The sequence below is a fragment of the Papaver somniferum genome, chromosome 7, assembly GCF_003573695.1.
Source record: "Papaver somniferum cultivar HN1 chromosome 7, ASM357369v1, whole genome shotgun sequence".
Taxonomy (NCBI): Eukaryota; Viridiplantae; Streptophyta; class Magnoliopsida; order Ranunculales; family Papaveraceae; genus Papaver; species Papaver somniferum.
The window spans coordinates 91720688-91792776 of NC_039364.1; the positions used below are offsets into that span (position 1 = coordinate 91720688).

At 36.8% G+C, this 72089-nt stretch overlaps 1 protein-coding gene and 3 long non-coding RNA genes across 10 annotated transcripts; 1 reads left to right on the forward strand and 3 right to left on the reverse strand.

Moving 5' to 3' along the window:
• Positions 1-14277: 14277 nt before the first annotated feature.
• On the forward strand, positions 14278-16744 carry LOC113292826. The gene is made up of 3 exons (XR_003331889.1): positions 14278-14410; positions 15050-15235; positions 16448-16744. It is a non-coding gene; the product is annotated as an uncharacterized LOC113292826 (long non-coding RNA).
• Positions 16745-17209: 465 nt separating this feature from the next.
• LOC113297862 (trimethylguanosine synthase-like) lies at positions 17210-24091 on the reverse strand. 2 transcript variants are annotated; one of them, XM_026546432.1, is made up of 7 exons: positions 23765-24073; positions 23430-23688; positions 22341-22476; positions 20803-20894; positions 19361-19484; positions 18376-18458; positions 17210-18198 (listed from the first exon to the last, which is right to left on the reverse strand). In XM_026546432.1, exons 1-7 carry the CDS (start codon positions 23829-23831, stop codon positions 17712-17714), a joined length of 1248 nt encoding a protein of 415 aa, XP_026402217.1. In that variant the 5' UTR covers positions 23832-24073; the 3' UTR covers positions 17210-17711. The 2 variants fall into 2 exon arrangements, with proteins under 2 accessions (XP_026402217.1, XP_026402218.1); XM_026546433.1 differs by having other exon boundaries at positions 18031-18194; positions 23765-24091.
• A 21685-nt stretch (positions 24092-45776) lies between these two features.
• Positions 45777-49846, reverse strand: LOC113297863. 4 transcript variants are annotated; one of them, XR_003333805.1, is made up of 8 exons: positions 49475-49842; positions 48811-48861; positions 48533-48651; positions 48122-48435; positions 47589-47807; positions 47337-47484; positions 46520-46660; positions 45777-45836 (listed from the first exon to the last, which is right to left on the reverse strand). It is a non-coding gene; the product is annotated as an uncharacterized LOC113297863 (long non-coding RNA). The 4 variants fall into 4 exon arrangements; XR_003333806.1 differs by lacking the exon at positions 45777-45836 and having other exon boundaries at positions 46325-46660; positions 47585-47807; positions 49475-49846; XR_003333807.1 differs by lacking the exon at positions 45777-45836 and having other exon boundaries at positions 46325-46660; positions 48544-48651.
• Positions 49847-51396: 1550 nt separating this feature from the next.
• On the reverse strand, positions 51397-54360 carry LOC113297864. Of its 3 annotated transcripts, none has more exons than XR_003333810.1 (3): positions 54342-54360; positions 54100-54204; positions 51397-52056 (listed from the first exon to the last, which is right to left on the reverse strand). It is a non-coding gene; the product is annotated as an uncharacterized LOC113297864 (long non-coding RNA). The 3 variants fall into 3 exon arrangements; XR_003333809.1 differs by having other exon boundaries at positions 54338-54356; XR_003333808.1 differs by lacking the exon at positions 54342-54360 and having other exon boundaries at positions 54100-54328.
• Between the last annotated feature and the right edge of the window lie 17729 nt (positions 54361-72089).

Genomic DNA, 72089 nt, shown 5'->3' on the forward strand with positions numbered 1-72089 from the left:
GGATTGCGGATAACGCTGGAGGAAAGATAACACAGCGTTTTGGGTATGTAGAATGCTGGAGGAAACGATAGCACAACATTTTAGGTATTGTAGGGCTTGAGCCATCGTGAGTGATTCGTCACGCCTTCCAGTCTGTCGGCATTGATGAGCTTGCAGTAACCGACTAAGATAACGTCTGCCACCAGTTATGGCTCGTCTTCCTTTTATTTAGGCGAGTCGGTCTGAGCGGTCATTTTCACTGTCATGTCTCCAACTCGAAACGTGGTCACCTTCACTACCAAATCCCCAATTTGAAAGGGGTTCGGGTGTTGCACAGCTACTTGATTCTCAGACTGGTTGTCTTTGACTGAGGCAACTTCTAAATTTTTGATAAAGCATTTGAAAGTACCAGCATCCCATTCACATCTCCTAGCGATGGCATGGTTGTTGATCGAAGCGAGTCCCCAAGCCTTAGCGGAAGGAGAAGTTACTGATTGAAAAAAGGGTTGTTGAACAAGACTTACTTTGGCTTGGAACCTTCGGAGATATGATGACAAGCTCTCTCCTGGAAGTCGCGTCACGTTCGTGAGTGGTTGATATGGCAGCAAGTAGTCCTCAGGATCAGACGGCTTGCTGGTGATCCTCTCAGGTACAAACATCGGTAAAGGACATACTCCTAGTTTCACCTTATTATCATGTATCCATGAGCGCCCTAGGACCAGGATATAGCTCGGATATTCTTTAACTATATGAAATTTAGCGTGCGTCAGAGCATCTCCCACCTTAACCTCGAGATTGATGTATCCGTAAGCATCTCGAGCTTCTCCCTCTGAATTCTTGATTATGGTTGGGCTGTGAAAAGCTTCTTGCTTTGAAACCTTCACATCTCTCAAAGTCTTGATGGCAACGATGTTGAAGTCAGAGGCTGCATCAATCAACTGCTGTCGAACTCAACATCCTTCAAACGGGCGATAGTCAAGATTCTCCAGTTGCATTTATTCGTTGCGCTTTCCAAGAAATATTTTGGTTTTGGGACGACCTCTCTGACTGGAAACAAACGCTTGCCTGTCACAACACAGTTGAGGATTGCGAACATGTCTTGACGCTGCGCTTTAGATAAATACAGTAAATTCACATAAATGCTCCATCATATATTGTACGGTTTTGTGGACGGAGTCCCCAGAAATCATGCAGCTTCTGACAGGAAGAGGATCTCTATGAACACCTTCGTTTCCTAATTGGAGTTCTCCTGCTTCTACCTTTTCTCTGAAAATGCGCTTCAATTTGTTGCAATCACTGGTTGGGTGATGGACGAACCTATGGTAACGGCAGTACCTGGGATTTTCCATTTCTTCCTCAGTCGGCGGACGTCTGAGAGGAGGTAGCTTGATCGCGTTGTCTTGAATCCATGCTTCCAAGAGCTCTATGAATTCATTCATGGGAAAGGGGAAGTCTAGGACCGTGTCTCCAGCTTCTTGCACAGGAGTTTTTTCTGCACTCTTTCGGGACGGGGTTGTCTGCGCTGGTGCTGCACGCTTGGGTTGTTGTTATACTGCCGTAGCTTTCCTTTTTCCTCCTTCGCCCACCACACTCACAGAAGGACCGGTGTTATATTGCTTGTTAATGAGACGCCTGCTTCCTCAACTCTCACGTGTATCTTCGTTTCGAACAATTCTGGTTCTTTCCAACAATGTTGGGGCCGTTGTGGCTGAACGCTTAGCGGCTTCATGGAGTTAAGAAAATATTTGAAAACCCAGATTTTCTAACAAAGCACGATATATAGGCACCATTCTGTTAATACATGACTGTACCAACTGGCGTTCGGTGACATTCGGATCATGACAATCCAACGCCTAAATCCTGAATCTCTTAACGAAGTCGTTTGGATGCTCATTGTTTCGTTGAAACATCCTCCCCAAGTCTGAAAAGGTGATCTTCTCAGATACGAAGAAATACTTCATGTAGAAGGCACTGACCATCTCACCCCAATTGGATATGTTGTTAGGTGCGATGTTATTGTACCAGGTGTACGCTCTTCCAGTAAGTGACTTTGAGAACTCTTTCAGGTGGAGAACATGATTATATTCGTGTTCCCCTAATGATTCCAAAAATCGAGAGATGTGTTCACGAGCGTTACCAGTACCATCATAAAGGGATAACTGAGGAGAGGTGTATCCTCTTGGAAGGGGAATCATTGCACATCTTGAGGGTACGGAGGTTGATGCTGGTGCATGTCCATTGGATTTCATTTGCCCCGGTTTTGGAGGAGTCGCTCCAGGTCCTCACGCGTAATGAATTTGTATGACTGGTCCCTTTCCCTTGGACGTTCGGGAGCAACACGAGCTTCTTCATCCATGTAGGCCCGCGCCGTTGAAGTGCATGCTCCGTGTATATTGACTGCGCTCCTTGTTGGCTCCAGGGGTTGTCGTGACTCTCGTGGAAATCGCTCGGTTATTGTCTTGAGAAAAGTGAGTACCTCTTTCTGAGTCATAGCCATGTCCGTTTGGGCTCTAGGAAGAACTTCTTGTCTTTCCATCAAATCCACCATTGTAATAGGGGGTTGTCCTCCTCTGGATCCTCCATCCCCTCGTCTTGATGGAGGAGTGGCAGTTGCTCTGGTGACGACTGGAGGCGTTACACTTGAAGAAATGTCGGGGTTTGCAGCTACTCTGGCTCTGGTGATAGGAGGTTTCACGCCCAATGGAATATCTCTTGATCCGCTTGTGTTGGTGGTAGAGGACGTAATTCCACGAGATGCATTGATCGTATTGACGGGTTGTACGGTAAGGCCACTGACCGGGATATCGACGCCGAGAGTGTTGTCAGCGCTAGTTCCGTCGGGATTGATTGCTGATCCAGACCTAAGATCCACCATTTTGAAATCAGTAAAATTGAACTGGGTATTGAAGAAATTGACTTCACAACCGGGAGATTAATCTCCTACTGTGGTCGCCAATTGTTTATGGGTGAAAACCGTTTTTACTGGTTTTGGTAAATTTGGGTGTGTGGATGAGAAACGAATCTAAACCCTAAACAAATGCACTGCACGGGAGTGCTTTTGATTCGAGAGATAAATCTATATAATTCTGGCCTAAACCAAGAAATGGCCGTTCCAGACTTGCTTTGGTCACAAAGTGAAGGAGATGGGGTTGATCTTAGGGAGGGAAGCGAAGAAGGTGTTGAGATTATGAAGATGTTGGCTATTTATGACTTGTATCAGAATGTTGAACTGGCTTGCACAATGAAAGCTATCAATTCTGGGTGTTTTCTGGATACTGTGACAACACTTGGTTTTTTCTGTGTTCTTTGAAGATAGTTCGAAGAACCTATTTATACAATTCATTTGAGCGCAATCCTCATCTCGTAGGAAGTGGAGGAAGTTGAGTGATGGAGTAGTGGGGTCGTGTAGGTGATTGCCACACGATCACGCCTTTGCCCACTTCCCTCATCATCGTTAACCGTCCATGCCTCCTGACACGTTCTCGTAATGGGGGCGTTGCACATCGCACGTTGTAAACCGCCAGACCAATACCCCAGGTCGTGGGACCCGCCACAGGAAATAGCATACGGTGCTATTAAGTTAAATAATTGAGTTATTTATGGAATTGATATTCATGAAATATCGTGTATGTTCGATGCATGTAATGCACCATATTAAAGCAAGCAGCTCAAAACAATCGATATGCATAAAGCATCGTTGTTTTAATGCTTGATTGAATAAGTCACGGATTAAGCGTCTTAAAATGGCAGCACGTCCAACCCTCTTTGAATGATCGTCTGGAAGCCGCATGGGCAGGCCACCATCTGGTCGATCACTCCCTGTGACAGAGTGGCGGACGGTGATCATTAAGGCGCTTCATTGATCGCCTAATTTTTAATCCAAGCCGTCCGACCAAGCTGGCAAAGTTGGACAGACGAGATGATTTACGGCACATATTTGTTGTCGTTGATGGATTTGGAGTTGTGCAACATCCCCTCTTTGGCTTGACCGAATCTAAGCATGGGAGCTAATTTTGGTGGGACCGACCAGACATGCGTGGAGACGGTCCGCCGACGTTCATGCCTATACCTCTCGGTCCCACAAAGATTCGATCTGGGCCACTCAATTTGACCGGCAAAGATGAGTGGTCGTGATCGATTTGCGATAGAAATATATTTCCGCAAAGGTTTAAAAGTCGTGTGGCATGCCACCTCTTGGGCGTGCGTTTCGAGGCAACGATCCCTAGTATGCATAGGTCGGCCGGTCACACACAAAGGTGGGTCCACCGTGATCACGTTGACATCCTTGGGACCTCTTGAGTCTATATCTACACCCTCCGTTTAGGCTGGCAAAGATGGATGATCATGATCGAACTACGACAGATGTGCATTGCGCAAACCCTAATTAGGGTTTTTGAATCAGTCACGCACACGTGACTTTGGCCAAACGGTTTGGCAAGCCGTGACCTCCTTTGGGGAGATCGATCACGTGGGGCCCATGTTGGGTCGACGGTGAACTTGCGTGCACCTTTCTGATGGTCCTAATTGTGATCTAAGTCATCCAAATAGGTTGGCTAAGTTGGATGGTTGTGATCGATTTAAGACACTAGTGAAATTCCGCGACCCTTAGAAGCATCACACCTGCCATAGTTTGAGAAATCGTTTCATTGCTCCATGGCCTCGCCGTGAGAAACCGATCGGGTGAAGGAGAAGTGGGCCCGCCAACGTGTGCGCTAGTGCTTCCCTGATCATTCATGGGATGATCCAATCCGTCCAACCAGGCTAACGAAGTTGGATGGTTGTGATGGTTTTAAGACTGCCCTGAACAGTCTATGCTCGTCGAGCTTCTCCCAAAACAGCGCGGTCACTCAACTTTGGGTTGGCGTTTGATGGCGCTAGGGGGGAGTATGGTGATTGTTCGACCGGCTAGGGCATAAGTGGGCCCGTCGGTGGTCATCAACAATTTCCTATTTTTGCCAGGATTTGGCTAGGCTTGTTAAATTGTGCGGCCAACTTGCGTGGCCACGATCGTTTCTGAGACTGATATGGACAGTCCAGATTCTCCTTAAGGGAATTAAATACGTTCGATCGAACTGTCTTTAATCAAAAGCGCGTCGATTCGAAATTCTCTTTGTCAGAGAGTGATGCGGCCTGTGTGGGTATTTCATGCATGTCTCAATATTGGCACGGAGATTCATGCTACTCTGCTGAGAGAACACTCACTCGTCATGTCATGTCAATAAAGAGAGTTCGGCTGAGAACATAGCACGGGAAATACCAGACAAATTATGCATTAATTAATAATGCTAATAAAATTCACAGAATATTTGGGATTGTTGTTGCACGCACCATTCTGGATGAATTTTGTGTATTTATTGAATTGCTTCGAATAAACAAAGTGAAGAGCCATGAACTAAAATCCACCATCAACATTTCCATATGTGTAAAGTCAAATGTTATGATTTTACTAGTATACCCATAGAGGGACCACTTCTCTCTCTCTCTCCCTTTTCTCTCTTAATATTAAAGGGGGACCACTTCTCTCTCCCATCTCTCTTATAACAAATGAGTGGGGACCAAGGATAGATTAGGAAAAAACATGAAAAAGTGGCTACAATGATTGGTTTTCTTAATTTTTGTGAAAACCAAACAAGCTTATCTTTTAGAGACGGAATGAGTATTTTTTAGATATGATATTGATTAAGACGAGTAAGCTGCTGCATTTTTTTAAAATTTTTTTTTCCTTTTTTGTTTTACAGAGTTCCTTCACAGGTCTACTGACCTTACGCTAGTGCCATCATCTAAAATCAGCTCATGTGACAACAGGTGAATACTGAACTCCTCGACGGTTTTGTAGTGATTTTTAGTTTTTTCAGATAGCTAATGAGTGGGCCGTGGAAGATGAGGAAGATTGGCAAGTGAAGATTGGTCAAGTTCCTTGTTGGAAAAATTGTTGAATTATGCCTGCAAAAGAATCACAAAAAACCTAACATAACAATGTTATGGCTGAGTCGCGGACTAGGTCGCTTTCTTTAAGACGTTTCGCGGCTCTGCCCAAAATTGTGCAAGCAGTTCGTCGTTGTCGCGTCGTCCCCAGGATAAAACAGCCGAGATCAATCTCTTACACAATCTCTCTTGCACGGTGAGAGGATGTGAAACTTCTACACTTCATTCTTGCTCAGAAAACTCTTTAGAAAAGCCAAGGATGATCACACACTTGATTTTTCTTTCTCACTAAAATTCATTTTTTCTTGAAAACTTAAAAGACATAAAATGAAAGGCTCTCACACAAGAGAAAAAAAACTGTTTCCATAACTCTCTTAAAATTCTTTTCATGAAAAATCTGATTTTACTAGTCAAGGTTTCAATAGAATTTAATGAGAAATTATTAAAGTGCAATTAACAATATTAACACAACAAAGTATGAAACGGTCAAAATTATTTAAGAAAAACTTTATTGTTACCAAAAAATATTTTAATTGGGAAATAAATTTATCTTTAAATATATATTCCCAACAATCCCCCGCTTATATTTTTAAAACATTGAGCAAGAACTGCATAGTATTGTTGTGCATAAGCAAAGGTGTCTCGCGACTTGAAGCTTTACATAGTGTTTATAGGCTATCTTAAAACCGTCCATAGAGTGAACATAAGTCTTGAACTCCAGGAGATAAGAAGATTGCTTAACACACACGACTATACTAGTGTAAAGTCTAAAGCCAGCACATTATGGCCATGTGCTTGTATCCCAGTTTAATGAATGATCTAGAGAACTGCCCATATTCTCATAGAAAGCGGTCACACTTTCACATTCATATAGGTGAGTTATCAAGAGTACTCCTGAAAGTACCCCACTCTAAATAGAGATATAAACATCATTAAGAATTTAAAATTTTAAAATTAAAATTAAACTCAACGTTTTACTCGCTTCAGGATGTCATGTCGTGGGATGAATTCTTCAAAAGCATGATTCTCGCATCTCCATATCATTTATGACTTCGTCTAGTCCCTTTGAACCTATTTCTAGGTTGGGTATCCATCATAGATGACTCAATATCAATGGGCATCAACCTAATCCCTAAGATGTATTCACATATTCTTATTAATCCTTTCGTCAAAGGACTAATGAAAGCTCTTTCCAGATACTATATAATCCATTCACATAACATCAACTCTTGTAGTTGTCATTACGTTCTCAATTCTTGCAATAGCCGCGGTACTATCACATTGGATTAATATATTTGTTCCTCTATCCACTATAGAGGATTGAATTACTCCATCCCTTAAAGGATTCAACTGAAAGGATGTCCAATCAGCTTCGCAATATCCTTAAAGGATTGCGGTAACCATTTAGATAGTGTGTTTCTAGGTATAAGGTGTGTTTGAAACACCTCATAACCTTCTCAAAATTTTACCAATTTTTCATACTAGGATTGGTAAATCTGAATATAAAACCCCCACTACGGAGGTAATATAATAAACCCCCACTATAAAAAATACTTATATATAGTCAATCACGTAGCAAAGAAACATATTGAGCTACCATATTCATGTCTAGTGCGATCACACACAATCTCAAAAGCATTAGCACTAAACCAAATGAGTGAAAACTAGTTTACAGTCAGACTATATATATTTCTATCTCTTTTAAAATGCTATTTTCATTGAAATGAAATAGATCCAAAGAAAAAATTTATTTTAACATCATACACCATCTTCATTCAAGTCTTTCATGTCAAATAGTAAACTAAGCATGTTCTCAATTTCATTTTCATCCTATAAGTTAGAATAAAAATTCAACAAGTCACCTATGCATACAAAACAAAGAGTATTGTGCATTTCACATTCATCAATTCTGAAATCATCTGAATGAATCAAGTAAACACTTTATTTCTTTTAAATTGTTTTAAAGTTGTTTTCAGAATATAAATGATAAATTATATAACTTATATGCTTTCTTTTATGGTAGAAACTACACAGTTTTCCATGCTTGGTTTACATAGATTCTCATCTTTAACTTACACAAAAGTATATATTTTTACTTATGACTATAAAAAAATCATACATCGTAGAAACAACATCAACAAAACAAACATGTAAGTTAATTTAGCGACATGAATGCAAGTGTCAACAATTTTCTGTTTGCTTGTCTAAAGATAATAGGTTCACGAATTTATTTTTCAAAAGATTAAAAAAATTTAATGAACAAAGTTACCTTTTATGAGAAGTTATCTTCCAAATTATAAGCAATAAAATATCCATGACTATATTTTAGTCTCCCTATAAATATGCTTTTTTAGGATCGTTCATCTTCATTTTTCTAGTTCCTCTATTTTAAATTAAAGCTGTTAAAATATAGGGTATGGAACCCCCACTATTTTTTGACTCAAACAAGAATTTCAAAACAATATCAAAAGACTCCAAAAATTGTGAAAAACTAACGAACCAATGATTTAAATCCAAAGCGTTTTACACAAGATAGCGGATAAAAATTCAAACAATTTTCGTGAAGACAACATCACCTAGTTAACTACTCAATGTATCATATTTGATATCAATACAAGCCACTCAAAGCATCACACATGTTTTTATAAAATTCTCCAACATTTTATTTCATTTCAAACTTATGCAACTCGCGTTAGATTTGAAAGGGTACATGCTTTTATGAGTTAGGTAAGATTACATACATGTTACTCAAAAATTCACCAAGTTTATAAAAAAAATATTACATGCTCACATTCATTACTAACTCATTGATTTCTTAAAAGCATGACAAAATCTCATATTTCAAATATTCAAAATTCATGTTATGATAAAATATTAATATAATATTCAAATATTTTATCCATAACATATTATTTGTAGTAGTGCAATGATCAAATTCAACAAATTTCTAATATCAATCTTGTTTATAACAAGATATGCGGAAACTAAATTCTCGCTCATTTTGGAAGTATGAACTATTTGACAAGATTGTTCTACCCAAAGTAAACTTTGAGATCGTACCAAGACCGAAAATACTAGTGATGTGAGTATATCTCACCACCACTTTCTTTCAAACAATTTGGTTCAAACTTTGAACCATAACCTATCAAAACAAATATGGTGTAAACCAATATATACCAACCTCTCACCGTATCCATAATTCCCATTAACTTAGCTTGAAAGCGTTGTTAATAACATTTGATATCCTTGCAATGCCGTGCAAGAATACCAAATAACTTCATAAACAATAGTATGTTCATTTCTTGGTGAGAGTTGATATTCACATTTGTTTTGACTAGGTTTCTAATTCTTTCGGTTTTGGTTTCATATCAAATTCTATCTCATAAGTTCCAAAATTATATGAGTCACATGTTCATTGTCATACACAATAATTCTCAATATCTTGTTTCCCAAAATTTTATTCTAAGATTGAACAATCAATTTATTCAATTTAGAATGCCATTATTTGATCACTACTATAACTACAAATAGTTCATCAACCATACCTCAATTGCTTTTAAATCTCAATTGGTTATAAATCATTGTCCACTCTTTGCACACCAACAAAGAAATCAGCAACCCCATTGTTCCACACATCGATTAATCTCCCGCAATTTTATTTTATTGGAAAATAAAAAACTTGCTCAAGTAAGTGAATTTTCACCTGTCACAATCATGTACATGTGAGCATTTGAAACCAAAAAATAAGTAAGGTATGCACTCACATAATTATTTAAAAATCAAATACAAAACATAACACTCCATATTTCTCCTAAGTTTCAAACAAAGATTCAAGGTTATATAGTTATAACATCATACATATAACTATAACTTTCTACTAAGCATATTATCAAACATATGTGGTGCACTAGTTTGATTGCTAATAGTAATCTTCCTTTTCATTACCAAAACAAGAGTATGAAATACTTGAATCAAAACATTTTAAAGTAATTTCTTACATCTCTAATCTCAAGTAATATATAAGTCTTATATTTTGGAAAAATATACACAACGATTTTAAAATCACTACATATCTCAAACTAAAAATCCAAATGGGTTTTGAAGATAAGTTCTTTATCTACAAGTTTCATATTATACACAAATCCAAAATATCAACACAAAGATCATAAAAACGAATTCAACAAGGACTAAATTTCTGCTCGTCAGAAATTTTCAGCAACGTTGTGCAGTTTTCTAAAATACTTTAAAAATATTTTAGGACTCCAAAAAATCTGAAATTTGACATGGATGACCCTCATTATGTCTAATATATCAAGTTAAAATTTCTAGACCCAATTCATTTCCATATAGGAGATAAAAATACTTCTCTACAACATGTTAAAAACATTCGTTTCACATCAACGATATTTTTCTATGTTAGATATTCATGATAAAAATATTATCCATGTTACAATCCTAATCCATCAAAATCAGACATAAAATTTAACTCTAGGTATCAGGTTACCTAAAATTTCAAGCATCATTTTCAATTGTCAAAGAAAAACTATACAGATTATAATTCTATAAAACGAAATAAAACATGATACTTATCGCGTTTAAACACTTGTTTTCTTTTTAATATCCATGGCAGAATAAACCGTCTTAAAATTGTTGGAACAATTGTTGAATTATGCCTGCAAAACAATCACAAAAAACCAAACAAAACAATGTTATTGCTGAGTCGCGGACTAGGTCGCTTTCTTTAAGACGTTTCGCGGCTCTGCCCAAAATTGTGCAAGCAGTTCGTCGTTGTCGCGTCGTCCCCAGGATAAAACAGGCGAGATCAATCTCTTACACAATCGCTCTTGCACGGTGAGAGGATGTGAAACTTCTACAATTCATTCTTGCTCAGAAAACTCTTTAGAAAAGCCAAGGATGATCACACACTTGATTTTTCTTTCTCACTAAAAATTCATCTTTTCTTGAAAACTTAAAAGACATAAAATGAAAGGCTCTCGCACAAGAGAAAAAAAAATTGTTTCCATAACTTTCTTAAAATTCTTTTCATGAAAAATCTGATTTTACTAGTCAAGGTTTCAATAGAATTTAATGAGAAATTATTGAAGTGCAATTAACACCATTAACACAACAACGTATGAAACGATCAAAATCATTTAAGAAAAACTTTATTGCTACCAAAAAAATTATTTTAATTGGAAAATAAATTTATATTTTAAATATAAATTCCCATCTTTCTATTTGAACAGCGTAGTACCTACTATATAGGTTTGTCAAATCCAAATGTTTGAAATCTCAATTCCTGTTATTTCTTAAGCATATTGTGCTTCTAGGCTCCGAAAGTAGGTTAGTGATTTGATAGCATTAGTCTTGTGTGTCACGATAATCATTATGATGAGAATATTCCTGCCCTCCTGTTGATTCTTAAGCATATTGTGCTTCTCTTAAATACAACGTAGCCATGACGGAATATTCTTTCGGCGGTGAAGAATATTTTGATAGCCGCAGTGACGTTTCAGTCCGGATTCCGGTGATAAATAGCGAGCCGTTCAAATATTATTTTGTTGAAATTTAGTTTTGTTTCAATTTTTTTGTTCGGTCGGTTGGTCGTCCTACCGTGGCAATGGTCATCTAGTATAAGGTTATTAGATTAAGCAACGAGGTTTAGTTCAGCGTAGTTGAGTTAAAAACGCGAGGTCAAATTAACAAGAGAAATTGTTTAAGATTAGCCAATGAGCAATTGAAACCAACTTTAAATTAAAGTTTAGTCTCTCAGGTTTACCCTCCATATTGAGTGTCTCCATCCACTTTGCTTTATACCCTTTATTATTATTATGTTTTACAAGATTGCCCTTTTCGCACAGTATTCCTGGACAACTCAGCTCTTTTGGCAAATGCACTCCGACAATGAAGGAATGAACCTTGGTAACACAATACCGTAATAGAATGATTCTAAGAGCATCTCCAATGCTAGGGGTGAAGGTAATCCTAGGTGGAGGTCCTATTAATACCTTTTTGTTATGGGTCATTACTATGTGGCTAAAAAAAATGAAAGTTATACTTTCTACCTCAAATTTCATCTCCAATGCCAAGATATTACTACCCTAGAACTTAGAGACAAATTAATTTTGGATTAAAGAATTGATTATGTGTCAAAAGACCTTGGGTCATGGAGAAGGTAAAGATATGACTTTCTCCTTTACCCTTTCTTATGAGATGGCATCCATGTCATGCTTTTACCTTACCTTGACCTTGGCATTGGAGATAAATTCTTGGTTAGAAAAGTGCTAAATCCTAGGTGTCTTGTCTTTTTAAGACCTTCACCCCTAGCATTGGAGATGCTCTAATGGTGGATATCTAACGAATACTAAACTATTTAGAAATAAGAATTAAATGCAATGCATGCAAATCAATGAATCATATTCATTACTAAGGATTTCTTTCCAAACTGACTGTTTGGGACCTTCAAAGCTTTATAAAATAAGGGTAACACATTAATTACTACGCGTCACTGAATCAATAGAGACGGCTGAATCACGATATAGAGGACTACCAAAGTTTCATTAATGGAGCTGGTTGTTGCAAGGCATTTTCAATGAATTCTAAGAATCAATAGTCTTATATTTATATGATTACACCTATCAAGACATTCTTTTTGTTAACCATCACTGGTGGTGGAAGTGGACAGGTAGTGTGGTTTTGTGTCTGAATGTTTTTTCTATATGCTTGTTCACTAACATCAGTTCACCAGAGCATGCAAAAATAGACGGCCAGATGAAGAAGTTTGAAATAACTAATTGTTAGAGCAAGGGTTCTTGTTTGACTAAGCATCGTCAGAGCAGAACCATATTTTTGCAAAATTGGGATGTTAAGTCTTAGATGCCAAGCCAAACATCAACTCTGAATTTACTTCAAGATATTAACTGTGTTTCATATTACCAGCAGATCGGTTGCACGGGAGTAAGGTAATGTTGGTTCCCACACTCCAAGTTGACATGCACCTTTGAAGTGGCAATAGATTTTAAGATAAACATTTCTCTGAAACACAAAAAAGTAAATCAGATTTTTTTTACCTGAGATGGAGCTTTTCCATTGTTAATAGCAGCCTGCAGATAGATTCTCACAATCTGTTTCAATTTCAAAAGGAAGCATCCTAGCTTTATAATTAAACTATTTAAAAATCAGGAAACCAAATTAAGAAAAGAAAGAAACCAAACAAATTGATAATATAAAATTTAATTTATTAAAATTTGAATAAACTGGAAAATCATTTATGTAAAGGTGACAATTATATGGGTACATATTGGCATCATAGCTTCTACTAATCGGCACCACCATTCCATAATTGCTTCTAATCTGCATATCCGCTGGAAAAATCAGATCATGAAGTGCTCCACCATATGTCTTATGGATGTTTTGGTTGGTGAAGTATTTGGCATACATTTTCACGAAAGTCTTCGGTGTCAATAAACTATCTGATCCGGCCTGATGACAGTTACCCACTTCTCTTTCAGCTCCGAGTACTTTACTCACATTCTCTAACCCTCCAAACAACCCTTGACAAAATTTCATCATATGCTTGATATCATAAACTCTTGTTCCGAAAAAACGTTTTACAAGGCGCATAAAATCTTCAAGATGGGTTGGTAATGGATCGGGATAAATCAGAATTTTTATAAGATAACCAAAATCATAACCACTATGTAAAGTTATCCAATTCAGTGAATATTTGTAAAAGAAGTGTGCAGGATTACAGACTACAACATATTGAAGTAGCATTCTAGCAAACACTCTGGAATCAATGCCCTCTCTTCTGTTCTTTTCAAAATTGATTCCTTGTTTTTTAAGAAGCTCTATAGAATCAGCAGCACATAAGTCTTTGGTAACATCAAAATCCGACAGATTAAACTGCCAGATACATGTATAAATACCGAAATCTGGAAGATTTCCCTGTGCATCACTAAGTGTTAAACCTACTTGAATCATTTTCAAAGCATCAATATTTTTCTTCATGATCTGATAATACTCAAACGGAGTTTGCTTCTTATTATTATCTAGGGTTTGAACATTCGACTTAAAAATGACCCCGGGAAACTCTGTATCCATTGAAATTATCGGATACCTCGTTAAAGCTGCACATATTCGCTGAAATTCTGTTTCACAATTCTCTGAATATACTTCAACGATCTTGACAGGTTTTGCTAGGGTTTTAGCAGCCGTAGCCATGGTATTTTTTTGCTTGCCTTGCTCAATTCAATATTGTATCGGTGAAAGAGATCACTCCTATTTATAGGAGGGAGGTACAATTGGTAAGGCAATCGGAATAGAAAAGTCAAACCAATTCAGGACTGGGAAACTCTTTGTGTTAGAAGCTTTCCAAAATAAAGACGGTGCAGTAAAAAAGAAATAATCGATTGGTGTTATTTCCACCCCACCATTCCCTTCCATTTCTTATGCTGAAAATTAGGTCAGAAACAAATAATTTGAAGTAGAAAATGAGCTTGAAAAGGTGAGGAGGTCTCAGTTATACATTTTCATCGTTTGATTATGCTCATATTTTGAATATTGACGATGTACTTTCATCCGCATCTCCGTGTTTCTTCTCTTTTTTACGTATATATATATATATATATATATATATATGATAATATGAACAAGTGGATTTTTTTTCCCTCTTATGCACACTATGGCACTGTATGAATCAGACTGCTTTGTGTTATTTTAGTATTTTGTGTTTAGTTTTTTTTATGTCACTGTGATTCATGAAGCTCGGAAAAGGTTGGACTTATGATTCTTCAAATAAAAACAGTTTTTATGTTGTTTATGAACAAATGCACTTTACCTGTTTGATAAAAAGTTTGAACCAAAGGTTTCTTTGTGATGCTGAAACTCGATAATGCGGAGACATTGTTCTTCCTGGAAACAATTGAAGACCAATCATTATCATCTCTCTATGTGCTGTGCGCGCTTTATAATTTTTCCATGTCATGCTTTGTTTTTTTAGGGGTTATGTTAGTCAAATTAAACCTTGTATATGCTTAGTTCTTTGACTGCCCGTTTGGTTTGTTAGTGTTGAGATGATAATATGTAGTCATTTATTTCTCGATTTCCCTTGAGTTTCACCTATTAATTTTCTTTCTTTCTGCAGTGTTCTTGTTCTTGTTGATTAGAAACTTTTGATTACATGCTAGTGATATAAAGAGGGGAGAAAATGCCACATAGAACGAGGCCCATGACAGGGATGTTGGTATTTCTAGGGGTCAATGCAGTTTTACTGTCAACGATCTCTCCGGTGTATGATTTCGTCTGCTTCCTACCTTACTGGGATAGAAGGGTAACACTTGTATTCTTGTTTTATATCTATTTCTTCTGTTAAACACTGTGATTTACTTCTGCTACACAATAACACATATCTAGGCCTATTTTGTTTACAAATTGCTCCAATTCTCAACAAAATTATTTTGCTTAGTCTACCCTTTCCCAGCTAACTTAGTAACATGGGATTCATGGAATGAAGCAATAGACGTATTCCCTGCTCACCGACTTGTCTCATTGTGTCCACTACATTATCTTATTGTTGTGTTAGTCGATGATAAAGCATCTAACCTGGAATGGTAACAAGCTTATGCAAATAGGTTGTTGAAGCTTGAGTATTTTAACTTCTATCATAATGATTTTCATTTACTATATATATGCTTGTGAAATGTAATGTAATGTTCTCCACGCTTAGGCTTAGATGTGAAAGTGTGGCGTGTTTATTGTAAGTAAAGAAGGGAATTCTTTTGAAGTTTGCACATGAACAAGGGCTTCATTAATGGGCTACCATCCAAACATAGGATGTCTTGGACCAGTAAGGAGTTCCGATCATATAGATTAAAGTGCTTGGTTACTCTATTGATAATTAGCCTTCAGATGTGGTGATGTATGTTGCTATTCCATTGCATCTAGGCTCGTTCGGAAAGCAAGTCATCAAATTATACATGGTCGGAATTTTGATTCTTCTAGATAGCTTCAACCACTTAAGTTAAATCTTCTGAAATGATTTATTTTCTATTGGGAGTCAGTTCAATTAGGCAGTAATGTAGTAGTCTCATATTTAGCATATCTATTTATGTGATCCAGGAAGAGTTTTGTTATGTGGTTTTCGGATTACAAAGTTGGTTTGTTGTTTTCTTGAAATAAAAACTTTATACATTACTGCCAGCCTGACAATCAGGAAAAAAAAAGGCTGCCTCAGATTCTGAAGGTGAGTAATTTCTACTGATAGATTAGAAGCACGGGATTAGACATTATGAAAACCTACTTGTAGCTTCGCACCCATTCGTTGAATTGCTCATTAGAAAAGAAACCGAGAAATCAACACAAGAGTATTTGAAGGTTCTATGAAAGAGGTGCTTGTACCATTGCCAACCAAATTATCATACTTGGTGCCATTTTTTTTTTTTTCAATTGTTGCCATTTTGTTTCTTTTATATATTATTTATGTGTAATTTGTTGTTCGATTTCTCGTCGTGGTTAACAGTCTGCTAATATTGACTTGGTGCAGAGAGAAAGACGCCGTATTGAAAGGGAAGGTGCTTTGGCAAAGGAATCGTAATAGGCTTGAAGTATGTTCTGAAATTTTATATGTGGGATGAAGCAGCTGCACTTCAATTCGGACGATTGGATTTGTAACTTCTCTTGATATCAAGAAGCTACTTTTGAATGGTTGTTTCTACATATTCTTAAGACATTTAAGATTATAATATTGTAAGCCAAGATGTGATTTCTGGAGCTTCATCATTTAGAGCTTTTTTTTATATACAGAGAAGTAGATTAAGTAATGAGCTTTTTTTTTTATTTATTACGTTTTTTAGCACAAGAGAAAGGGAGCCTGCCGAGGCTAAGCGTCAGTAGGACCCTACCCTGCCATAGTGCCATGTGTATCCCCACAACGCTTCCCAGGCAAATCTACTGCTGAGACCTCTTTCTCTGGGTTTGAAGTCATCTTGGCATCTTGTGATAGATCGAGCTTCAAGACTCTGGCTCTTCATCTTTGATCAAGAGGCAAAACATTTGGGAACAGATTTCTTATACCCCTATTAACGCCCCATGGAAGTTTGCCCCATCAAATTATTGGAAGGGAAAAAAACGCAATGCATTTTGCTACCATCGGCATGATCTAGTTGGGTTTTTGCTATTATCGGCATTTGGCTAACGCGCCTAAAAAAGCATTTTCCATTACGCAACAATTTTGTTTCGCTAAAAAGAAAGTGTCCCCACAATGATAAGTTTGGATTAGAAAAATGGGGATATGGAGGAGCCGGCGGAAGTAAATTGCTTCAAGTAATTAACCAGATTAACATTAAGCGAACAAAAGAAGATTATATGAGCCCTGAATTTACATGGAACAATGGCTGAAAGTAGAGAGAGCAGATTCTTAAAGACAAAAATAATTCCTCAAGTTCTGGACCATGCCCTCTCTGGGTCGGTGCTTGTAAGACTTTACAAACTTTTCTTCATTCTCTTTCAATGCGGCTTGGAGACGACTCAGAATTTTTTTGCCCTCATTGTGGGCATTCCGAGCTTTGCCAGCATCAACGCACGCCTTCACCATCGCAGCATGTGCACTTCTCGTCTTCAAACTAAGGACGCGAACATCTTTTTTAGCAGTATCCACCTCTAGCCTGAGACGCTCTATAATTGAACCCAGGGATCTTCCAGACTCCCTTCTTGTCTTGAGGCCATCAAAAACCTCGCGCACCCACCCTACATTGAACTTCAAGCTCTCGGCATCCTCAACCTTGTCCTTCCAATGAGCAATGGTATCTTCAGATAAAGTCACTACCCCTGCCTCCTCTGCATAACGCATGTCGCGGATTACTTTCAGAAGATTGTGTGTTAGAATGACAAGAACCTCTGCGCTCTTGACAACAGCCAATGAGGGAATGTGGCCGCATGCCAATACGATCATCATCTTGTACAAGTCTGCAAGATCTGGATGAACCCAAAACTGGTACACCTTCACGTAATGACTTATACACAGCAGTTCGGCGCTCCTTGCTTAAATCAGCGCCTTGAAAGTCAAGAAACGCGTTAATGTCGGCATTCCCACACAAAGTGTGGTTGGAGGTGTTTGTCACTCCATAGGAAGGTTTGACAAGATTTGTCCCTGCGCTTTCTGATATGGACTTTACAACCTCTGCTCCATCAATGGGATTAGGTGTCCTAGCCTTGAAACCATCACCAGAATGATCCAAAGGGGGTCGAGAACCCTTAGTGACCATTAGACGCTTTGCATCAGGTTCGTCTGACTTCCTTGACATAGTAGAAGACATGAACAAAAATTATATGAATATTAGTGCAACCTATAAAAAGATGATATTAATTCTGGCCACTGAAGAAACTACAGAAAGAGTATTTTAAAAATGTTACAACTTATACACTCGAAATTCTGAAAACTTAACACAAAAAAGTGCAGCCAAGCAGAATTACCATAACTCGGTGCTCGTGGATGCAGTATCGCCAAAGTAAGCAGTTATACCCTTTAAACGCCCTTCTACGTAGTTCTCTTCAATCTGCATGCAGCAATCAGTTAAACGCACCAAGTCATTTGGCCTTTACAGTGAAGTACTGTTCGCTTAATTCATAAATTCTATGATTCTGAATTTGACTTATATGTGCTCGTCTGAGTCAAAACCTGACTTGTCTGAATCATTACGCACAAGTATTTATGTGCTTGTTAGGCTAAGACAAATGCCCACCAAGTTAGATGACTCAGATGAGTCTGTCCTACCGACTTGCTGATCCTTGAGTTGGACATTACATCTGAATCAGACATGAAAAAGACATTCCGCAAGAGAAAAACAGGTGAACTGCATTTGACTCGAATAGAATTGGATTCAAATGTCGAATCAGAAAATAAACTAAAGCCACCTATATGCTCAAGACAACTTAGTCAGCAATCTGAATTCTGAGCTACTCACAAACATATTGACATCCAGGCCAGAAAACAAAAGGGAGAAATACAAGAATTACACTCAAATACAAGAAACATGTAACGTAATGACTATCTCCATGTCAGAGGTAACTGGTGAGTTACTGTTAATACTACTATGCTTCTGGATCTTATGTCTACGCGTCTGTCACTGATTGCATCTCCCCATTAAGGACTGCTCTCTCGGATCTCCACAAAAACACACAATGAGTTGCAGAAAATGCACATGAAAATGGGTAAAGTCTAGTAGTGTAGAATCATCAACCAGGATATTTGTTGATCCACATAAAGGCAGACGAGTTGTTTTCAAAACTCATAGCTTGTCAGGGTAAATGTTCCCCATTAACAACGTGACAAAAGCAGAGGACACATGGTAACCGAAAATTTGAGGTGGTTATGGGAATTAAATGGAATAATTTCCTCTATGTTGACAGACAAATCTTTCCAGAAGGAATTATAATGTATCTATGGAGAAAATAATACCTGAAGATTAAGCGGTGGAGATGATAACCAAGATAGCTCCTCCACTTGATGTAGATTCACATTACGAGGTAGAAACATTATGATATTAGGTGTTATCTTCTGAGCTGCTTGGAATATTGAGTACCTGAACAATTAACTGCAAATAACTTTCTTGAACAAGAAAAGAAGATGACAATATTTCGGAAATTTTGCAGGCATAAAGAAAGATTCGAATCAAGATGTTCTTTTGGAAACCAATAACTACAAAATCAGTAACTAAAGCTTCAACAGCTAGCACCATGGATATTAACAATCGTTGTCGTTCACTCAACCCAATACAAGATAGGCAAATACGCATGCAGGTGAAACTATTTCTGACACTAAGTTAGCAAGAGCAGTGAACTGTTCCACGAAACTACCAAAAAAAATTCATGTTTCCTACAGGTTGGTGCTTTATGAAGAGGATAACTGAGTTCCTCGTATCAATCTTACACTTATATTCTATGAATGAATTCGTATCGAGTCCTTGGCCTTCACATTAGAATAATAAAGAAAACACACGTAGTCATAATTTATCAACAAACAAACAGAAAAAGTTTTTTTTTTTTGGTGAGTCCAAAATGTATTAATAAATAGCAAAATTACAAAGCACAATAAGTTTTAAAACACAAAGAAATATTTGGTCGTTTCGCCAGAATTACGAAATCAAAGCGGTACAAAAATTGGCTGGGGGGAAAAAAGTGTCACCATTTAAAAACACTTGTTCTTAAAAAGCTATTTGATGAAATATACAATACTTAATTTCATCCATCTAATGCAAATTTCTAAGGAAGTACTGGAATAATACATGATGTATATACATATTGTAAACATAAATAAATAACATAAAAGAAAAGAAAAGAAAAGAAAAAGAGAAAATCAAAATCAAAATATTCAACTGAAGCATCGGCCAGTATGTTGGCTATTTTGACCCCAGTATAAGCAACTTTTGCTTTTAGAAAAAAAAAAATCTTTGAAGTCACCAATAGCTTTTCTAATAAAATGAGGGTTACAACGCATAAAAGAATTTATATGAACAAACAGATAAATAGGGAGTAAGCATAACAGTTACATTATTTCCAGAATCTTCATTTCGAGTTCGACTTGCTAATTAATTTACATAACCTGGTCCCAAATTAGAACTTTTTGGAGATAACCACAGACATTGATACTCTAGAAATACATAGAGTGGAAGTAAAAACAACAACCAGAGAATTACCTCACCATGTTATGATCATTTTTTGACATGTTAAAAGCTTTTCAAATAACAATCCTGAACATTATCCTCAGCCACAATTATTTGAATACAACATGAGTGAATGCACCAATTTCACAACAAATCATTTTCAACTGATGCAGAAGACAAGATGGGTTCTGGTAACAAAATTAGTAAATGAAAAGAATTAGATTTAAAGAACACATACCCATCTTTTGGCTGCAGTAGATCAAGGGTAAATTTCTCAACAGTAGTATAAGTTGGACCACCCCATGGTGGGGAAAGGAACACCACATCTCCCTAATCAAGGAACATAAGCAACACAGTCACATATAAAAGAGAGTAAACTAGAAAGTAACACGAAGTATAAGAAAACAAATTTGTAACCTGGCAAAATAGAGGGCGACTAAATATCCTTAATTGCAGGGTTATAATGGAACAAATGTCGGTTACAAGGGATAAACATGGTTACACTGAACTATAATCTGACCTATATAACAAAGAAGAAATGATAAGATTGTGCTACAGGTAGTTGCGTCTTCTTGGTTACTTTCCATTCCTATTCTTAAGCATAAGTTTGTCCAAGACTTGAAAGGGCAGATATGAATGTGAGTTTTCAATGGGAGAATGCCTGCTTTACAATGAGAGAAGTTATTGCATCTCTGCAAGAAGGAAATAGCCAAGGGGTGAGTAAATGACTTCGTAATGTCTCTTCCAAGAAGAGTCTTCCTTGCCAACAGCCTTCCAATTGGAACCTCTGATTGTAGAGTTCCAAGGTCTCAGCTTGAGAAAAACATATGCTTACTTGCCCGTGAATGCTGATGGATGTAACCATGTTCACAAGATTGGGTTTTTATTTACAATAAACATGAAGTTGAATATTACATCTAGCACTATTGTCAATTTTATATCCAAGTAATCAAATGGAGTGTAAATCACAAGTCACAACCACTTTTACAGTTCAACTTACCTATGTCCAAATAATGAGCCCTATGATACTAAAACTAGCAAATGGAAAACAAAAATAACCTAAAAGGTTCATGAATCTAAACATTGAACAGAAAAGTGGAAAGTATTATAGACCTACGTGATAAAACTAAAAATTCCAAAGACGTCTTCTTAAAAGCTTATCAGTTGTCACAAAACTATATGTTTCAGTTATACAAAAGTTGCTCCCCGTTGATTCTAAACATTGAACAGAAAGTGGAAAGTATTATAGACCTACGTGATAAAACTAAAAATTCCAAAGACGTCTTCTTAAAAGCTTATCAGTTGTCACAAAACTATATGTTTCAGTTATACAAAAGTTGCTCCCCGTTGATTCAATCTCTATCAACATCTTCTGTATATAAAACCATTTTCATATCTATACCAAGTTCTAAACTTACATCGTTCTGGGCTTCTGGCTATTCATTGCTTCACATTTTCGAACTTTTCCCGCAGACAGACAAACAAGATTTATGATATGGCCTCCAAAATCAACTAATCGACATTATCCAATCAGAGCACCAACATCCAATCACTTTATTTAGAACGGGAGAGCACTTAACAGATGAACTATGGACAAGAGGAAGGATAATCAAGGAATAGCGAATAGGTAACCACCCCAAAATTGGATTGCTCCAAATGCACCTCAATATCTGTGAAAAGGGTGTAATATAGGAAAGAAAATAGAGCTTGTCCAATCTTTTGGTCGACCTTGTTAATCATTTGTCAACGAAGTAAAAGCATATAATCAATACATACCTTAAGGGATGAAGCAAGTTGAAAAAAATCTCCAACAACAAAATCAATATATTCCTCAACTCCATATATCTTTGCATTACTATTAGCTAATGCAACTTTTTGAGGATCAATATCAATGGCAATAACGTTGGAACACCTAAAGGAGCAAATATAAAAAGTAAATAAACTCTGCTCTCCATTGCTGTGCTTACTACTGTATTTCAAGACGAACTAAGTTCAATTAAGGATGTATCGCATAAAAAAAATAAAAAAAAAGGAAGCTATTTGAACAAAGCAAATGTAAACTACTCAAGATAAACTTGAACTAATACAAAGAAATTTATATATTTTAAGAGTATAAAAAAGCAGAGGGACGGGCAAAAGACAAGGGCTGACTGAGAATGACGAATTGGTGATATAAATATATAACTTTAAAAACACGACTTTAGAGATAATAGGATGAAAGGGTGAATTGTTGTTGTAAAATAAAAAGGGTTGACTTTCAATGATTCGGAATGATGATTGCAAAAAGCGAATACTTTCAGCATTTATCCAACACATAATTGTTTTGATTTGTTTTTATTATCTTTCATCGGGACTAAGAATAAGAACTTGTAGGAACATCAATTGGTGGATAACTAATTAGCTAATATTTTCTCTCCATTTCTTTTAGCGAACTTGTAGGAACATCAATTCAAGGTTACTTGTTTCCTGAATGTCAATGCTATTATACTAACAGCGTAAGGAGACAGCATGACAATGAAAGCTCAACAAAACTTTGATTCCACCGAAGACAAAGGTGCGACACAGGACAACTCAATTAAATGGTAAACAGCACTCGCTCTACTTATCTATCTCGATCAAAAAATTGAAAACCGAAAACAGTATCACATTAAGTTTCTCTGCTACTGTAAAAATATAAACATGTGTACAGATACCTTTAGCTAAATACCTATGGAAGAAGCTTAAACAACAGCCGTTATGCCGAATCTTAGTAAAATGAGTTTCCACTTGGTGAAAAGATAGTGCTCACTGAAACTCAGTTAAGTCTATCAATATCACCACACGTGTCAATAATTAGGTTTATGAATTAGGGTTTAAGGAACTTACTTTTTTGCAAATTGAATGGAATTACCACCAACACCAGAGAAACAATCAATAATGACACCACCACCACCAGCAGCAGTAGCAGCAGCTTTTTCAGCATGTTTAATAGCAATCTCTTCAGGAGTTACTGAATACCATCCTTCTTCATCCATTTGAATACCCTCATCATACAACGAAAACAAATTATATCTTTGAAACCAATACTTCTTTACAACTGGACTTATGATCATGCTATCTAATCCGATCGTAGCCGTCGACTTCACTGAAAATTTAATAATTTCTTGATTAATCTTAGTAAAATGAGAAATGGAAATTGAGAGTTAGGTTTTGATTTATACCTAGCTGTTTGATTTTGATACGCCTTCTCATTTTTCTTCCACGACTGATTCGCCCTGCTTTTCCCATTTCGGAATCTCTCTCCGACTTTACCTTCTCTCAAATTGAGCGGGAAGTGAAGAGTCTAAGAGACGAACTTGGACGGATTACGATATCCCTCAAGTATTTGCTGCGATTTGCACGGTTAAGGTGAGAACTGAAGCGTTTCGACCTGAGATAACCCTAAATAGTCCATGATAATTCTAGATTGACCAAACCAAAACCAAAAACTTTTTTCCAGTAGCAAGTACCGGGTAGGCTAGAGATTATCTCTATAACATAATTTTCACGCCGACCTGTCAGAGCCTCGCACAATCCGCACAACGGTAGGCAAATACTTGACGCTACCCGCACCGCGTTTGTTTTTGTTTTTGGGGCACCGTTCTAATAGGATTACGAATTCTCGACCATTAACGCGGATATACTCACACCCTATCCAGGTTGCAGAAGCTACAGGGTCGGGACTCCTCCCTTCACAATCTTGCCGACTGCAGCGCTATAAGGGGATTCCCCCCCTTCACAATCTTGCCGACTGCAGCGCTATAGGGGGATTCCTAAACCGTTTCCTACGCGGTGAAAAATTAGTTGTTTGAAGTAAGGAACGAGAGTTGTCATTTGCTTGCATTGTGGACTGGCAGTACTAGGTACTTGGATGGTACCTTGAAATATAGGTTGATGATTGAGATATTTCTCATTATATAGTTTGGTGCAGATGAAATGAGGCTTGTCGTGAATGTTCCAAATTCTTTTCATGATCAAGGCTTTATTGTGATGGCTACTTTTCCTAATGCCTAGTTCTCCTTCTGCAATTGGTTTGTTTAGCTTGATCCATCCTAATGGATGGAGTTTCCTAACAGATGAATCATGTCCCCATAAGAAATTAATGGCTATTCTATCAATATGTTTGTGGACGTGTGTGGGAAATAGTTGTGTTTGCATAAGATGCTTGGAAGTGGGTGTTAAAGAGGTTTTAATAAGTACTAACCTTCCTACAGGCGTAAGACATTTTGTCATCCAACCTTTAAAGTGATGGATCGAAAATATGGCGAGAAGTTCTCCCATGTTTTAATTGTACTCCCAAATATATAAGTGGTGTTGATGTGGTTGTCATGTTGAAGAATTGTTGTAGAGATTCTATGTTATGTGGTTGTAGCTTCGGCTGGTGTATGATAGTGGATTTCGCGGTATTGATAAGTTGCCCTGCAGAGGTGTTGTAGGAATGAAGAATTTTTTGTAGCTGGTGGTTACTATCTTGAGTTGCTTTATAGGAGATGAGAAGATCATCGGCATACATCAAATATAAGATCGGTGGAGCTTTTTGCGAAATGCGGAGCCCTCCTGCCAGTTTTTTTCCCTCTAGGTTGCCCAGATTTGTTGATAAGATTTCTGCACAAATAATGAATATATAGGATGATATGGGATCTCCTTGTCTGATGCCTCTCGTTTGGGTGATGAAATCATGAGGTGTTCCATTGATGTTGACTGAGTAGGTGACTGAAGAAATACATAACATGATATAATCCACAAAAATGGTTGAAAATCTTAGTTTAGAAAAGGCTCTTTTAATGAATCCCCAATCTAGGCTATCATATGCTTTCTCAGTATCTAATTTCATAGCTATTTTTGGATCTTTGGTGATTGCGGAGGTTTTTATGTGGTGGAATAGCTCTCCCGCAATTGCTATGTTATCATGTATCGATCTTTGTGGCACGAAGGCACTTTGATAAGGACTTATTAAAAATGGTAGGAGTGGATGTATACGGTTGAGTAGGATTTTTTATATTACTTTGTATGTGACATTGCAGAGGCTGATAGGGTCTGAAGTGGGATGGTTTTGTTGGTGTGTCTACTTTTGGAATTAGAGTAATGTTTGTGTGGTTCATGATAAGGTGAATGTTTAGAGATCCAAAAAAAAAATGCATACCATGGCACCAGCTGAGTTTGAGTAGTTTCCCAAAAAAACCTTAGAAAACTTATTAGTATAGCCGTCGGGGCCAGGAGCACTTTCATAATTTATGGAAAATAGAGCTTGTTTGATTTCTGATGTGGTTACTTCCGCTGAAATCTTGTCACATCAGTTTGGTGTCAATCTTGACGTGATTTCCGCAAACAGGTCCTCATCTATTGTTGTTGCAGGGGTTGTATATTGGTTAGAGAAGTGGTCGAGGATGATCTGGATTACCTAAGATTTATCGCTGACCCAGTTATTTTGTGGATCTTGAAGTTGCTGAATATTATTGCGACTGCGGTGGACAGTTTCCTTTGTGTGGAAGAACATTGTATTATTGTCTCATGACGTGAGTCATTGTATTTAGGATCTTTGTCTCCAATATGTTGCATGACATTGGAGCAGGCTTAAGTGTTGATTTCGAAGTTCTTTCTTTTTTGTTAACCAGTACTCCAGATCTCTCCCATTTCGAATAGCGCGCTGATGTTGAGACCATTGAATTTGATTCGTTTAATTTTTTATTAAGTTTGGTAGGTGACGAAATGTCTCTTTATTCTGGTCCATAAGTATTTTCCTAGTTGTGATTAACTTTAGCCGGAGGTTTAAAGCTAGCTCCGAATCATGCTGCTGAATCCATGTTGATTCGACTATTTGCCTGAGTTGTGGGTGGTTTAGCCATATATATTCGAGCTTGTAGTTTTTTTGTCCTTGCCAGTCTATTGTTTTGGTTTGCAACAAGATGAGAGCGTGATCAAAAGCAATCCTAGGAAGATGAGTGACCGTTACATGAGGATTGGATGTACGCCACTGTGGGGTTGCAATTGCTCTATCTAGTCTTTCCAAAATGTTGTCTTGACCTTGATGATTGTTTGTCCAAGTGAACGGATCTCCACAGAATCCAAGGTCGATGGGACCCATTTGATCTATCATGGTGCGGAATGGTTAAGTTTGACTACATGTGACATGTCTTCTGCCTTTTATTCTGATTGATTCATTACCTCATTAAAGTCACCTATTAGCACTCATGAGGTTGAATTGTTGATGTCGGGGAAGATGGATGGAAAATCTTGCCACAAATTGATTCTAGTGTTTGGACGTGTAGGGTCGTAAAGTCTTGTGCAAAGCCATGGTGTCCCTAGATTAGGGGGAGTGACGAGAACATGGATGTAACTTTGGGATTTGAACAAAACCCGAATGTCAATGTCATTTCTCCACATAAGGCAGATACCTCTTCGTCTTCCGACTTTGGGTACTGTGGATAGGTTTGGGTATTGAAGGGTTTGAGCAAGTCCCGATATATGTCGTTCATTTGCTAGAGTTTCAGAAAGAAATTGGATATCAGGTTTGTGTAATGAGATTAATCCTTTGATATGTTGAATTTGGTTAGGTTATTTATTCCTTGACAGTTCCATGATAAAATATTCATTTTTTCTTTCTTGCTTTCTGTTATGGAATCAGGTCTGGTGTGATTGAATATTCGAGACCGGGGATAGAAAGTTGATCCGACCCGTTATAGCGGTTTTGTACAGGCTTTATGAAGGAGATGATATTGGAAATAGGTGGTGTAGTTGAAATGGGCTATCTTTTGAATTGTGATGAATTTAGTTTGAGTGGGGTGATTTGGGTTTGTAGTAATGGATGTGGTGTAGTGTTTTGTGATATTGCTTAAACTTGAGTAGAAGTAGCGATCTCTGACTGCGAACTTGGTTTGATATTGTGAAGCAAATATCATGTAGTACAATTGATATGAGAATCCCAAGATGTGTTTAGGTGACTAGGTGTTTAAAAAGAAGTTGGTAAAAGCAGAACCAACACAGAATTACAGATTGCTACAGATCGAAAACTAACACTAGAACAGAAGGCAGAGAGGAGTCGATTTACACCCACTGACTATAGCCTAAATGATGTGCTTTATACTTATAGAACACCACTTACAGAATTATAATACAACTATACCTGAAAAGGTGTGCTGTATAATGCAGCACTTACAGGAAGATTACAGGACAGAAGATGGAGAAACGTTAATTAATTCCGACTATTACAGATTCGATAGACCTATTACACAATTGAAAAATCTATTATGCACGGATTGCAAACAAAATTACAAACTAAAATAGTAAGGGAGATATAGGTGAGTGATAAAGCAAAATAACAGCTTGGAAAAGAGGTTAAAAAACATTAGATTAAGTGGACTTACCCGGGGGCTTAGATTTATCAGAGGAGCTTAGGGTTGGAACTGAGGATGAAATCTTCATTTGGACACAGATATTCAGTAGGAAAAAACAACTCAAAAAGCATATCAAATGAAAAAAAAAAGAAAAGGACCCAACTATTACGACGACTAAAAACAAGCCCTATACTATCACTAGAACTCACAACATATAGAACATAAATTAACAGAATTAGGACAATACAACATAAACACAATACATAATCAGAACAGGCAAAGAACGCACACTTCTCAAGATGAAATTCAAAACTATCTAAATTAAAGAAACATTCATGGAGAAATAACAGGAAATAAGAAAGACGCAAAGGTGAAGAACTCACTACTATTAAACAGAAAACTATATTAAGGATCAAGGATCTAAGAAGAACATAATGCAAGTGAGGATTATCAAAACAAGGCTACAATCTTATAATAAAAAACTACCCAATAAGCATATTCCTTTTCCGAACAGAGACACATAGGAACAAAAGATCCATTAAAATAAACAAAACAGTAGAATGCTACATCATTCCCAACTGAAGAAACTACTTACACAAGCAAAACAAACTCCTTTTTCGAGCAGAGATACAAAGAAGCACAATATCAATTACAACAACTGAAAATAGTAGTATACGACATCATTCAAAACTGAGGCAACTACTACATAATAAAATCTCTTACAAAATTAGAAACAGTAGTAACAGTAGTATTCAACATCATCACAACTGAGGCTACTACTACCCAAGCAAAATAAACATTAGGAATTGGCCAACAGACTACCAGGAACATCATATACAATAAGACAGGAACATCCGACACAATAGGAAGCGTTTCATTTTCCTTCAAATTCAAAGAAAGCTTAAGAACTCATTTTAAGAGTCTCCACTTTAAAATACCTTTTAAATTGAACCCCAAATTCAAAGAAATCACATCACAAAGTTTTTACATTTTCTTTCAAGACAAAAAAAATCCACTGAGGAGACTCCAAATTAGATCATCATACATCAAACCAAGGAATATAACTCATATAATCAAGTATTCTTAACACAAGATTCCAATAACAAAATTATAATAACAAACCTAAGCAGTATATTGCGAATCCGACTTAGAGCTTCTCCAATGGGATGTATGTGAAGATAAATGTCTAAATCCACATAGGATAGACATTCATTTTTTCCTAAAATTCTTCTCCAACCCCAACTTCTTAAACAAATGTGAAGATGACATGACTTCATTTTTTTTAGACATTGTCAAGGTGAATGTCAAGTTTTAGACATTCACCTTGACAATGTCAAGTTATCCTAGTAAGCTTTTGCTTACCTAAATTAATTGAAATATATTAAATAACCATTTTTAGCTCTAATAAATCTAAAAATTACTAAAGATAAAATTTATATTTAATCCACAAAAATTCACAATCAACACCATTGGAGAAGAACTATTTTTCCTCCGTAGAGTTATGGAAAAATTGGAATAAGGATGTCTTGTTTGTGTTGCCACCTAGGAAACATACACAACCACCATTGGAGAAGCTCTTAAAGGAGATAGCAGCAACAAGAAACTATCAAACAAAATGGAATTAATAACCCAAAACCGGAAATCTTAGAAGAGGCAAATCAAAAAAGAAGATGGCAAAATTAGGAATTAAATTTACTAAGAAGAATTGGAACATGATAAAACTAATACATGGACCCTTTTCTAGACATCAAAACAAAGAAAATAACCCCTATCAAGAAAAACAAATCTAATCAAAGCTAAAATGGAATAAGATTCCAAAATACCTTACAAATATTGTGTCTTTCATCAGTTCCTTAAATCCACAACCCCAACCTTTAATTATCTTTCCGCCCCCAGAAGTCCTAGGTTTTACTCTTGTCTGAAATTTGTTGCCATGGAAATCATCTTTTGGATTTGATTTTGAAGATTGAATCTACGGTTTTGGAAGAGAAAGGGGTTCCAGATCATATAAATTGTTATTAAAATTGGTTTTTCTGTGGGTATTATGGGTTAAGCTCAAGATCTGATGTTGTTGATCAGATATAACTGAATTTCAGGGATAGAATTTAGGAGAACATAGTCGGAAAAAATGGGAATTAGTGAGATTTGGGATGACTCAATTATCACCCGATTCCTTTCTCTGATCTGCTAGATATTTAAATGGGCATTCGAGGAAGAGATGATCAATGTCTTCTAAGTGGTTGGTATTACACAAAATACAAGTATTGTTTGGAATTCCAGGTATATGTTGGATATTAGCTCTGACAGGAATTGCATTATGAATCAGCTTCAGATTAAAAATTCCAGCTATATGTTGGATACTTTGATTTGGCCTCTTGCTATATGAAAAAGACTGTGTTGTCTGAGAACGGATATTGCACATGTGATGATATGTTGATTTTGTTGTAAAATTCATGTTGAAGTAAGAGGCCAAATCAAAGTATCTCAATTTTGCAAAAAAATGGAATTGTTAATATAGAGTCCACCTGTTGAGAAGTAAAAAGCTGCCTTAGAAGAGAGATGTTCCATTGAGAAGTTTCAGTGTCAATGATTTGTGAACCCATTGATAATCATTAATGTTTAGATCATCCATTTATAAAGTGTTTCATTCTCACAAGGAATCCAATTGTGAGTCCAAATATTGATTGTACTGCCATTTCCCACCTGCCATTTTCCAAATCTATGAATTATTTGTAAACCATGAGTTAAACTATGCCATATCCAGCTAGAATTTTCATTTGAAGAGGGGTTCATGCTTGATGTCATGGTATGGGTAGTATTTTCTTTTCCATATCCTAGCCCACAGTTCAGCTTCACAGTGGATAAGGTTCCAAGAAAGTTTTGCTAACATTGCTGAGTTGTAGTGAGTGAGTTGTTTTAAATCCAAACCACCATATCTTCTAGGTAAGGTCATTTTTCTCCACGAAATGAAATATTGATTTGTATGAGAAAGAGAGTGGTTCCACCAGTAGTTCCTTTGGAGTTGATCCATGTGAGAAATAGTGGATTTTGGTAGTTTAAGAACTTGCTTATGGTACATACTCATTGTGCTCAAACATAATTCAGTTGAGTAGTTTTACCAGTTTGATTGATAATTTTGTTGTTCCATCCTTGAAGTCTCAGTTCCATATTATCTATGATAGGATGACAATTCTGATTTTTGGAACTGTGCATCAGTAAAGGAATACCCAGATATTTCTCTCCCAAACCCATGAAATTCATTTGCATGATATTAATGAAATTATTTCTTAGAGATGGAGAAACATTCTTGCTGAAAAAAATTGCAGATTTCTGAAGATTGATTACCTGACCAGAATACTAAATTGATGCAGAATAGTTTGAAGATGTCGAAGATAAGCTGGAGTTGCTTCTAATAAAAGTAAATAGTCGTCGGCAGAAAATAAGTGATTGATTTCAAGGATGGTTTTAGCAATTTGTATTCCTTTCAAATTACCTTGAGCAATCTGAGAATGCAGAATTCTGGAAAAAGCTTCCATAACAATGAGAAAAATATATGGCGCTAGGGGATCACCTTGTCGAATTCCTCTTGTTGGTGTGAAAGGAGCAGTTGTACTTCCATTGATGAGCAGAGATAAGTTTGTCGTTGTAATGCATGGTCGAATTAATTGAATTCGATCTGGATGAAAACCAAGTTGAAGGAGAATATCAAACATGAATTACCACTCTAATCTGTCGAAAGCTTTCGACATATCTAGCTTGAGACCAATATAAGAAAATTTACCTTTCCTTTTCTGCTTCATGAAATGGAGAAGTTCATGCGCAATTATGATGTTGTTTTGAATGCGCCTACCAGGAACATGAGCACATTGAGTAGGAGCAATGATTTTTTCCAGTAAACGTTTCAGTCTATTGCTAATTATTTTGGAGATAATCTTGTAAACAACATTGCAAAGACTGATTGGTCGATAATCATTGGGTGTTTGAGGATGAAGGGTTTTGGAAATTAACACTCGATAAGTATGATTGATGGCTTTAAGCATGTATTTATGAGTAAATAAGTGTTGTACCATTGTAATTACCTCATTGCCTAATGTAGACCAACATTCTTGGTAGAAGGCATCCTGAAATCCATCATTTCCCGGTGAAGCCCAAGACTTGATCCGAAAAGTGACATTTTTTATTTCTTCCTCAGTAGGAAGCCGAAGAAGAGTTGCATTACCTTCATTTGAAATACAACTAGAAAACTCAGATAAAACAGATTAATTAGTGACTGGTTTAGTATAAGTAGTTATAGCATAGAAATGATGGAGGAAAGTAGTTTCTATTCCCATTCTTGGATCATGCCAAATACCCATAAAATCTTGAATAGAAGAGATCTGATTTATTTATTTTTTTTGTTGAAGTTGACAATAGTATGAAAATATGAAGTGTTTCTGTCAGCTTCATTAGAATGAGCACCTGTTTTTTGCATAAAATGATCCTTTTGAATAGCCAGCCAATGTTGAAGAGAAGTATTCAAATTAGTAACTAAAGGGTCAGAAGCAGGTATGTTGATATTATGGTAATACTTAAGTTAATTATGAATGGATTGAATTTGGGATTTTATATTACCAAAAGAAGTTTTTTTTCCATAATTGAAGTTGTTGCCTGGTATATTTAAGCTTAGAGGAAAATTGGTAAGTAGGTGAACCCAAAAAAATTATGAGACCAACACTGCTTTATAGTTTCAGGGAAAAAGGCCACAGAAAACCAACAACGTTGAAGCCGAAAAGCAGCTTGTCTATTCTGTAGAGAAGGTGTAGTTGATAAAATTATCGTCGCATAGTCTGAAGCAACATGTGAAATGTGTTTAATATAAGCAGTGAAACAATTGCTCATCCATAAAGCATTCACCAAAGCTCTGTCTAACCTAACAGTAGTGTGTGCATTCCCAGATCTGTGATTAGACCAAGTTGGAGTGGAGCCTGAGAAACCTAAATCAATTAGACCTAATCGTTGAACGTTAGTTATAATTATTCTAGAACACTGATGAGAGATATTATAAGAGCTAAAAATCTCAGAATCAGACATAGTAAAGATCAAATCCCCAATCAGAACCCATGGTAAATCAATAGCAGGGTGCATGTCCAACAAATATCTCGATTGACTTTGATTTTCCTCTACATTATTGGATTCATACATACAACTTAGCAAAATGTCAAAATGATGAGAGTGAGTATGAATGATTGCATAGACAATATGCCTAGTAGTATGCATGATTTCTAAGTCGACACCATGTTTCCATACAAGGGAGATACCACCAGAAAAACCAATAGGAGGAGCATACCAAAAATGAGGATATTAATATTGTTGTAATAAAAAATACATTCTATAATCATTGGTTTTGGTTTCACATAAGAAGAAAATGTCAAGATTATATTTGGTAATGCAGAAATGCAAATAATCACGAGTAGATGGGTTTTCGGAACCCTGAAAATTCCAGGTGAAAATTTTCATAATTGAAAAAAGGAAATAAGGATTCACATGCAAGTCGATAAAAGAGAAAGTTAAAAGGACAATTAAAAAGGTGGTGAAAATGAAATATAAAGTACATGTTGTCCAGCATCAGAGTGGTTATGATTGGCCGTAATGTCCCCAACAGTCGGATTATCAGAACTTTGAAAATTGGGACTTGAAAAGGCTAAAGCAGTAGCATTTTGACTCGAAAAGGCTTGATCAGAGTTATCTTGGTCATTTGAAATGACAATAGTTTTCATATTTCGGGTTCTCTTGTGACAAATAAAAGTTATACAACCAGAACTTGTACTAGCACCATAATTAGGAGTGGAATGAGGCACCGCTCTATCTGCAGGAACTATTGAAGAATCAGATTGAGAGTCCGTGGCAAAGAAATATGATATTTACATTCCATCCAAAGGACTCGGCTGATAAAAGGTAGAAGGTTGTCGCAAATTTAATATTCTTTGATGACCATGTTGTAAAAATAAGAAGCAAGCTCTTGAGGAGTTATTTCAGGAATAGCTACAGGTTCTATATCCGGACCAAGATTCCGAAGAGTGTTTTCCATGTTGAGTCTGTGAATATCTACACAAATTAGTGTCATGATCTGGAACTTTGCATTCATGACAAACTTTATAAGGCTATTTTTCAAAAAAGAAACTAACCCAATGAGAGATACCAGCAGCATTAGCAGCATATATACCCTTAATCATAGGAGTAGTGACCCTGAGCGTAACTGAGGCTCTAAACTTAGTAGAGGTAGTTGGTGTAATACGATCAAGTCAATTGTAATTGTATATCCAACTATATTTCCAAAAATTTGAAGGATGTCAGGGTAGGTGAATTCAGGGAGAAGTCTTTTGTATTTAATCCAAAAAGGTGAGGTATTGAATTTTAGGTCCTGATATATAAGGGTGGGATGGATGCCAGTCACGAAGAACTATAAGATAACCATCAAAATTCCAAGCTCCACCAAATAAAATAACTTTTTTTATCATCAGTATTGGTGAATCTTATTGCAAAGATATTGGGATCTAAGGATCTTACCATCAATTTCCATTGGTTGTTGCGTTTGAGATGAGACCATATGAATCGAGCAGCTTTTTCAGCATCCTGCCAAATCATTATTCCAGGTGCAAACAATTTACCAGCAAGGAAAATTTTCCAATCTTTAATACTTTTGGAGAGAGCACCGACAGAGTGAGTTACAACACGAGTTCTAGCAGGTTGATCCTCCATATTAATATCCTCCATTTGAGAAGAAATATTTTGGATGTTATCAAACATACGTTTATAATTATAAGTTGTGCAAAAGGAGGATTTATGAAATGATATTGATACAACAGGATTGTGATATGTATATATAAATTAACTGAAGTTGTTGGTTGGCAAAAAAAAAAAGTGTTCATGTTGATATGTATGAGGCTATAATAAGCAGAAAAATTCATAGCCTTAACAGGTGTTACCGTAACAGGTGATAAGGTGTAATAATTTGAATGAAAGTACATAGAACCGATATGAGAATTTGAAGATATTATGAAACGCCACCTAATAATACGATAAGTATGATGCACCATTGCATACTGGAGAAGCCAACAAACAGATAACCAATGAAAATGAAGCCAACTGAGATTGAGGGAATTGCTACAATCACTGATACTGACAACAAGTCTTTAATGTTGCATACCATTGCGAAAAACAACAAAAAAGTTAAAGATAAGAAGATAAATACAATCAGAACATTAAAGAGTTAAGACAACATCAAACTATTTAAGATTCGATTTTATTGAAAAGAGGAAAAAAACAATCGAAAGAAAACAAAAGATAAAAATGAGAAACATGAAATTTAGGGTTTCTAAAAAGAAAATTGAAGAAAATTTAAAAAGAAAAAAAGAGAATCAAAGATATAGATCAAGGGGAGATTAACAAAGGGAAAATACATAATTTGAAAAAGAAAACAGAATTGAATTTTCAAGAAAAGATTGACTCGATTTGACTTTTCGTTGACTATCGCTTGACTTTTTCGCTTTAAGAAGTCAGAGCCAGTTGGGGAGTAGTTTTTTAATCATCGAGAATATCTAAGGTTTGGAAGTTGAAAAAGTGGACTAAACAACCCAGTTTTTTTTTTGTTTTTCTTTATAAGGCCTATTCCTGTGCACATGCCAAAAAAAACATGTTTGACATACCCGGTGGCATGGCAAACGAGTTGCGCCACTATGGAAAAACTATTGAGCGACAGAGTTTCTATCCATCGTTATTATTGACAGCGATGGCGATATTATAAATATTTATGGAGCCATCAAACCCATCGCTCGATATAATAATATCGTTAGCGATATTATGATTATCGATAAGTAGTTATTTTGCAACGGCTATTTTCCACAAGTGGTTTCTATATATACGCCATTGTACATCTTTAAGTTACTCACACCTACTTCTACGTATATTTCCCCAATTTCTCTATATCTATTCTCAATTTTAAATTTCATAATCATCAATGGATAGATCCAATGAAGAGAGGAATGTTATTATGAATCGGTTTAGATTACAGCAAGAAATGCATCGAAGGAGGTTGCAAGAACTTGATGATGAGGAAGCTGAAGATAATAAACTAATCGACACTTTGATGCTTGTACATACGAGCCAAATACCTAGAGTTCCAAAGCCACAAGAAGTATTCTCAAGAAGAAATACGTATTGAGGGAGATAATTTTAACACCAGAAGCTGATGCAAGATTATTTTCTTCCCAATTGTGTGTATTCTGATCAAAATTTTCAAGGTCGATTCCGCATGCCTCGGCATCTGATGAAAAAGATTATTGAAGATTTTTGTCGAGTTGAAACTCAATTTAATTATCAGTTTGATGCACTGAATATTAGAGGTCATAGTCCTGAACAAAAAGTTACTTCGGATTTAAGGATTCTAGGTTATGGAAGACCAGCGGATACGAACAATGAGACCTTCGTATGGGTAACACAACTTTATTTACTTATTTTGCATTTTTTTGTGAAGTAATGATTAAACATTTTGGTCCAACATATTTACGAAAACCAACGGAGAAACATGTTAGACAAATATTGAGGGAGAATGAGGAAAGGGGATTCCAAGGAATGCTAGGTAGTCTTGATTGTATGCATTGGGTATGGCAAGGATGCCATGTTTATTGGGCTGGTCAATATAAGGGTCATTATCCAAAACCAACTGTTATCCTTGAAGTTGGTGCTTCTTATGATTGTTGGATATGGCACAATTTTTTTGGTCTTCCAGGTTCACAAAATGATATTAATGTTCTGCACAAGTCGTCTCTGTTTGAAGATCTGAAGTATGGAATTTGTCCCCAAGTCCATTTCATGATCTACGACCATCAGTACACTCATGGGTATTATCTTGCGGATGGTATCTACCCAAAATGGTCCACCTTGGTTTAATGTTACCGTCAGCCTCCTGCCGGTGCATTGGGCCGTTCATACTGGCATTTTAACACTCGCAAAATGGCAATGAGGAAGGATGCAGAACGCGCTTTTGAAATTTCGAAGAGGAAGTTCGCTATCGTTTGTGGGCTATATCGTGAGTTGAGTGGTCGTGAAATGCACAGGCTATGCTCACTCGCATAATTCTTCATAACATGGTCATTCAGGAAACTCATCGCGATAAGGAGTGGAGTAACTATGAAGATGAAGATCTGAGGCCTGAGATTCAACCACAAAGAGGCGTGCCTGCAAGAAATTATGCTCAAATGACTAATTACATTCAAAACCAGCGTTTGTATGACAGTTTAAGAGATGATCTGAGAGTGAATCTTTGGGCAGAGCATGGAAGAAAGTGAATATTTGGGCATAACTTATTTTAGTTTAATTATTAAGTTATGTATTTTAGTTTAATTATTAAGTTATGAATCTTATTTTAATTATTAAGTTATGTTTTTTATTTTAAGTTAAATGAGCGAAACTTATTTAAGTAGACTGCAACAACATTTCAAATTAATCAACTTTTCATTTCAAACTAATATTAAGTACAATGCAACAACAACAAATCAAATTAAGATGCAATACTTCAAATTAAAACTTAAATTAATACATCTATCATATAGAGGAATTACTACATCGAACTCATCATCATCATCATCACCACTAGGTTGGTTGTTAGTAAATCTAGTTTGTTGTTCAATCTGTGCTTGAATCCTGTCAAATTCGATTTGCCACACATGTTTTTGCTACGGGTTCATAATTGAAGTATTAGCTTGAAGAATGTTATGCTTGTCATAGTCAAACCCAACTTTTTCTTGAGAAATACGACTTTTCATACTCTCCATGTTTTGAAATTTCCTATCAAGTTCTGTTTGTTTCTCGACGGTCTTTTCATGTTCCATAAACTCCGCCATGTTAAATCCATTGGAAATTCCTCCTTGTTGAGATAATTTTCTAGCCATTCTTGCATTGTTCCTCACTCAAAGTTTTCTCTTACCACCATCATCATTGAAAACTAAATTCACATTTGGGTTTCTTGGGGTATCTGGTGAACAATTTGATGGACCTGGTGAAAATGGTGAAGAATTTTGTGTTGAGGAAGAAGAATTTTACGGTGACCTTTCAGGTACTTGTTGATTAGTTGCTAACAATTTTGGACTATATTTGTTCAACACCTTCAAAATATAGAAACAGCTTTCGAAAGCAAACTGTTTGCCATGTTTTCGCTGTCAATCTGTATGCACCTGTCTTTCAACATCACCATCCACAAGATCACTCTCCCGGCCTTCTCTCTTGGCTTGCAACATTATTGGCTACTTCCATGTTGATTGTAATGAAGCAATCTTCCAACCCTTTTCCACCACGACAATTGATGTTCATGTTTTGTACTTCATATTTATGAAATATGTTTTGGTGTTACTATTAGAGCATAGCTCGGTCAACCTCGCATGCGTTGCTATCTCAAGCATGTTTGTCAATGTTAGTGATCAAAACTATTAGTCTTGATTTCTATCCTACATAGCTAAGTCTCAGACTAGGATAGAAAAGTGTAGTTGAGCTCAAGGACTTCATGGCGATTCATCATACAACGACGAAGATCTATACAAGGAACCGTGGAACTTTATCAACAAAAAGGTATGTGGAGACTTGAACTTATATGTCACTCAAAAGTATATCTCTTCTATCTCCTACTTCTTATGAGACAAAAGTCGTACGCTATATAGACTAGATCATACACATTTGACATTTCGAGCTGAGCATTCATTGCTTATCTTTTATCTCGAAATCGTGTGTTGGTAAAGCGTTTCGCTTTGATCAAGTTTATCTTCACCTAGTGACGAAAGTCATGAAAAGTTTCAATCACTTTGAGAATTGCTCTGACGTGACTCGGTCTGTGAATAACGCCTACATAGCGTCCTCTGAGAATGTCTCAATGATTGAAATGAGAGTTTAGATTACATAACCATGTATTCCTTGAACCAAAGTTTTCGAAACTTTGTTGATCAAGAGAAATCGGGAGGATTGTGGAATTGGCTTGCCAAGTCCGCGAACCCAGTCCACAGACTCAGTCCGCGAACTGACGAAAGTTCTCGGGAGAGAATTTCTGCTGGATTTTCCAAAACTCGTTTGTGTGCTAAGTCCGCGAACCCAGTCCGCGAACTCGCGGAAGTTCTCTTTCCGAGAATTTCTGCTGAGTTTGGAAAACTCAACCGATTAACTTAAGTCCGCGAACTTGTTTGTGAACTTAAGAGGTTATAATCTAAAGATGTGCTCTGAATATGAAACATTAAATTACTAAGGAATGCTTTATGCAAACCGTGGCTATAATGTTCATGAGCCGATTCAATCGAATCGAATCATCTTTGTTTCAATTGTGTCTTGTGTAGTTACATAAGATCTCATAGCAATTGAACAACTCTTTAACTAGTTCATTTGAGTCAATTGAACTAGTTATGGTGAAGAAGAACAAGGTTAATATGAAATGCTCATATGGTTAACCTTTTGGGTTACTATGTTGAACCAACATACACGTACACGTTTGGGCATGGTTTTCACGAACCCAGTAAACGTCTACCCAAGTGTGTGTGACAAGCTAAGTTTTCGATCTATCGGTTGAGAAATATTAGCTTGAATCTAAATCAGGTTTTCATCTAACGGTGAATAAGGATTGCTTTGTAACTAAGGCAAAACCCTGATTTGAAGGATATATAAAGGAGACATCTAGCATTGTGCAAAACTAATCCCCACACGTCTATGTGCTACTAGTGCGCCCGCTAGAGTCGATCTCCATTAAACTTTGATTTTCTTTTCTAAAATCAGGTCAACGACTTAAAGACTTCATTGGGATTGTGAAGCCAGGCCGATACTACTTTATCGTAGTTGTGTGATCTGATCTTGCATCTTCTATCGTACGAGTACAATCTGTTAATTGACTTGAGATCGTGAGAGTTCTCCGATAGGAAAGATAAAGAAGTCACAAACATCTTCGTCTCACTGTTTGTGATTCCTCGACAATCCGCTTGTGTAGTCAGGAAGGATTGTAGAGAGGTGATTGATTAATCTAGGCTATTCTTCAGGAATATAAGACCGGATTATCAATTGGTTCCTGTTCACCTTGATTTTATATCAAAAGACGGAACAAAACCTAGGGTTTATCTGTGGGAGACAGATTTATCCTTTGATAGACTTTTTTGTGTGGGACAAATCTGTTTATTATCAAGTCTGTGATTTTGGGTTGCAGCAACTCTTGGTTGTGGGTGAGATCAACTAAGGGAATCAAGTGCGCAGTATCCTGCTGGGATCAGAGGCGTAGGAGTACAACTGTACCTTGGATCGGTGGGAGACTGATTGGGATTCAACTATAGTCCAATCCGAAGTTAGTTTGCAGTAGGCTAGTGTCTGTAACGGATTAATACAGTGTGTATTCAATCTGGACTAGGTCCCGGGGTTTTTCTGCATTTGCGGTTTCCTCGTTAACAAAATTTCTGGTGTCTGTGTTATTTCTTTTCCGCATTATATTTTATATAATTGAAATAATACAGGTTGTCCGTTCGTGATCATCAATTGGAAATCCAACCTTTGGTTGTTGATTGATATTGATTGATCCTTGGACATTGGTCTTTGGTACCGTCCAAGTATTCATTGTATTTGATAAAGACTCGCTATTGTTTTTAGCTTGAGTAAAAATCAAATCAAGAAAGAGAGATATTAACTCCTTGAGATACTTTTATCTAGATTGAGTCTGACTGTCTAGTTGATTCTCTAGCAAAGTATTTCGGAGTTAGTCCATACAGATTGCTAAGCGAAATATTGGGTGGTGTTGTTAGACCCCCGCTTTTTCAGTTACCATGTTGTTCTGCACCATCGATACAATCTCGGGTAAAAAAACATAATTACGACAATTACATTCATCCTCTGTGAGGTTGTATTTTGCACCACGGATTTTGATTGTTTTACCTCTGCCTTGACTTTGAGATTGTGAATCCATATTACAAGAAATTAAGAATTGTAGAGAAGGTGTGATTATTTTAGATCTGAAGAATATTTAGAAATTGAGAAATTATAGAGAGATTTAGAAATTCTGGTGTGAAATGAAATGAGTTTGAAATTGGGTATTTATAGAGGAGGGAAATTGTATCTGTTGGATGAGGAACTTATGAGCGATGATCAGACTAACAATCGACATCTTGACCATCGCTGGCGCTGGAATGACCAACAAGCGATAATTTGACCATCTAGCGATTGACACTCTATCGCTCGCTGGAAAGTCTGTCGTGTATGCCTATATGTTATATCTGACATATAGGCATATATGTTTGGCACTTTGGCATACCCATAGTGGATGCATATATGGAAAAAACAAATGTTTGACATGTGCATAGGAATAGGCCTAAGAAAAGAGTGAACTTCCCGAAGGTAAAACCTCAGATGATACAAATAAGGTTTGGAGAGCACCAAAATTATGCGTAAACCTTTGGGAGTACTATCTGTAATGACATTGACATTACCATTACTTGTTACAGATTGAAAATAATTAAAAAAAAAAAAACGTTACGTTTGGACTTTTTCGATTAAATTTATCTAAGTGACCATAGTAGGAATTTAAGCTAGCTAATTTGATTGTCATAGAGTTATGATCTTTAGTGACTCTGATCAGCTTTCCCATGACAAAAGATATTTCTTCAAAATTTTCATCCTTCATTTGATGGTAAACCAGGTTGAATCTTCCTTGGACTTCTGACTTGTACTCATCCTCTAGCTCCTTCAGAGTTGCATCATCTTCTGCTTGAAAGTCTATGTTGGCTCTTTGCAATTCTTTGGCCCAGCGCACTACTAGTTCTGCTCCTCTCCCGGCTCTGTTATTTCCAAGAATGCAGTCTTTGATTCTTCTTGCTCCAATACAGATTCATGTATAAGACATGGCAATGAAAGCATAGTTAGTATAGGGTGAGGAATCAGCATGTCTTTCCATGTTAGAGTGACTCATGGAACTTATGTTGATAGTGACGCCAAATTTCAGCTTATGATCATTAGTAATTCTGTTTATATTATCGTGCTCAGATCTCTGGTAATATAGATTGCTCAAAATATGATTTTGATAGTAGATAATAGCAAAGATTGATATCCAAACCTTAAACTGATATTGAGGAAGAAACCAGGAGTTGAGCCAATCATTGAAATTAGTAGCATCACCAAAATTAGTGTTGAGGACCAAAAAAGGTTTATCCAAAACTCAGAAACAAAAGGACAAGAGATAAGAGTATGAGTTATATCTTCTTTGGCACTTTTGCAAAGATTGCAGATATAATCAATGTAGTTGAGGATGCTTGCAGTCCTGACATTTGTAGGTAGAGTTCCATGGGCACATTTCCGGATGAACATTTGTATAGATGGGGAGATGTCCAGATTCCAAAAAAAATATTCAAAGATGGATCGGGGGTATCATCTTTGTACTTATCATTGATCTTCCTGTCATATAGGGATTTGACAGTGAAAATCCCATTATCAGTGAGGCCCCGGATGATTCTATCTTCATCTTGAGTGTTGCATATCGTGTTTCAGATGCTAAGTTGGTATTTTTATTGAACCATAGAGAGATTAGAACCATGTCTCATTCTCCTAAAGTATTGATAAGTTGTCTGACAGATATAAGATCATTAGGACAGTGTGGAAGTTTTGCTGTGATCCCATCTTTGTTGTGAATCCATTTGTCGTCCCAAATCGTGATGCTTTGACCATTACCATCTCCCGTCTATAGTATTTCTGGATATTTTCCTGCCCTTCCAATATTCATTTTCATATCCAAAAATCAATTCTTTTGGGTTTGATGTCCATTCTGATCACATTTGTTTCTTTGAAATGATTGGCTTTCATGGTCGAGGACCACAGAGAGTCGGGTTCAGTTATTAGTCTCTATGCTATTTTAGTAATCATAACACTGTTAAAAACTATATGTTTTAAAATCCAATCCCCCTAGCTCCTTAGATTTGCAGACATAACTATAATCCTTTGGGTTTTTCAGGGTCTTTTTTTTAAAAGAAATATCTCTGAACTCCAACAACCCAGGTTCCATTTTCTTTTCTTCTTTCTTTATAATGGGTGGGGGATGACAAAAATTAGGACGTGTAAAAGTGGGGGCATTCATAGGCTTAGTAAAATGTAAATTCGGTGAACTATGTGATTAAATATATGCAACGACAGAAAAATTCGGAAATTCGCTAATTCGCGTTTAATGCGGTTCACATATTTGTGTTTATAAATGTATAAACATTAAAAATCAAGCAGTATGGTATGATTCATGGTTCAAATGAAGTATATATATGTATCCATTATCATCATCAAAAGGTATGTAAGGTGAAAGTCAGAGGTTCAATCCCCACCGTAATGGTATGTATTAGTACTAGGGAATCACTCGTGTCGTACCGGCACGGGCTATTTCACCGTTATATTCTGGGGTGCTTTGCTGTCGCATCATGTCTGGCTTCTTCTATCTGTTATCCTCTGGTTTGTATCGCCCAAGTCACACAATTGTGTGTTTTTTCTAATAAAAAATTCTAGTAGTCATTGGTAGTGTGGGTGATAACCGTAGAGTTTGTTGGTATTAAATTGATTTCATCACCCATCCCAGAAATGGGACGAAAGCAACACTTTCTCTGAAACGGAGTGAAAGCATCACTTTTTCTAAAATGGAGCGAAAGTATCAATTAAATGGCACAAGCTATTGAACGGAGTGAAAATATCATTTTTTTTTTCTTGTTTTGTGTTTTGTTTGCTGGATTCCCGATCCTTCGGGTTGTTCTAAACAAATCAAGATATTGAACTCCAATAAAAGGAATGGTTAGCCCAGAATGGTGAGCCCGTTCGGGTGATGATGGCCCTAACTGAATGTCATGTTACTCGGTCAAAACACTTTTCAGAGAACTTTTTTTTTTAGGAATCTAAAACCACACCACAGTTTGTTAAAAATGTTGGCTATATTTTTTGTGCGAATAATTTTCTATAGTTTTCCTACATGCGTAAAAATAAGCCTTAGCGCACCACAGTGATGAATTCTTCTGAAGGGTTCATTTTATGTATGACCATTTTAAAACTACACTTTTTTCCCCCTTCAAATTCAGCAAGAAATCAAATCTGATTGATGATCATATAACCACTTTCAAAAATACCTGTAAGATCTTAAGATGAAAGTATATCAAAATTCAGTTTAAAAAAAGATGATTGGGGACATGTCCACTGGCCAATGCTGGTTATGCCAGAGACCGTCTCAGTGATCAAAACAATTTCCACCTAAACTTGGTAAAACTTATCAGCTAAGGCCATTAAAGTAAAACCAAATTTGAATTAACAATCCAAATATCCCCAATTGATGAAAAATCAAGCACCAAGCATCATCCTCCATTTCATTTAATTTCATTTAAATTAGAAGACTACAGTGAGATAGTAAAATAGATGATTTGCCGAAATAGCTTTTTTCAAACATAAATGTTCATTTTTAATTAGGCTGGAAGCATCAGCAAGTAATCAATTGAAAAACATTTACACTAAATCGAGCAAGATAACAATGCTTAAAAAGAAAAATTCAAAATAAACTTTTGCATCTGGGAATAACTTTTGTACATCCATTTCTATTTTTGTGCCATTATTAAGTACAACAATCTTTCTGGTGTAAGAAACAAATCTGAACACCCATCCCAAATTTCATTATGATTAACACCAATACTGAAGTCTATCCTAAGCCCACTTCCAATCAAAATCAAGAATGATTTTTTAGGGACCATGATTTTATCAGGCCACCTTCCCTATAGTTATATGGGGTGTCCTAAAATGTTGAAATGACTAACCTACCCTTAACCTAATTTAATTTAAAATCAACCTAATAACCACTTATATATATATATAACCACCACCACCAACCACCGATTACCACCACCACCACCGCCTATTACCACCACCACCACCTCCGATTATCGCCACCACCAACCACCGATTACCACCACCACCAACCACCACCACCTCCTCTATATATAGCTTAATTTAAAACATTAACAAAGATATTCTCACAAACCCATTACTTGTCATTTGTTTTTGGTTGAATAAATGAGAAGTAATCGTCGCAAAAAGTTCGACTATCACAAATTAATTTTTTCTTAACCGAACTCAGAGTTCGGTTGATTCGCAAAAAATACTTTTAACCGAACTCCTTGTATTAGAACAACACAAGTCCATAAATTCGGTTCCTTCGCAAAATAAGGATATCACCGAACTTTAAGTTCGGTTGGTAGAGCAATTTGATATGTAACCGAGCACAAAAAATGTACCCAAATAAATTGTTAAGTTCAAAGTTCGGTTACCTACCATTTTATACTAGGTAATCGAATATAACACTGTAACTTTGGTTGTTTTTTTTTTAATCGGTGAGTCCGGTTAGATACGCTTTTGGATAAAAGTTTGCGAACCAACCGAACTTCTTACACTTGGAATATATTTTTTTAACGTAAAGTTCGGTTGGATAGTTGGTTGGTATGAACTTTGCGTACCAACCGAACTATGTACAGTTGGTAAAATTTTATTTTCACGTAAAGTTCGGTTAGTTATTGTTTGCAAAGCAACCGAACTTCTAGACCCTAAAGTTCGGTTACATTGCGGGCAAACCGAACATTACACTGTACGACCAAAATCTCCATTAACGAGCGAGTTCGGTAACCTACGTGTTTGGAAAACATAACCGCACTACACTTTCAGGTGTGTTCGATTACATGTTCTTGACATATGGTAACCGAACTGGCCCAAATCTACATAAAAAAATCATTTTTTTGAAAGTTTGGAGCAAGTAAACCAACATTATCTAAGTTTGAAGCATACCTGATAACCCAAATGCTCTTCCTCCAGTTGTGGTTGGTAAAAGTCATCGCTTTATCTTGAGATTGAGTTTGGGGAAGAATACAATCACCATCTAAGAAATAACTCATATACGGATCACTGTGAAGATTAACAAATACTCTAGGAGAGGAAGGAGATGAAGATTCAGATATGTTATCATCAATTGAATCATCACTTGAATACTCAAGATTAGTGAACTCAAAAAAAATTATTTTTCATGTTTTTCTTCTTAATCTTCTCTAACTTTACTCTCTCAATAATTCTACTTCTTTAGCTTACTCATTTCACTAATGATTTCACTAATCATTACCCAAAATTAATCAGGAGGGTAGTTTAGGTATTAATATAAATATTTAGATAAGGGGTGACCTAGATTTACTTCTAAATATCTTACTAAAAATAGAACCATGGTCCCCAAAAAAACCATGGTCCCCAAAAAATCATTCAAAATGAATCATATATAGTTTCTTAATTTTTGATCATTCCGGGGTTTTTCTTTATAGGCCAATATGAGGGTAGTTTAGGTATTAATATAAATATTTAGATAAGGGGTGACCTAAATTTACTTCTAAATGTCTTACTAAAAATAGAACCATGGTCCCCAAAAAAACCATGGTCCCCAAAAAATCGTTCAAAATCAATCATATATAGTTTCTTAATTTTTGATCATCCAGGGGTTTTTCTTTATGGGCCAATATGAGAAGCCTCCTCCAAGATGGTTTTATATTGAAGCCTAAAATTTACAAATTTTCTTACATTTTTTTTCTTCTCATACTCATGGTGCTCTACAGCCGGTATTCGCATTCCGTCTTATACTTATGATGCCGAGTGGTATGGCACTTATGGAACTGAGTTCATACTCCTTGCCAACAGCTTAAGAGGACTTTAGTATAGAACCTGAATATAAACATGGAATATGATTACAAACTGTCTGAGCATAAATCAAATATGAACTGTTATGATGCACTGTTATGATCATATAACATTTATTACTAAAGTCCTCTCTACCTTTAGGCCTCCCACCGTAATTAGCTAATATTACAATCATAGGCTTTTCCAATTTCACTACCCAAAGGGTAAAGGGAAATTCGACAACCAAGGAAGCTTCCATTAAGCCTCCTTTTCGCCAATTTTTTATTTAGGGTAAGCCTTATTTCTTCCTTTATCCACTTTCTAACATTTTTAGATAGACAAATGATTCAAGCCACGTTTAAAAAATGTGGTAAAAGTGGTCAGCAGTTACATATTTTACGTTGAATAGTTAACAGTAGTATAGAGTTTCGGTTCGCCTAATGCCCTCACTTTAAGTTTAACATACCTTAAAGAATTTACATGAACAACCTTAGCAAACGGAAAATTGTTCAGGTGTTCAGCTGAATATTCTTACGTGTAACCGAAAAATATCAAACAAAAGCTAAATCTCTGGAATTGTTTATTAACTGCAGTTCTGATAGTCAAGTCTATTGATCCATATAAATGGGATTTTCCCAATGTTCCTTATCTAAGATGAAACCCGGCTTCGTATTAATCTCAAACATAAAAGTAAAAAACAACTATCATTCATGATACTTACCTTCAGGTGCTAAGCCCATTGCTTCCTTTTGATCGTTAAAATAAAAGCATCTTGCAACCTAGCTCGCTCTTTTCGGTGAAATGAATCTCTTGACGGTTGTAAACCATCGAGTATCATGTCACTGTATGCACCTCGCAACAGAAACGACCTAAAAACAATAGAAAATTTTGAACAGAATAATTAATTGCACCAATTAAGCCCAAAATTTGAACTGAGAAACAGATGAATAAGGAAGAAATCCTACTTACTTACTTTGGGAAGTTAAAGAAGAGCAGATAGTGGTGTGTCCAACAACATTGTTCGTGTGTAACAACAACATTATTAACTTCTGCGCGGCTTCTTCTGTTGCAAACTCAACAGTAACATGTCCCTTTAAAGTTGAAACGTCCATCCCCCAAATGTTGAACATTAATGATTTCACCGGCATCTTTGAAGTTCATGATGGAGGGTGGCCCAGGAAAAACATGGAAACTTCGGAACACCCGAGAGTCATGTCAGTCAAAGGCTTTCGATCATAGTAAGTTCAACAAACTATAAAAATAAAAATTATTCCTCACATGCAAATACAGAAATTTATGTTTGTTAATTCCTACGAATCCAAAAATGAAAAATTCTCCATGTATAAATACAGAAATTCATGTTGGTTAATTATAACAAACCCAAAAATGAAAAATTCTTATGCAATTGCTTCATCAAACTTATATTACCATCTCATAGAACGTCATAAGACTGACCAAGAGCATGAATATTATGAATATATTCAAAAATAAAATCTCACACATTACCTAATCAGGTGGAAACTGGAAAGCCAGAGCTCATTCTTCGGCTTGATCTCCATCCAGTTGGACCACTTCGTCACAGCAAGCATTCTTGGGCGCATGTTCTTCATCAGTGTCCTAGTTACCTTCAAATTTTACCGGTTCAAAAGGATCTGGTGTGATGCTGAGGGCACAGGGGGAGCACGTAGGTCAATGCGGGTGACGTGGTAGCTGCTTGCAATTTTTTGTTTCATGTTGAAGGAATTGAGAGTAGTTTGGAAATCCACAACATGGAGCAGGATCTGTGAGAATCCAGACATCCCCGCCTATTCAGCATCGATCTGGGAAATTATGGAGTGTCGAAGTAAGATATGTTTACACTGGTTGACGAACAGCAAACAAAACAACCAAGGTCGAGGGAGATCAGGGCAGATGTACCTATGACCTACTTATGAGTTTATATGCTGTATGCCAGACCAATTTATGGACCTCACTGTCAAGAGAAACATTGATTGCGGCATTTGGTATTATCTTCAACTTGAAAGCTAACCAGAAACCTGAAAAGCAAAAAGGAATGGCTGGTCTAGTCAATAGAATAGAAAAACAAATGCATAATCCATAAGTATAATCGTTAAAACTACGGTAATGATACTTGTTTTTTCTTCGTCAAGCGATCGTAAGCTCTTGAGTGTGTCATGTGTGGCCGAGGATCCTACCTTTTGAAGTTTGCAGGTAATCTGTGGTGCCATCGGTTTCTCTGTTGGCAACTACAGGCAATTAAATCAAATTTCAGGCGACCAATTAAAATTGATAATAACCAAGACATAATTCAGGCTTCGTTGAAAAAATATATGCAAAATCTGTTGTATAAAGAGCTGCTAAGAAAAAACGGAAGTAAAAATGTTATTGGCGATTGCACCAACACAACCACTTTTGATTCAACAGGAATATCCATCTGAAATGGTTCAAGATTGCTAGATAAAAAGAATTAGAAACCAAAATTAATCAGATGTTATGAACGCTGGAAAAAACAAAATTTCAATTCTCAAAAATCAAAAAAAGAAAAAAAAAACATAATAAGCAGAAGATCGAACCTAACAAACACACAAAATTATAAACACAATTACACCAACGGGAAATTAAACCAAACCAATATAGACTGAACTAAGATGGAGCCTCGAGCCCTCGACTATAAGTAAAATAGCGAAGAACACAACATACTGATTAGAATTAACCGGTCAACAAATCAGTATGAAGTAAACAGCGATCCTCGGATTTAATTTATATATCACAATATTCTGTGAATCGACAAAACCAAACATAAGCGAAAACCCAGATGCAAAAATGGAAAAGGGGAGGAGGAGAGAAGGCAAAACTTACGTGACGAATCGGTGAGACTGATGCTGATCTGCGATTTTCGGAGACAATTTATAGAAGCAGCAGTCAATTGAATCCATGAAATTGAATGGGAATTTGAGAAATATCATTATTAGGGCAATCTTAGAACCGTTACTGTTTTTTGAAATTCTGAAATTGAATGGGAATTTGGAGCGACCAATAAATCACAGCTAATAGTACTGATTCTGAAATTGAATGAAGAAAGATTGAATCACAGCTAGGGATTGAATCTGATATACTAAATAGGGTTTTATTTTTGGGCGTTACAAAATAGAGCGAGGAAGGGAAGAGAGAATGGAAACGTCTAAGGCTTAGTCCTATGGGCTAGATATCTAGCTGTTAGATTGGCCATCGCCCTCCTAAGTTTTATGGTATTGCTAATCTAGCAGCGAAACGCTGAATAAAACAGCGCTAAACGCGGAATGTTCGGCGCTATATAATTTTATTTTTTAAAAAACTAATCATTATCTTTCTCTCCACCTTTTTCCTCTCTCTCCAATTTTTTCCCTCTCTCTCTCTCCCTTTTTTTCCTCCCTCTATCACGTTCTTCCTTTTTTTTCCCTCTTTCTCCCTCTTTTTCTTTTCTCTCCATCACATTCTCTCTCAAAAATTAGTAAAATATATAGAGCGCCGAATGGTTCGGTGTTTATGTCACTTTTTGAGCGCCGAACGGTTCAGCGTTTCAATCTCGTTGATAGTTGGACTGCGAGCACTTGTTAGGTGAGAGAACTATCAACTATCACTGTTAACTTTTCTCCAACACTTTTTTCTTTGATTTGCAACACTTGTTGGCCTATCAAGCACTCCAATCTAGCCCATAGGGATTAGCCTAAATGATTCGCCATTTAAGAGGCTAGATTAATAAACCTAGTTTGGGACGGGATGAAATGCCAGCCATTGGATTAATCAAATCAGTACATTATTCTAGGAAGGAAAGGAAGATCCTCGCCAGTAGTTAGAAATTCCAATATATCCTGGCCGCTGGATGACACACCAGACACTACTGTTGTATAAGCATTGATTGATTGTTGTATAATCGGGTTTTGCAGGTTACGTCCTGCAGTGAGTCAGTCTGACTGGCCGAATTCGGGTAGGAGCCTTGTTTGGCTTTTGCGTATCAACAAAATAACAAATAAATAAAGTGAAGTGGCTCAGTGGTTAAGGGATGAGAGAGTGTGCAGGGTTACATTTGGATGATGTTTAATGCGGAAAAGCGTCCAATACGGGAATTTGGATTCTTATATAGAAAACACACACCCTCCTATTATCTAAGTAATACTCATACAATCTATTTACAATGTGATTTTTTTGATCTACATGAAACCGAAAAACATGAAAGAAACCGAGTCTTTGAATCTTGATCAATCCCAAGATGACTTGTGGAATATATTCACACCAATGAGATTTAGATTTTTAATTAAAATCTAGAAGTTCTATCAAAATTAATAATCTGGTATCTCAAACTTCTTCTAGCATTAACCTGAATAATCTTCCACACAAATATCTTTTGTAAGATGCTTGAAATTCTCAAAAATTTCTAAGAATGCTGAGATATTGATGCACTTAAAATGGTTGCCTATGAAGCTAATTGTTGTGGGTATTGTGAAATGAGTTTGCAGATGCAGGGTTTGAAGGTGGCCAAATAGGGCTACCTAATTCGGCTGCACACTGAAGAAAATACGGGAATCGATTGTGCAACCTTTCTTTTTCCATCCGGCTTTCTGTTTCTGTTTTGAAATTCAGGAACGTCAAGAATGCCTTGAAAAAAAAAAGATTTGAGCAACAACTTGTGTCAAGTCATGGACTAGTAGATCAATACCTTTAACTAAAAAATACCCCTCATTAGGTTTTTTTACTTATAATACTTGTGGACCAAAATCAAGTAAGCAACTAAGTTCTACACAGAAACAGAAAAGGAAAAAAAGATTTAACAAAATATTTTACAACTTTACTACACAGATAAGACGAAAATGATCATCTTTAGACAACAATTTTTTACTTTATACCAATCAAACAGTAAAGAAAAAGCCGGGAAAAGTTGAGTAAAAGAAGAAAGCTAAGTTAATATCTGATGTATGAATAAATTGAAGAAGAAGTAGGGCATCTAACTTTGACAACCCAAAGTAATAACTTAACGGTAACATTAGTGTAATACTTTGAGGCAAAAGGATGACCTCTTTTTCTTTTCTTCTTTTCTATTAGTAACTTCTCTCTTCACCTAGAAAAACTTCAATTTTCCTTTGGCTACAGAAGCTTTAGCTTGAGTTAATCGACATAATGCCTTCTCTGTACCAGTCAATTCTGAACACATCTCACCACAGGCTCCCAGAGTAACGGCAAAATAGAGATAAATGGTACAAAGGAAACCTAAGAGTGCCAGCATTGTAAGAAGGAAACGGTGGCGTTGAAAAAGAGTTGTGCAGTTACCCAATTCATCTCGAGCTGGGAATGTTTTTTTGACAGAAGTGGAAGTAAACGGAGTTTGGGCCCTCCGATGAGGAGATGTTATACTCTCAAGAACCATATTTTTAAGCCTCACCTCCTACGCCAGGCCAAGGAAAAGTCTGCACCACAAAGAAATTTAGACTAAGCTAAACCTTGATCTCGTGAAGTTTCAGAAGCTGTTTAGCATAAAAAACACCAGCATAAATGGAAAGAATAACATAGTGAACGGGTAAATGTAAAGATAGCAACCAAGATGAAAATTGCTACGTATATTATTTATAAAGAAAAAAACTCAAAAAAGAACAACCAGTCTAAATGTTATATTCATAAGTAAATTGATTACCAAATCACTCTGTTCCGACCTATGTTGTGTTAGGCGCTAGGCGAGGCGAGGCGCCAAGCCCTTGGCCTAGCGCCTAGGACGTTTAGGCGCCCGTGGAAAAACTAAAAAAAATTGTACACATCTTGGCGACTAGGGCACTTTATTGCCTAGGCGCCCCTTGGGCGACTCGTGAACATAGGTTCCGACAAGACGTGACTGAGTCCACCTGGCCAGGAGAGATCAAGTTGTACATAACATAAGCTTTGAGATTTTAGATTATTTGATCAAGAAATCATTGTGTTGAGCTTCTCAAGTTTAACTACGAGTTATGGAGCTCGCAACTCACAAGGAATCAGAGACGCCAACAAACTCCACTTATTTCGCTTGGTGAAATACCTCTAAGAGAAACAGTTGCTCTAGTGTTACGCTTTGGCATGAATTGTGTTACGTACATATTTCATGTTCTTAGATGAGCACCACATTGCTTAGGATAAGTTATGGACGAAGGAAGGTAAATATTGACATTAGTTTTAGGATAATGGAAAGCTAATGCTGGATCAGTTGGGTTGCTTGTGATACAAATTACTAGCGGCTAGTGGTATCATTTTTTAGAAAATAAAAAACAGATACCAAGGAAGCACAAGTTGAAGTGCCATCTTATTACGCAGCTGGTGACCTATCATTTTTGTTCAAACTAACTTTACTAAGCAAGTTTCAGATAGTGTGATCTATCTGTGGTTCAAATAACTAACGGATTTCCAAAGATATTAAAAAACATGCTTTCCAGCTTAAGCATGTCCAAATTCAATAATGATGCGAGCACTTAACAGTTAACACTGTACAATGACATACCGTATGAGTTTGGAAAGCCAGCCTATGACATTGGAGCAGTGTGTGTTGTTGAGCTGATCACGGAAAGATTCTTTGAAGAGGAATGCTTTCACCATTGCCAAGTGTACTATTAGTTTGAAGCTTGTCAAAGAATCTCGTACATTACAAATATTCCTTGATTGTATCACAATAGCCCATTCTTAATTCCTTTAAATGTGAAACTATGTCCAAGGTCAACAATACAAGTGATCCATGACAAATCATTCTTATGATGTTTAAAGTTTCACGGGATATGGTATGGACCCAGAATTACTCCCTAGAAAACTAACACCCAACTTCGGGAAACAATTGGTTCAACAATATTCTCACAGTCTACATCAAACAAAGATGCATATTACACCATAACTGATGGAATTTTAGTGTCTCGGTGACCTATGGCTCCATCCAAAGCATAAAAAAAACCTTCGCCATGGCAATTAAGGCTGTAGTGACATCAACAAAAGCTCTCTAGCACCAATTAAAAGATGACAAAATTTTAGAGCTATTGCCCTGTTTGTTGGGTGAAACTCGACGCACTCCTTGTATTTTTACAATCACCTAGTAAAACTATTTGAATTCTAAAACAGACGCAACAACAATTTGGATAAGAATATATGTTGAGAATTTCCATCATGATCTCACATTACAACCCACGCTAAAATACTCAAATTCTCCTCAATTGATCCTAATATTGATAAAAATAAATAAATATTCAAATCCACCCAGCCAACAAAGAATGCTTTGCCTACCTTATCATTATATTTTTTCTATATTTCCAGATCGGTCTACCAGTATCTGAAATTCTTATCACAAACCCACTAATCAACTCAGGATTCCATGGATTATCTAACATTTTATTCAAAATAAACAAACCTCAATTCTTTGTTAAATTCCAACAAAACAAGCTCAGATCCGTTTATATAAAGTAAGAAGAAAAAAATAAGAAAGAAAAAACATTCTAGAAACTTACAGAAGAAGGAGGTGGTAGAGAAGAAAGATCCGCGAATTATGTTTCGAGGTTTTATCGTACTTTGAATCCTCCCTCCTCAGCTCTTCTCCGATTTATTTATCCTTCCTTAAAAAGAAAAAAGAGAAAGAATTTAATTCCTCAAGCAAGATATACACGCGCCCAGCCTGAGCCTGAGCCTGAGCCTGAGCCTGAGTTTTAGAGAGAAAGAGAGAGAAGTGCAGACTTTATGGGGACATACATACGATGCGATAGATTGAGAGAGATACACTGGAATTTGGGGTTCGAAGGTGGGGGTGGGGCAGGGTTTCTGCGTGTTTTGTCACTCCTTTTCTCTCTCCCATGAGAATCAGGAGGAATTAGCTGTAAACAGAAGCTTCACTGCACAACTTTGAATGTCGTCCACGTGTAAATATCTTAATGGTTGAACACATAAAAATCAAAAGGGTTAATGATCTGGTTAATATTTTTTTTGTTGTTTTGCGTGTAGCATTGTCGTGGGGACATGTAATTCAAGTGTTTTTGGTGATGTGGATAATATCACACGTGGTGGTTTGAAAGTGGGTGTGGTATCAAACTTACTGCTTAGTGCTTTACAGTGAGACGGTGATGTGTGTTGGGTTTGGGGAGATGACATATTTTGGGGGTAATGGCTTTTGGAAGAATCCTATTATTGGGGTTTATAAAGTCTTGGTCTTTTGGGGATTTTTAGGGTCACCAAATAGTAATTGGGACACCCCATCAAATATTTATATTAAGACTAATATGACTCCTCACTGATTTTAGATAATAAACTTGATTAATAGCACTAATTATGATTAACTAATTAATCAACACTAATTCATTCTTTTAAGTTAAGTGTTGAAGATGAAAATCAAAACCAAAAACTCAGAGGGAAGAGAAGAAGAAGAAGAGGGGAAAAAAAATCGGAGAAAAAAATGAAAATCAGTGATTCAAGCAAAATTTTTGATGTGGGTGAACCCTCATCTTCAAAATACGATAACATATCATTACCCATCAATAACGATCAGTTCTTTGCTGATTTTTCATAAAATCGTGAATTTTTTTCACAAACTCAAAATAACCCTTATGAACCTTACTATGATTTCGAAGGACCAACCCAAGAAGAAGAAGAAATCGAAGAAACAATTGCTCAAGATCACCAGGTATACCTCTATTCTAACTCTTATTTCAGTTTTTAAGCTCAGAGTTGCAAGAAGTTTCGATTTTTCCTTCCGAAAACCCTAGGTTTCCAGCCACCAGGTCCAATCACGGCTGGGAAACCATGAACTCCCGGCCGTTATTCATTATAACGACTCACTATCGATGAACTCTCAGCCGTTATTAGCATGTTACGGATGGGACGATAAATACTCCTGGCCGTAAATAAAAAATTACGGCCAGGTTTTTTCTACGTGCATGGGAAGCATTTAATACTGTCGGCGGCGGTTAGGTTTCATGTCCGAAAATATTAAATGCTATCGGCGCCGGTTGGGTTACCCATCCGTAACTTGTTTTATGGCTCGTTTTTTAGGCCGTAAGCTGACTCATCCAGTTACAGGACAATTTACGTCTTGGAATTCCTGGACGTAACCAGTTTACGGTTAGGAATAGTACTTTTCGACCCAGCCCTTGTTGTTATGACGGCTGGAATATCACTTGTCGACCCAACCGTATACTATTTGACGGATGGAATATCACTTGTAGACCCAGCCGTATACTCCTTGTCGGCTGGAATATCACTCGTAGACCCAGTCGTTTATGTGTGTTTCAATTTCTATTGTGAATAATTATGTGAGACATGTCATTCTATTATATATTGTACCGTACATTCCGGTGGAAGACCAAGAGGTGGTTATGGAAGATCAAGAGGTGGTTATTGAAGAGCAAGACGAGGTTATGCAAGATCAACCCCAACCTATGCAAGTTTTCGAGGACACAAGTGCTCACTATGCAAGCAACTACGAGTGGAAAGATAAGGAAGATGCAAAGAAGTGAGCTCGATCAGAAGGGCTGAAAAAGATGTGCATCATAGTTCAGAATAAACAAGTTACATTCAACAGCTTTCAAATGGTTTGCGAGTGTAGTGGAAAGTATGCGAGCCACTGGAAAAGGGTAATGAGTATAAACCCAAAACCGCGAGGAAAAAGGGAGTATATAATACGAAGAATACCGGGTGCCCTTTTAAGCTTAAATTAAATTTAATGACGACAAGAAAATGTGGTATATGTAAAAAGTCGTCTCGGGTTATCATAATCATCCTATTCCGGAGAGTTTGATCAACCATCCTTATTCGGCAAGGCTCAACCCTTTAGAAAAGGATTTAGTACGCGTGTTGAGTAAAAGACGCACAAGACCTATTGATATTCTTAGTGGCGTGAAGGTGTTAAACCCCCAAAACTCATCCTCATTGTCAACTATCTATAACGAAAGAGAAAAATTTAGAAAAGAGTCATGGGAAGAGAGAGTGCTTATGCAACAATTATTGTTTTTGTTTGAGGAGGCAAAGTACTCTACCGCCTATGAAACGAATGAAGAAAATGAAGTGGAATATCTTTTCGTCATGAATCCGGAATGTGTACAATTGGCAAGATGCTTTCATCAAGTTCTCATTATGGATTGCACGTATAAAACTAACAAGTACAACATGTCGATATTGAAATTTGTTGGGCAAACATCTACCAAGTTGACATTTACCGTTGCGTTTTGTTTCTTGAAAGACGAGACGAAGGAAAGTTATTTGTGGGCATTGCAAAAGGTGAAGTTATTGTATCAAGAAGGTTATACTCCGCAGGTGTTGATTATAGATAAGGAGCAAGCATTGATGTGGGCCATACCACGTGTTTTCCCCAATGCGCGTCATCATCTTTGCACGTTTCATATATGGAATAATGTGCAAACTAATTGCAAGAGGGTTATATGGCCAGCAAAGAAGACCGAGATGGAGAGGATTAAAAATCTACCGTTGGAGATACAATAAGAAGAGAAAGAAAAGTTTGAGATCAATGACAAGATAGCCGAGGTGCTTTGGGCGGATTTTCAAGGTGATTGCGAACAACTAATAGAGTCGCTCACTGAACCATTATATTTCCTAAGGGAGCGTTGTGTAACGGAAAACTGGTCAACCTAGACGGATGTTATAACATATTTGAAGAACGAGTTATTGGATCCCTACAAAGAAAAGTTTGTTAGTGCATGGGTAAATCGTTATAGACATTATGACAATCAATCCACAAGCACGGTGGAGTCGGCTCACTATCGGTTCAAGAGTAAGTTAAATGGTTGTGATGGTGGATTCGTTGTTGTTTTTGAAGCTATGGTTGAGTATTTCAAGCGTGATATCGATAGAATTAAAGGGGATTTTGAAAAGAGCCGATCTAGACTCGTTACCGACTACCGGGATAGCCCTTGGCTCCGGGGAATAAGTTTATATGTTTCTCAATGGGCAATCCTAAAAATGATAACGGAAGTGGAGGCTTGGGAAGAACACAATTTTCCACCGGGAATGAGATGTAATTGTCCCATTAAGTCGGCTTTGGGGATCCTTCAATACGAAGAGATCCTTCGGCTTATGAGAAGTTGAACGAATTGTACAAACTTAAACGAAAGGAAATGGAAAAGGGAGAACCAAGCGGAGCTAGTGAAATGAATAGAAAACGCCGCAAGAAGAATGTGGTTGTCGCATCCCAAAAAAGTTCAAAAAGAAAAGTTGATAGTGGAGTCAAAATTAAAGACCCGGTTGTTCCATCCCAACAAGGTTCAACAACAAAAAAATCTAGTAGCGTCCAAAGAAAAGTTGGTGGTGTGGTTGGTATTAAGAAATTAGCGAGAAGCTGAGGTAATGACACCCCACAAAGAGTTGTTAGTAACCTTGATGGTGAGAAAGAGACGGTCTTCTTGGATGTAGGTCCGATGAAATCACCCCCTATAGATGAGGAAGGTAATTATATCCGACCTAGTTACACGATATACAAAAATTACATGCACTTTTTACCACATTTTATTCATAACTACGTCAAGTCCACCGACGATGTTGAGGGCGACGGAAATTGTGGTTACCATGTGTTCGTAGATCAACTTGGACCTTTTGAGCAGGCAAAAGAATGGGGTGACGACCAAATTACATATGTTAGGCAAAAGTGTTTGCTTGAACTACGTGGTTTCCCCGATTTCTACAAACCAATGATGAGATGCGAAAGAAATGACACGGAGGCGATGCTAAACGAGGAGTTCAAAGCATTTGAACGGCGTTTAATGCAACAAGTGTTTGACAAGTGAATATTGGATGAGAATGCCAATATGTGGCTATATACTCGCCAACACATTCCATTGCGTTATTCATTCCATCTCCTATGCAGATAGTGTTACATACGCACCAACAAGATGTGTTTTTACCGAAGAAGAATCTCCGAAGATAGTCATCATGGGATTCGTGAACATGAACCATTATATCGGCATACAATTGAAAGATGGATTCCCATTACCTCCATTAAGGAAGGTAGACGGATGTGACAGCGAAATACCAATGAGTTGGTGTCATAGGTTCGAGGAAAGATTTCAATTGTGGGATGCATTACAGTTATCGAGGGATGGCCCGTTGTGTGTACTAATGAGTTCCGATGAGGATGAGTATGAGTAAATGTGGTGTGAAGGTATATGATAACAATGTTTTTTGTAGGGTGGTGATTAAAATGATAATATGATAACAATGTGGCATCTCCTATGTATTTTGAATCATTCATTATATATGAAGAATCTAGTTTTACTCTTATTATGTATTTGTAATGATAATATGATAAAGTTATGTGGTTATTTAGAGGTATTTACGGCCAGGTCATACGCTGACACGACCTAGCCGTAATGACCCAAGTGAGTTATTCGCAGAATCCCGGCTAGGAAACCTAACCGAAAATCCGGTAACGGCTAGGAATCCAACCCGTATTTCTGGGTAATGTAAAATTTATGGCTGGTAATCCTGGCCGTAACTCTTCCTGTAATACCAGTTTCAGATTTTACTTAGTTACGGCTGAGACACCAAACCGTAAATCTAATTTCGGATGGGATTCCTGCCCGTAATTCTGGGTACTGTCAGTTCTACGGCTAGTAATCCTAGCCGTTAATACAACTTACGACTGATAATCCTAGCCGTTAACACAATTTACGGTTGGTAATCCTGGCCGTAATTTTCCCTGGAATGTTAGTATCTTAAACAAGAATCTGATAAATTAAGAATCAAAACACTATTATCCATTCATTCAAGGTTAATGAAATGTAACTCTGAAAAATAAATCACCCAAATCCATAACCTTAAACATGCTAAAAGTCTGCATAAACATAAGCTGGAATGACTTAAACAAGTACATAACCTACAATCATCCACTACGACCAACAATCGAAGGAAAATCCTCAGAAGATGATGAAGAACTGTCGGGAGTTTGGGAAAGACTAATCCAATCATCCTCGTCGTTAGTATAGAGATCATCCTTCGTTGGATTATGTAACTCCAGAAGCCTGAGAATCAGTGTTCTTTGTTCCTCGCAATACAAATATAAAACCTCCTCAATGTTACGTGTCAGTTCCCTGGCAATCCACTTAGCTCTCTTGACCTATTTTCACATCATACAATTAATAGTGGTACATAATTTGAGAAACGTATACCAAAAAAAGAATCATATACTTAGCCTACGTACCATCATCGTAGCAATATCACACATTGGTAGTTCCTGGGGTTCTTTCTCCTTTTCAGGGTTCCTAAAAATGATGAAAAACATATCAAAAGATAAGATTACAGATTGGAAATAACAGATAACCCATCTGTTATAAACTTTATCGGCTGGGAAAAGTGAGACCCCATAACCGTAAAAATAGTCTCGGCTTATAAATATGCGGAAGACCGAACCGGAAACAAAGTATCGGCTAGAAAATACAAATAACGGTTAGGAAAATTTATTTACGGTTAGGAAAATTTATTTACGGTTAGGAAACTCCCAACCGAAACACTCATAACTCAATTTTACTCTGTAAACACAAGACGACTTACGGCTGGGAAAGTCCCATCCGTAGTGTATTTCACGGTTGGGTTCTCAAATTTTCCTAACCGCAAGAGACATTAACGGTTGGGAGTTCTTTATGTCCCAACCGTTAGGTAAACATTACGGCCAGGACGATATGATATCTCGGTCGTAAACGCTTCAGAAAACCATTTTTGGAAACCCTAAATCGAACCTATTTTTTCAATCTAATGGTAAAATAACTGCTGGGTTTTTCGATTCTTACCTAGTAGGAGTCATTTGTGGAGGATTCACATGTGTCTGAACATATTGTTTCATAGGAGGATTTGAAGATGTTTGAAGAGATTGGTTCACCACATCACCATGAAAAGGAACATCAATAACTTGCCCTGATTCAGAATCTGGGTTCAATCGACCGGATCTTGTCACTCTTGATCTTACTGCCATCTTGAGAATCAATGGGGAAGAGAGGGAGATATTATTAGGTTTTTGAGAGTTTTTTTTTTGAGAAGAAGAAGAATAGAGAAAATGAATGGATTTTGATGTTTGGTTTTGATTTAGGATTAAGATTAGGATTAGGTTTTGATTTTAAATTATTTATTTACAAAGGGTAAATCTGACTTTTCAATCACTTAAGTCTCCCCTTATCTATAATTTTCCTACCCAAAGCAATTAAGCCCCCAAAATGGTCAACCCTTTAAGCCCCAACAATAGGGTTCTTTGAAAGGCTTGGATGGCCGTACTTGAAAAGCGGGGTACAACAACCACACCCAACAATTCGATTATCAATCTGTATGGACAAACTCCAATATACTTTCTAGAGAATCAACTAGACAGTCATACTCAATCTAGATAAAAGTATATCAAAGAGTTTATATCTCAATCTCTCGATTTGATCTTTACTCAAGCAAATAGAAATCTGCGAGTCTTTATCAAAGAGAGATAACTTGGATGGTACCAAAGACCAATATCCAAGTGTCAATCAATTTAAATCAACAACCAAAAGGTCGGATATTCTAATTGATTGAACAATGCACAACATGTGATATTTCAATTATATAAACAAATATAATGCGGAATAGAAATAACACAGACACCAGAATTTTGTTAACGAGGAAACCGCAAATGCAGAAAAACCCCGGGACCTAGTCCAGATTGAACACACACTGTATTAAGCCGCTACAGACACTAGCCTACTCCAAATTAACTTCGGTCTGGACTGTAGTTGAACCCCAATCAATCTCACACTGATCCAAGGTACAGTTATGCTCCTACGCCTCTGATCCCAGCAGGATGCTACGTACTTGATTCCCTTAGCTGATCTCACCCACAACTAAGAGTTGCTACGACCCAAAGTCGAAGACTTTAATAAACAAATCTGTATCACACAGAAAAGTCTACGGTAATAGATAAATCCGTCTCACACAAATATACCTACGAGTTTTGTTCTGTATTTTGATAAATCAAGGTGAACAAGAACCAATCAATAAACCGGTCTTATATTCCCGAAGAACAGCTAGTATTATTGATCACCTCACAATAATCTTAATCGACGCAGGGAAAAAAGATATTGTGGAATCACAAACGATGAGACGAAGTGTTTGTGATTACTTTTCTATCTTGCCTATCGGAGATATAAAATCTCGAGCCAATTATTACAATCGTACTCGTAACAATAGAAGATGCAAGATCAGATCACACAACTACAAGAAAAGTAGTATCAGTCTAGCTTCACAATCCCAATAAAGTCTTTAAGTCATTAACCTGGTTTTAGAAGAAGAAACCAAAGGTTAAAGGAGAATCGACTCTAGATATGCAACTAGTATCACACGTAAGGTGTGGGGATTAGGTTTCCCAGTTGTTAGAGTTCTCCCTTATATAATTTTCAAATCAGGGTTTGCAATCAATGTTAGCTTGGTAACAAAGCATTCAGTATTCATCGTTAGATGAAAACCTGATTAGATTCAAGCTAATATTTTTCAACCGTTGGATCGAAAACTTAGCTTGTTACACACAAATTAAATGCCCAATTTTGGGTTTACGAACCGTTCCAAAACATTAACATTTGTTGGTTCAAAAATAGTTAACCAAATGGTTAGCCATATGATTACTTTCATATCAACCATATTCTTCTTCGCCATAACTAGTTCAAATGACTCAAATGAACTAGTTAGTGAGTTGTTCAATTGCTTAGATCTTATATAACTACACAAGACACAATCGAAGAAAAAACGGTTTGATTCACTTGAATCGGTTCATGAACTTTATAGCCACGGTTTGCAAAAGCATTCCTTAGTTTAAATAAACATGAGTTCAAGAACAACCGGTTTTAGATATAACCTGCTCAAGTTCGCGGACTAGGTTTGCGGGTTTAAGCTCATGGAAGGAGTTCACAAACTCCAGCAGAAATTCTCGGGTCGAGAACTTCCGCCAGTTCGCGGACTTGGCTCACGCCACTTCCATTTCTCTTGATAAATAAAGTTCGCAAACTTTGATTCAAGGCATAAGGACTTATACATAGGTTTAACTTTTGTATTTGTCAAAATTCCATTCATTCTTTTATCAATACATGCATATCGACATACGAAAGACTTTACTTTTGACAAGATATGGGACGGTCAAGTTCACGGACGTAAACACACAAATCCCATAACAATATTGCAATATATAAAATCATAAAGATTAGTACTGCAAAAATAATCTTCCAAACAAGTTTAGAATTTAAACCAATAAATATAAAAACATGAAGATGAAAATGTTGGACATAGATATGTGTAATCACAATCATGGCTATTCCAAACTCTAGCTATTCTTATAATAAAAAAAAGAAAAATAGAAGATTTACTAGGCAATAAGACATTTGAAGAATTCTTTATCATCCCCGAAATCCTTGTCGTCAACAGCCATTGGGACATAAGGTTCATTAAGGTAGGAGTTTATATCAATAAACCTTCTCGGCTGATGTTGTCGAACCAGGGCCTTCTGAATCACATGAGTCTTATACACAAAAGCCTTTATTTGTTGAATCTCCTTTCACATCTCCTTCAACTCTTCAAGAACACCAGAAAACTTCTGAGAGTTTGAAGGAACGACTCTTGGCTTCCTCACATTCCTTCTTTTTCTTTTCAAGGTAGGAGATAACGGAGATTTTTCTTTTTCCTTCATGATTGATGGCTTAACAATCACATTAACATCTTTTCCATCAGAAGACATCATGCTTGGAGTATCCATAACGTATGGTTTTGTGAGAGGAAATCACAAATTGAACTCAACAAGTAGTCTTGAGATAAAAAGAGGTTTTGAGGAAGGAAAAAGGAATGTAGGGTTTTGAAACCTTTAAACAGGTTCGTACACGTCCAACTCACAACCCTATAAATAGTGGAATTGTCGATAATAACCCTCATTTGATAGACAGGAAGAATAAAAACTAAGAAAAGAAGAAAGAAAACTTTTCCTAAAGCCTGAGAGGTACAAAATCATTGTCTCTTTTGTTCAGGCACATGAGTCAAGATTTTCAAAACAACACAATCAAGTTGCGTTGCGGTGAACAACAATTTGTCCACCATTTTCCTCTTGATAAGAATCCTCAGACTTCTGTCTATCAAACCGATTTGACCATTCCTTCTCCTCTAATGGTCTTGGTTTTTTTTTGGAAACTAACTTCTTAGCTGAAGATAAGATCCTACATACCTCAGCGGTCTTCTGAGCAAGTTTAAGCTTCCTTGCTAAATGATTTGCTCTTCGTTGAAGTTTGTTGACGTGCCTCAATTGATGTTTGTACTTGTAACACCTTGGAAGTTCATGACCCTTTAGAGAACAATACGAACACGTCAAACTAGGATAAAAATCAGGCTTCTGAGATGTGCATGCAGCTAGACACATGGTGGAACCTGAAAGATTACAAAAAGAGTTTCCAAGAAATGGGTCAATTTTTTTCTTCCAGATTAGTTGGATTATCTTCTGAAAGAATATTGAGGTTTATGTATGTATTGCTACAGTTATCAAAGTCAATATTTTCACCAAGAAGTGAAACACTTGATTTCTCGTCTTCATTAGAATCATAGCTGTCAGACATTTCATCAAGAGTTGCAACAAGACCTTTGTTCCCAGTGTATTTTCTACAATTTGGGCACTCGTTTGAAAAATTACCAAATCCTTTACACTTAAAGCACTGAGGCATATCCTCATCATCAGTTTCATCTGTTTCCCTGTTTTTAAGAGGAATACGATTATGAGGTTTAACTGATGCTTTAGGCTTATCTCTAGAGAACCGTTTACTTCTCTTCAAAGAAGATCCCTAAAATGTCTTGTGATCATCGAGACTGACTTGTCAAGATCTTCATCTGATGAATCTGTCTCAGAATGATCATCTTCAGAGATATACACTTTTTTACTCTTATCAAGTAATTTAGTGTCCTTTTGTGCTTTGAACGCAACATCCTTAGTTTTGGATGAATGTTCGTGATCAAAGATCTTAAACTTCCCAACCAGCGTATTTCTGGAGAGATTATCAAGGTTATTTCCCTCAATGATGGCATGCTTCTTAGAGTCGTATCTAGATGGTAGCGATCTGAGAATTTTCATCACAATGTCCTTTTCAGGAATAGTCTTACCCAATGCAAAAGATGCATTAACAATTTCAGACACTTTGTGATTAAAGTCATCAAATGTTTCTTCATCTGCCGTACGAAGGTTTTCCCAACGGAATTAAGGTTTTGAAGCCTAGCTTCCTTTTCACTGGAGTTACCTTCAAATACGGTTTCCAAGATATCCCAAGATTCTTGCGACTTAGTGCAATTAGTCACATGGTGCTGAAGATTTGGGTTAATGGCATGTATGATCGCATTTAAACCGTCGGAGTTTTGCTTTGCAGCAAGTATCTCAGCAGGGTTGTATTCACCAATAGATTTGGGAACGTTTACATCTCCAACTGCCACAACGGGAGGATCATAGCCATTAACAACATATACTCATGATTCAAAATCACGCGCTTGAAGAAAAGCTTGCACAACAATTTTCCACCATAAGTAATTAGAGTCATCGAAGACTGGTGGTACGTTAATAGAGATAGCACCTCTGTCCATATAGTCAGATCGCTACAAACACGGACTTGTAAGGTCTTAAACGTGTTTGCCTGCTCTGATACCAATTGAAAAAGCGGGGGTACAACAACCACACCCAACAATTCGATCAGCAATTTTTATGGAAAAACTCCAATATACTTTCTAGAGAATCAACTAGACAGTCAGATTCAATCTAGATAAAAGTATATCAAAGAGTTTATATCTCAATCTCTCGATTTGATCTTTACTCAAACAAATAGAAATCTGCGAGTCTTTATCAAAGAGAGATAACTTGGATGGTACCAAAGACCAATATCCAAGTGTCAATCAATTTAAATCAACAACCAAAAGGGAGGATATTCTAATTGATTGAACAATGCACAACATGTGATATTTCAATTATATAAACAAATATAATGCGGAATAGAAATAACACAGACACCAGAATTTTGTTAACGAGGAAATCGCAAAATGCAGAAAAACCCCGGGACCTAGTCCATATTGAACACACACTGTATTAAGACGCTACAGACACTAGCCTACTCCAAATTAACTTCGGTTTGGACTTTAGTTGAACCCCAATCAATATCACACTGATCCAAGGTACAGTTATGCTCATACGCCTCTGATCCCAGCAGGATGCTATGTACTTGATTCCCTTAGCTGATCTCACCCACAACTAAGAGTTGCTACGACCCAAAGTCGAAGACTTTAATAAACAAATCTGTATCACACAGAAAAGTCTACGGTAATAGATAAATCCGTCTCCCACAAATATACCTACGAGTTTTTTCCGTCTTTTGATAAATCAAGGTGAATAGGAGCCAATCAATAAACCGGTCTTATATTCCCAAAGAACAGCCTAGTATTATTGATCACCTCACAATAATCTTAATCGACGCAACGAAAAAAGATATTGTGGAATTACAAACGATGAGACGAAGTGTTTGTGATTACTTTTCTATCTTGCCTATCGGAGATATAAAATCTCGAGCTAATTATTACAATCGTACTCGTAACAATAGAATATGCAATATCAGATCACACAACTACAAGAAAAATAGTATCGGTCTAGCTTCACATTCCCAATGAAGTCTTTAAGTCGTTAACCTGGTTTTAGAAGAAGAAACCAAAGGTTAAAGGAGAATCGACTCTAGCTATGCAACTAATATCACATGTAAGGTGTGGGGATTAGGTTTCCCAGTTGCTAGAGTTCTCCCTTATATAATTTTCAAATCAGGGTTTGCAATCAATGTTAGCTTGGTAACAAAGCATTCAGTATTCACCGTTAGATGATAACCTGATTAGATTCAAGCTAATATCTCTCAACCGTTGGATCGAAAACTTAGCTTGTTACACACAAATGAAATGTCCAATACCGTTCCCAAACATTAACATTTGTTGGTTCAACAATCGTTAACCAAATGGTTATCCATATGATTACTTTCATATCAACCATATTCTTCTTCACCATAACTAGTTCAAATGACTCAAATGAACTAGTTATAGAGTTTTTCAATTGCTTAGATCTTATGTAACTACACAAGACACAATCGAAGCAAAAACGGTTTGATTCACTCGAATCTGTTCATGAACTTTATAGCCATGGTTTGCAAAAGCATTCCTTAGTTTAAATAAACATGAGTTCAAGAACAACCGGTTTTAGATATAACCTGCTCAAGTTCGCGGACTGGGTTCGCGGACTTAAGCTCATGGAAGGAGTTCACAAACTCCAGCAGAAATTCTCGGGTCGAGAACTTCCGCCAGTTCGCGGACTTGGCTCACGCCACTTCCATTTCTCTTGATAAATAAAGTTCGCAAACTTTGGTTCAAGGAATAAGGACTTATACATATATGCGTTTCCACAACAATTCTTATATCCTACCAATGGTTATGTAATCTAAACTCTCATTTCAATCATTGAAACATTCTCAGAGGACGGATATAGCGGTTATTCACAGACCATTTTTCGTCAGAGCAATTTTCAAAGTGATTGAAACATAACATGACTTTCGTCACTAGGTAAAGATGAATTCGGCTAAAGCGAAAGCTTACCAACACATATTTCGAGAAATAGATAGGTGAGATAAACTCGGCTCGAAATATCAAATGTGCATAATGAAAGTCTACATATTAAAACGACTTTTGTCTCAAGAGTAGGAGATAGAATAGATAGACTTTTGAGTGACAGATAAGTTCAAGTCTCCACATACCTTTTAGTCGATGAAAATCCACCAGTTCCTTGAGTAGTCCTTCGTCTTGTATGATGATTTCCATGGAGTTCTTAAGCTCAACTACACTTTCTATCCTAATCCGAGACCTTTATCTATGTAGGATAGAAATCAAGACTTATAATTTTGATCACTAACATTGACAAACATGCTTGAGATAGCAACGGATGCGAGTTCGACCGAGCAATGCTCTAACAGTACTTGTTTTTTTTTTTGATGTAAAGATGAAATATATTCACTAGAAAATATAGTACATGAGATTTATAATTTCGTTTCTATCAAAAACATTAGATATAATGCTAGAACTCTTAATTCTTTGTTGTAACTTCGTGGATAAATGTTGGAGGCTTTTTATCCTTGCTTCCTTGGCAATTCTGTCCGCTGCTGAATTGTATTTTCGATTTGTGAACTTTATCTGAGCTTGAGGGAGTTCTTTTAAGATTTTCTTTACTGCTGGAACGGTGTTTTCGGCTATCCAAAAGGGGCTTGAGTTATCCTTGTTGATGTTGTCTGCCAAGACTTTACAGTCTGTTACTATTTTAATGCTGGAAAGGACATTTTCTTTCAGCCATGTGACCGCTTTTTGTAAGTCTTTTGCTTCAGCATGGAAGGCTGAAGTGGCTGTCTCCGAACCCGCTGAGATGTGAATAAATGACTGGAGATCTACTGAATATACGACGTGAGCATATCCCATTGAAAAGTCTTCTTTCTTGAAATAAGCATCTACAAAAATTATCCAATCGGAGTTTATATTTGACCATTTGGAATTTATCATCATTAGCTGGTTATTATCCAGTCCCTTTGTTATATTCTTTTGAGGGATGGTCTGCAAAAATTTGTTGGTCTGATCAATTAGTTGCCTTGGATTTAGGATTATCTTTTCGAAAACCACAAAGCATTTGTATTTCCAGATGAACCATAATATGGTTGTTATTTTCCCAATCAAACTATCTAAATCTGGATTTAGGATCCACCCTTTAACCCATGTTGTGATTGAATCCGTAGTATCTGAAGAAATTAAACGTCACATCGAAAAACTGAACCAAATGGCTCTGGCGAAAGGGCAAGATCCAAATAGGTGCTTCTCAGTTTCCTGAACATGAGTGTTGCACAGTTGGCAGTTTGGGTCAATTTCTGGGTTATGGGCACCTAATCTCGAAGATGTGGGCAAAGCTTTTCCAGTTGTCTTCCACACAAAAAGCTTGATTCTTGGAACTGCTTGTATTTTCCAAATACTTCTCCATGGGAAATCTATTAACGAATTATCCTCTTCTTGAGCTTGGTTAGCTAAGAAATTATAAATGTTTTTAGCCGAGAAGAATCCTGAATGATGGTGTAACCACTGGATTGTCTTCCTCTTGATATGGCTTGAATTTTTTTCCTCACTTCCGGACTAAAGTAAATGTCCAGTTTTCCTTGGTCCCACTTATGTTCTTCAGTAATAAGCTCTTGAACTTTTGTCGGAGTTGTGCCCTGCGAATCTTGAGGTTGTGGTATTATTTCCGAATTTGGAATCCATCTGTCTTCCCATATTTTCACCGAGTTTCCATTTTTCACTTGCCAGATAAAGTTTCCTTTAATTAATTCTATACCTTTTCGGATGCTTGTCCAAATCCACGATAAATTGGAAATTTTAGAAGCTTCAAGAGGATGGGAATTTGGGAAATATTTTGCCTTGGTGATTTTTTCCCATGGTTGATCTTTTTCTATTATTAATCCGCTGGCTAGTTTAGTGAGAAGCGCTATATTAAATTGATGAGGGTTTTTAATACCTAAACCGCCTTGAGCAATTGGCTTTTATATGTACTTCCAAGCTCTAATGAATCCTCCTTGTCTTTTTTGACCTTCTTTATTCCACCAGAAATTTCTTTGGATACGATCCAATTGATTCAAGGTTTCTTTCAGAAGGGCAAGCACCTGCATCTGGTACGTTGGGAAAGCTTGAAGTATAGATTTTATCAGAACTGTCCTCCCTGCTTGGGATAAGAGTTTTGATTTCCATCCTTGTAAAGTTGAATAATATTTCTGAAGGAGTGGCTCAAAGTTCTCTTTTCTATTTTTATCAAAAAATAGGGGAGTTCCGAGATATCTATCATTTTTCGTCATCAGGGGAACTTTAAGAATTCTGGCTATAATTTTTCCATGTTTAGGATGAATTTTTGGACTGAAATAGACACTGGATTTTTGTAAGTTTATCATTTGGCCCGTTATATCTCCGAATAGGGATAGAGTTTCCAGAAGATTCTTAGCTTCCCCAAGATCGACTTTTGTAAAAAAAAAAACAGTCGTCTGCAAAGAAAAGATGGGAAATATTTGGAGCATTTTTATTGATGTGGAAGCCGAAGATTTTTTTCTCCGTTATCACTTTTTCTAGAAGCCTCGATAGAATTTCCATGCAAATCAGGAATAGATAAGGCGAGAGTGGGTCCCCTTGTCTTAAACCTCTTCAAGTTTTAAATTTTGACCCAGGAGAACCATTGAGGAGGATTGAGAAAGAGGTGGTGGAAATGCATTGTAGAATGAGATCAATCCACTTTTGATCGAAACCAAAGCTAAAGAGAGCTTTTTCGATAAAATTCCACTCCACTGTATCAAAGGCTTTGGATAGATCTAATTTCAGGGCTAGAAAGCCTTTTGTCTTCTTTGATGTTTTCATTGAATGGATGAGCTCATGTGCGATTATGATATTGCTGGTGATTTGTCTTCCAGGAAGGAAAGCCGATTGGTTGGGAGATATAATTTTGTTGAGAATGGGCTTTAATCTATTTGCAAGAATTTTCGAGATTAGTTTGTAGATGGTGTTGCTTAGACTTACTGGTCTAAAATCACCCGGAGTTTGAGGAATTGAAATTTTTGGGATAAGGGTAATGAATGAGTGATTTAAATCATCGTCAAGAATACCCGTTTTAAAGAACTCCTAACTGTGTTAATAATGTCCGGGCCGAAAACTTCCCAATTATCCTTAAAGAAACCTGATTGAAAACCATATGGTCCCGGAGCGCCCCATTGATTCATATTGGAGAAAGTGAGCCAGATTTCATTTTTGGATGAGATTTTTAGCAGAGATAGATTTTCTTCCTCAGAAATGCACGGTGTTATGATGCTGGACAGGTCAAAGCTACAATTTTTTAACTAGGATGTACCGATATGAGAAAAGTGGTTTATCAGAAGAGAATATATTTGATCCCTGTCCAAGATCCAAAGGCCAGAAGGTTCTCTAAGAGTATTGATGGAATTGATTCTTTCCCTATTGGATGCGGTGGCATGGAAATATTTTGTGTTTCTGTCATAGTCCTTGAAAAATTTATCCCTAGACAGCTGATGATAGTAATCATTTAATCTCGTACCATTTTCCTAGTTCTGCTTGGAGGTTTATTAGCTTGTCTATATCTCTGGCAATATTTCCGGCTTTATGGATGCTCTCAATTTTATTGTTTAGGATTCTGATATTTTTATGGATATTACCGAAGACGTCTGAGTTCCACTGGGAAAGATCTGAGGACATGAGTTGGAGTTTTAGGGAAATGTTTTCATTTGTTGTGAAATTGGAGTGTAATTCCCATGATGCTTTTACTACTTCGTGTAGGTTGGAGTGAGATAGCCAAGATCTGATACATCTAAAAGGTTTTTGAAGTTTTATTTTTTCAGGTTTGGTATCCAATAACATAGAGTATGATCCGATCCAACTTTAGGTAAATGAGTTACCTTGGTGTCCGGGAATACCTGTGTCCAGAGAAAGGAGGTTAACGCTCTGTCAATTCTTTCGTAGATGTTTGCTTTTCCTTTTTTGTTGTTTGACCATGTGAATGGAGCACCTTCATATCCAGCATCTTGTAGGCCTATTGCGTCTATTATCTGGAGAATGATATTCTTACTGCTAGAGCTGGCCTTATTTCCCCCTTGCTTTTCATCAGGATCAAGAATGATCGACTGAAAACTATTATCCATTCAATGAGTACTACTAAAGAAATTTTTTAAGCAAGGGGGAAATAAGTACTGTACTTGTTTGTTCAAGTGAAAACTACTACTAAAGCAATTTTTTAATTTCCTTTCACTGAGAAACCTACGGGCGAAAAAACTCAGGCGCGCAGAAATTTTTTCTTACAAACCCATATTTTCTAAAAATTTTGTTTTCGTTTTATTTCTCTCCGTCTTTGTGGTTTCTTTCAAAAACTTTGAGCAAAGGAGTTTATGTCTCATAATTTCCTTGTGAAATATTTCCCCAACTCCTTTTCTGAATTATTTTCTCAATAAAATTAAGGTTTCCATCTCAAGATTTCTATTGAAATTTGGGGTTTTAGGATTCTTTCTCTACTCGCATCACCATGAATTTTGGATCTCTAATTTTGATTAATGAAGGAAATTTGATTTTTCTTTTAAAATCTGCTAGTACAAATGTTCCGATCTATAAATACCGAATGAACTCAGAGAGCAATTCCAAGAAGAGATGTCACATATACTCCAAACAAACCCTAGGACAAGTGTCTTTATCATAACACAATTTATTTATAATTAGTTACGTTCCTATTGAACAACCTTTTCGCAGGTTAATCATGAAAAGAGGGCTGACAAATCAAACAAACGGAAAAAGGGTCGAAGATGAGGATCCATTAGATGTTTTCATGACTTCTATGGTGCTGCCAGAGATTGACAAGTTTAATAACTTTTGCATTTCAATCTAGTGCTTG

What these genes read in the sequence shown, in the direction of transcription:
- LOC113297862 (XM_026546432.1), bottom strand. Translation starts at nt 23,831, where the DNA reads ATGGGAAAAGCAGGGCGAATCAGTCGTGGAAGAAAAATGAGAAGGCGT. An exon ending in TCCATTCAATTTGCAAAAAA is followed by an intron (nt 22,477 to 23,429) that starts GTAAGTTCCTTA and finishes TTGCTCCTTTAG; the next exon opens with GTGTTCCAACGTTATTGCCA. An exon ending in CTACTGCAGCCAAAAGATGG is followed by an intron (nt 19,485 to 20,802) that starts GTATGTGTTCTT and finishes TTAATTGTTCAG; the next exon opens with GTACTCAATATTCCAAGCAG.